General features: G+C 32.4%; 5 protein-coding genes and 1 pseudogene across 5 annotated transcripts; all 6 read right to left on the minus strand.

Annotated features, from left to right (window-relative positions):
* Positions 1–703: 703 nt before the first annotated feature.
* Positions 704–3,074, minus strand: LOC129293798 (LEAF RUST 10 DISEASE-RESISTANCE LOCUS RECEPTOR-LIKE PROTEIN KINASE-like 2.7). Its single transcript, XM_054931910.1, has 3 exons — positions 2,247–3,074; positions 2,124–2,156; positions 704–1,954 (listed from the first exon to the last, which is right to left on the minus strand). Exons 1-3 carry the CDS (start codon positions 2,995–2,997, stop codon positions 810–812), a joined length of 1,929 nt encoding a protein of 642 aa, XP_054787885.1. The 5' UTR covers positions 2,998–3,074; the 3' UTR covers positions 704–809.
* Positions 3,075–10,735: 7,661 nt separating this feature from the next.
* LOC129290649 (PR5-like receptor kinase) lies at positions 10,736–13,880 on the minus strand. The gene is made up of 3 exons (XM_054927499.1): positions 13,806–13,880; positions 13,246–13,281; positions 10,736–11,997 (listed from the first exon to the last, which is right to left on the minus strand). The coding sequence occupies exon 3, from the start codon at positions 11,897–11,899 to the stop codon at positions 10,847–10,849; it is 1,053 nt and encodes a 350-aa protein (XP_054783474.1). The 5' UTR covers positions 11,900–11,997; positions 13,246–13,281; positions 13,806–13,880; the 3' UTR covers positions 10,736–10,846.
* A 1,965-nt stretch (positions 13,881–15,845) lies between these two features.
* Positions 15,846–19,477, minus strand: LOC129289310 (protein SAR DEFICIENT 1-like). Its single transcript, XM_054926081.1, has 7 exons — positions 19,307–19,477; positions 19,138–19,213; positions 18,481–19,039; positions 17,073–17,233; positions 16,770–16,967; positions 16,532–16,631; positions 15,846–16,437 (listed from the first exon to the last, which is right to left on the minus strand). Exons 1-7 carry the CDS (start codon positions 19,399–19,401, stop codon positions 16,169–16,171), a joined length of 1,458 nt encoding a protein of 485 aa, XP_054782056.1. The 5' UTR covers positions 19,402–19,477; the 3' UTR covers positions 15,846–16,168.
* Positions 19,478–40,876: 21,399 nt separating this feature from the next.
* Positions 40,877–45,943, minus strand: LOC129293922 (glycosyltransferase BC10-like; annotated as a pseudogene).
* A 2,007-nt stretch (positions 45,944–47,950) lies between these two features.
* LOC129303168 (glycosyltransferase BC10-like) lies at positions 47,951–51,160 on the minus strand. The gene is made up of 2 exons (XM_054942321.1): positions 50,475–51,160; positions 47,951–48,667 (listed from the first exon to the last, which is right to left on the minus strand). The coding sequence occupies exons 1-2, from the start codon at positions 51,105–51,107 to the stop codon at positions 48,026–48,028; spliced, it is 1,275 nt and encodes a 424-aa protein (XP_054798296.1). The 5' UTR covers positions 51,108–51,160; the 3' UTR covers positions 47,951–48,025.
* A 6,296-nt stretch (positions 51,161–57,456) lies between these two features.
* Positions 57,457–59,540, minus strand: LOC129293100 (glycosyltransferase BC10-like). Its single transcript, XM_054930906.1, has 2 exons — positions 58,802–59,540; positions 57,457–58,278 (listed from the first exon to the last, which is right to left on the minus strand). Exons 1-2 carry the CDS (start codon positions 59,315–59,317, stop codon positions 57,616–57,618), a joined length of 1,179 nt encoding a protein of 392 aa, XP_054786881.1. The 5' UTR covers positions 59,318–59,540; the 3' UTR covers positions 57,457–57,615.
* Positions 59,541–72,089: the final 12,549 nt, after the last annotated feature.

Below are 72,089 nucleotides of genomic sequence, written 5' to 3' on the forward strand. Positions count from 1 at the left end.
TAAGAACAGTAAGAGAGGTATGCGTATCATGGAAATTTGTTCACATAACGTTATCAAAAACTATGAAAAGCTATGAACAAGGCTTACAATGTCGCACTAAGCTGTTATTTTCGTTTTAAAAACTTCAACTCGTACTTGCGATTCTGCAACAAAATTTGCATCATGTTTATTGTTCTTGTTGGATTTAAATCCTCTAAAATTAAGACCTATGAATTTTGGTAAAGTTATCATTTTTTAGTATTTAATTTCTATCATTCTATATATTAGTTTTTATAAAATAGCATAACACCTACTAAGAAAAAATGGTAGAAAATTATTTAAAATAGTTTAAATATATATAAATCAAATTATGGGAGACACCATTGAAAATAATGAAATGGATAATTTTGAGCTCCGTTAAGTGAAATGGAGAAAAGCCTAAACAAAATACTAATAAAAATTGTTGGCTAAGACCTCCTAATTAAAAATATTTTTAAAAGTTTCATAAAAATAATAAAACACAATAATATAGTATAATTCATATATCTCACCCCACCTAATGGAACAAAGCCTGCAGCAGTTGTTTTTGTTGTATTACATTTTATAAAATATGAAATCTTTTCTTTTCTTTTTTCTTGAAAGGCAAAATCCACAGAAGTTTATTGATTTCAACGTCAAAGGATTTAAATCCCGCTTTTAACACTATGTTATATTAAAAGCAATATTCATCCATCAAAGAAAAATAATATTCATTAGTTATACACGTACATGCTTCCTCGCGCCTTACATTATTCAGAATTCACATCCAAAAACATGCACAAGATTAAACATCAGACACTACTCTGAAATGAACCCATTACAAAGGAAGATTCAGACGTTGATGTCGAAGACGTGAAAGGCTTTGGTGGCATTTCGAGAGTATCCGTACTACCTTCCAACATTTCAATGACTCTGCTCATGGTTGGTCTCTGAGCAGGAATTGTCTGAATACACCACAGTCCCACCATTGTCATCTTCTTCGCAATCTCATTCTCCTCCACGCTTATCACACCTTTAACCACTCCCACAACATCACTTCCTTCTTCAAGCTTCTTGTAAATCTTCAATGGAGGGAAATACACCTCGCTCCCTGACCCATTATTGCTTTCTTCAGATTCACTGTTATCCTTCTTCTGTCCTCCAGCCATTTCCAACAGCATCATTCCGTAGCTATATACATCAGATTTATGTGAAACTCCTCCGATGTTTTTGTTCCACACTTCTGGAGCTACATACCCGACTGTCCCTCTGGCATTTGATACGGAAATAATGCTCTCTTCATTGTTATTGAGCTTAGCAAGTCCGAAATCTGAGATCTTTGGACGATACTTTTCGTCCAGAAGGATGTTATGTGGTTTTATATCGAAATGCAAGATCCGAGTGTTGCATCCCTTGTGCAGGTATTCTAGTCCTCGAGCTATTCCTTTGGCAATCTGATATAAAGTCTCCCAACTCAATGATGCAACAGTTTCGTCTGTTTTCTTATTGGAAATGAACTTTTCAAGAGAACCATTGGACATGAACTCAAAGATAAGGGCTTTTCTGCGTCCTTCTAAGCAAAATCCAAGCAGGGTGACGATATTAACATGAGAGGTTTTGCTGATGCTAGCAACCTCGTTGACGAATTCTTCGCCATCCCCAGTTGATTCGTGCAAGAGTTTTACTGCTACGGGACAACCATTGAGTAGGTTGCCTTTGTAAACAGCACCGTAGCCTCCTTCTCCAAGTTTAACTTTGAATGAGTCTGTCATTTTCTTCAAATCACAGAAGCTGTATCTTTCCAGAGCCAGAGGGCCCTGACTTTGAAGGAAGGCTTCAATTTTTCGATCCATCCTCTTGTTGCCAACGCGGGTTGTTATGAACCTCCATATTTTAGCTTTGTTTCGGCATATGATGACTGCTATGAGAGGTAATCCAATTCCAGTAGCTACAAAACCTATGAAAAATAAACAAAAATTTTCATCATGGTGCTTTGAAATTGAGCTTTGATCGATCTGACACCAAAAAAACATGGAAAAAAAAAAGGAGAAAGAATATTTTTTGCCATAGAGGTGGAAGCTCGAATTTAAGATGCTCAAGACGATCTTGGGAGTGAGATGTCATACCTAAAACTAACTTCAATACTTTGTTTCTTTTACCTGCCATCAAAGCACAGCACACTTAGAGATATGAAAATTGAAAATGAATTTGTACTCTACAGAGAAAGAAAGAGAGAGAAGAGAACATACTGCTACTGCTGCTAGCAGAACAGGCTGTGTCATGGCTTGTTCCATCGCGACAATAACACGAAAACACAGAGCTATTACTCTGCTGATTCGTTCCACATATGCCTCCAGAATCCTTGCATGTTGCACACTCAGAGGCTTCAAACTTCACTTCAAACCCTTCATCCAGAGCATTCTCGAGCGAATCCGAGGTACTATCCACTGAAACCGGCACTTGAACACGATACCCGCAGCTGTCAAGTCCTGAAAATTGCTGCAACTGGGTTCCATTCACGAAGAAAGCGTGCTTAGTAGAATTATTCTGGCACGTTAAGTTGTTCGCACCCGAAACCTGGGAGGGGCAGTCGTAGAATACAGTGATGTTTTGAACTGTAGGTTGAAAACTAAAGGGACTGCCATGCAGAGAAGTGTTGGTAATATTGGGAGGACAAAGATCATAGTCTGATTCTGGTAGCACAAGTCGCATGGTAAAGCCAGTCTGGTTAATCTGCAGAACATTGAAAGTTTGTGAGCCAGCTTGAATTGTAGTGTTCTGATCATTCAGGCATACGAGCTGGAAGCCATTTCTGCCACAAAAACTGCGTCGGTTGTGTCCCCAGAAAGGGTAGGAAATGTTTGTGAGAGATCCACAACTGTATGATTGGCTGCAAACAGAGTATGTTTCATTTTGCTGAGAGTAGGCTTGTGGCAAAGCTATGGAGAAGAAGGTGATGATAACTATGGATGTAAGAAAACGGATAGGATGATTATCCATTGGTGGGGAGCCTGTGGGTTTGATAGCAATGGAGAAGATGAAAATACACTCAGCTCAAAATGTTAAATGGAAATTATTCTGAGTAGAAGACTGGAAGTGTGACAGACAAAATAAAAGCGAGTTTCGGACCAATCTATCTTTTGCAAGTTTATGTGAACACAAAAGGACAGTCCGAGATTAGCGTGAATTATTTGTTCAGAAAGTAATTTGAATTTTCTTGCCTCACGGTTTCCGGCTGAGCAAACCTTTTTTGATTACAATAGATATACCTTTAATTTATCTCTAACTGCCTTGACTACGCCTAGCATGTTGACCATATCACATGTTACCTTCATAATAAAAAAAAAGAAAAAAAGAAAAATTGGTTAGAATGATTTTTTAATATTCTCTAATATAAAATAGGAAAAATTAATTCTCAGCTCCTTATAATTTGCCTCAATTTTGAATCAAGTTCTTGTAGTTCCTTTTGTTTTAATTAGGGGCTTATACTTTTAAATGTTAGACATATTAATCCTACAATCTTAAAGCCCTAACATATTATCTAACACCGCTGATTTAAGCTGATGTAATATCTAGGTGGAAAATCGTGACAGCATGAACTGTTAGGGAGAGACCGAAACTTCAAAGGAGAAGCAAGATGTTGTGTAAAACATCGTTTTTGGTCTCTGCATCTTCCTCGCTGCCGGGTTCTCTCCTTCCTTCATCACTGACTCTGTTTTATTTGTTTAGGCCAATGACACCATGGAGTGAGGAGTGTAGCTTGAAGGAGGAGAAATATGCCTTAGGTTTTGAATCTTTGGACTCTTGTTTCATTCATTCTCCTTGTTTCTTGATTGTTGTTGATTTCGCTGCTAAAAATGGAGACTACAAACATGAAAAAGCTAGCCTTGTTCGCTCTTTGTTGTGTTTTATCTATTTTCTGCTCGTTCAAATCTATGTTGCCTTCTCAATTTGGAGGCTGAGGAGCATGAAAGTATTCTAGACACAGGAAAGCATGAATGGCTATTTACTCTCTATCCATATTTGGGTCACCGTAAGAAGCTAATGAATGGAGTTCACCTCGATTGTCTCATTATTCTTCAACAATTATCTATCCACAAATTTTACTAACCAAGTGAACTTCATCAATATCCTACAGCCACTTTGTTTTATATAGCCATTGTATTTTAAAGAGAAAAATGCTGTTTATCTCTGTTTTTAGGTGAAAAAACATAGTTGAACACGAGAATAAAACAAAAACAATGAGAATATAGTAGCATGATAAAATAGAACTTAAAACAAAACTTCAATAAATTTAAGATTAGCTGCTGTAACACGCTCCATTTCATTTAGGCAATCCACTAATTGGTTCAGGTACCACTTGGAAAGCAAAAATAGGATTGCATGTTCACACGTTGGTTCACATTAAGGGTGTTCAAAACCAATCCAAACCGAAAGTACCAATCCAAACTAATCCAAACCAACAAAAACCGATCAAAATTGAACAACAATCAGGTCCGCTTCGGTTTTTATGATATAAAAATCGATTGGTTCGATTCAAATTCGGTTTTGAGCACAAGAAACTAAACCAAACTTGATTAAAAAAATTCTATTTATTTATTTGTAAAATATATAATCATTTATCTACAAGAAGCATTTTGTTTTGAATTTTTTATAGTAATAAATAAACATTTTTAAAATACTTGAATGAAAATGCATAATATTAAATGATTATAATAATCATGCTATGATCATCATTTAATTATTTACAACCTAAAAGTCTCAGCATTCAATTTATCTACAAGAAACATTTTGTTTTGAATTTTGTATAATAAATTTTTCATTATTTATTAAAATATAGATACATAGATAAATATTTTTAAAGGATTTTAATGAAAATACATAATATTAAATAATTTTAATCTTAAAAACTTATATCAATTTTTATGATTAATTATTGTTATCACATTGAAATTTTATTATATTTTTATACCTCTATTTATAAAAAAAAAGGAGTCAAAAAGAATTAAATTTAATTTTAGTACATAGCACCATTATGAAGATGGAGAAAAGGAAAAAAAATTAAACAAGTGCATTAAAACTTGATCAAGATCTTAATTAAATCGAACCAAACCGAAAATAAAACCGAACCAAACTGAACTTCATAAAAACTGATCAGGCCTCAATTATCAGTAAATCGAATGGTTCGGTTCGGTTTGGTTTTTGCTCAAAATCAAACCAAACCGAACCTATGAACACCCCTAGTTCACACTCATTAATGCACACGTAAAGCCTTGAATGGATCCCATTGAGATAACCAATTCAGTGAATTAATTAGATCATCCATTACTAACATTACATGCTTTTATCTGCCACAGTAAGAAGCACACAAAAGCAATAGACAAGTAAGCGCAAGCCCACGATATTTTCTTATGCTATGTGAAACATTTTCATTGTCTTTAACAGATGAAATTCCACTACCCAAAAATACACTCCTTGACCTTTTTATTTTGCAACTCTTTTCTTTTTGAATTATTTAGTCTTATTTGCAAATGAAGCCGACTTTGCGGAATTAGTGAAATTTTATATTTTTTTCAAGAAATTAAGATTCTAAATTTTATTTAATTGATTTTATTGGTATTTGTAAAATTATTAGAAATTAAAAAATATCTTATAATAATACAGGTACCCAAGTACTGATGGCTCTCGAAATTCATTGGCTAGCACATAGCTAGGAATGTTGACTTCGAGGATGGCCAGCGAAGGTTGTTTTTACTGGACGGGGAGGATGGGATCATGGAAAAACAGAGACGCAGAATTTCCACCATGACCTTTTTAATTTACCGAAATAGAGTGTTCTCTTGCATGTTGCATCTAAATCATGGAATTGATAACAAGTTATTACAACGAAACTCATACTGTTAATGAAGCTTTGGACGCAAAGCATCGAAAAAATTAGAATGCATCACGATCAAATGAGCGTAATATATAGAAGGAGGAAGCGGTTAAGTGTTGAAGTTTTTTATAGCTATACATTGTAAATCCACAATCAAATTTCAAGAATCAACGATAATGCAGATTCATTAAGGTGCCTTGAAAGTCATTGTAAAAATTGTAAGTTCTTGGAGAAGTCTTAAAAAGCTGGGTTGAATAATTGCCAGAATCTGGGTTGAATAATCTTCTTGTATGTGCTGTGCAGTTCAACAAATTGCACTGTCTTTTGTTCTCATTCTTTTTCAACAGTTGTGAAATGTCTTTCGTTTTTCCCATTTGACAGAAACTAATCAACCACCGCTTCTAAGAAAATTGAATCTATAAAGTTGGCTTGGCTTCGCTTACGTACCAACCCACTCTTCGTGTCTTTTGTTCTCATTCTCCAAAGTCAACCTCGAAGGCTGCATGCGCCATACTGTTCCTTTCTTATTCTGGAAATTATGATTGCCAGGACCATATAATCAATATAAATATAAATTTATAATTTAATATAACATATACAAGTTGCATTATTAATTACTCGTTGCAGTATGACTCATTTCTCAAATCCCATATAATGCAAGAGATTATTAGCCAGCTGGCTGGTTAATATTTGGTTCAATACAAAGTGAATTTCTTCTGGTTTTATTAACAAGCCAAGGAAGAAGGAAAAAACTTTTTTTCCCTAATTATAAGACATGTTATTAATTTTTTCCCACGTTAATAGATGTTGGTAAGAAAAATTATGTTATTAAAGTGTATATTTAATAAGTGCAATGTTAAAAACTTATTAAATTGTAAAAAGAATTACCAATTTTTAATTTAAAGAAAATATATTAAAAATAACTTGTAAATAAGATTAGAGGAAAAAGTTTAAAGGGAAAATTAATTTTTTTAAGGTAATGTTTGGTTTATTGAAGGAAAGGAGAGTTTAAAGCGAAAATTTTTTAGTGAGTTTGGTCGTAAGATTCCACAAGGATAGCAGATGCTTTTAAACTTAAAAAATACTTACGTATGTATTTAAAGATTGCCCATCAATAATATTTTTACATTGATCATATGATTTGATCTCACATTACAAGAAAATTAGGATTTAATAAGAACCATATATTGCTCATGAATAACTAACAAGTTATTAATGTTTAGCAAGAAATAATTTTTTCCTTGTTAATTAGCGAAAACCTTATTTCCTTTCTAATTTTAGTGAGGCAATCAGAGCTTCATTAATTATCAATCCTATATATTTAGCTAGGACTTTTTGTAAGGAATGCGGTCCTTGCTAATATTAGGGAAGAATGCTATCGTTGCTAATATTAGCAAGAAATTTTGTCATCATTATTTTCTTGTTAATAAATTGTAATTGACAATAAAATATCAAGGCTAGCAAATAATGAGAGAGGAAAATTCCTCACTAATTCCTAGCAAATGGGTTTTATTGGAGAGAAATAATTTTCTCATTATTTCCTCGCTAAATTGTACATTGATTTTGAAAGAATTAAAATTTTGGTCATAAATAAATTCACTCAAGTAATTAACTAGTAAATAAAATTTAAAAGTATACAATATAACATAAGTAATTTAATTTGTTAACCATATATGAAAAGCCATAACTTAGGTGATATAATATGTTAACCACATCAAAAGTCATACATTATGATAAGAGAGCAGAGTAATATTAAACTCAAAGTTTTTTTTCAAAAGCATCTCATATATATAGAATAAAGAGAAGACTTAAGAAATAACATAGTTATTTTTCACCATCAATCATTTGGATTTGGTTACTTGTAACTTATGAATTAAATTCTTATCAGCTATATCACTTTTTTTTTTGTTAGTTGTAAGGAAATGCTTTTGTTAGCTGTGCATTTTCATTTATTGCAATGCAACAAGGGACAAAGGGCAGTCACAGCAGAAAGGAATTGAGGATGGAAGTGCTGGAGGCTGATTTGAACAATGTGAAATGATGTTTAATTAGTTGTAATTGATCAATTGATGCAACTCTTGAATGTTAAGTACTATCACGTTTTAATTATAAGATAAAGCTAAACAATTTTATGGTTATTAAAATAATAATAATTAATATTCTTAAATTTATAAAAATATTTAACCTTTCAATTTTGCCCCTCCCTAAAACTAATGATCAAAATATAATGTGTCTAAAAATTACAACTTGGTGCAATGCTTAAAGAAAAGCAATATTGAAAAAATATTAACCAGTATATCTTTATCTCATGTTTAAAATCAAATAAGACTTTAAAACTTTTTTTTATAATTAAGACCTGATCATCTTACAGCTTCAGAATCAAGAGGCCAAAATAAAGATCATCAAATTATATCATCCTCACGATTAAATCTTGGGAGCAGCTTCATTGTAAATGCGTGCCTTGATTCTCTTGCGTTTCCTGTTCATTGCGTCTTCATAATGAATTTAAACCATTCAAGTTATATTTTTAATATACAAATTAATTTGTACTTTAAATAAAAATTATTAAATTTAAATCATCGAATCCAATCTAATAACTCATATTTGAAAGGTTTCCTCTAATCGAGGGAAGTCAACTCTATGAATGCAGTTGTACTAGAGCAAAAAGGAATTAAAAATAACATTAAACTTTTGAATACATTATATTGTATCTGTTTCTTTCAATATAATCAGTATATAGTTTTGATTCTGATAATCAGTATATAGTTTACTTTAAAAGAGTATACACTATTTCGAACAACTAATATAAAAAGCAATCACGTGTAAATGGCGGGTTGGTATCTATTTTCTTAATAGAATAGGTAGCGGAGCGTGACACGTGAGGAAAAAATAATTAACACACTCTATCGAGTTGTTGCCTAACATTTTTGGCAGAATGGTGCTTAGGACCAATTCAGAAAGTTCATTATGTTTAAGGATCTTTTGTAATTAATTCTTGGGGATCTTGGCTCCTTGTAGATGGGCAAAAATTGGTAAGAAGGACCATTAAGTAAAAATATTTGAAAAAAGGACCAAGGTCCTCCCAACAAATTAAGGTTATAGCGTGAATTCTCTTGAAGGACCTCCCCCCCCCCCCAACCAAAATAACTTAATTTCATGGTCTTTTTAGCATTTTTTTTTAAGGAAGAGTTTTTACCAAAAAAATGACAGATCAATTATATATATAAATAAAAAAATCCTTTCCCGTTGCTGCTGACAACTTTTCCCAATAGGGTTGGAAATCTGTAGGTTTCTTTTTCTTTGAAAAAATTATTTAGAAGTCAAACAAAGAAAAATTAGCCGTGAAACTTTCAAAGTCAGCCATCAATTTTAGGTGTTCAACCAGTTTTGTCACCTTTTTTGTGAAAGAAATGAATTTAGAAGTCAAAGAAAAGTAATTAGGACTAAGATAAGGAGAATTACTTAATCACACATAGTTCATGTTAATTTTGGCATCCTTCGTCACTTTAAAAAATAAAAATTAGCAATACTAGAAGTTAGTATTAAGATAAAAGTAAATTAGTCAACAAAAAATTTAGTCTTCATGTTTATCTCAATTATCAATTTAGTCCATTAAAATTTATTTTTTAAATTTGTCTCATCAGTCATCAATTTATTTTTATTATTTAAAAAGAAAGTAATATTGTTAAAAATATGTTAATATAAATAGTGAAATATTGATAAAGGTGGGAAAATGAGGTAGCTTTAGATGGACTTGAGCCTAAAAAGATTGACCTAAAAATTTAGATTATCTAAAAACTATATCAATTGCTTTAAAAAACAATGAATTTTGTAAGATAAGGAGTCAAAAAAAAGTTAGATTGCAAAAACAATGATTTAGAAGTCAAAGAAAAGCAATAGTACTAAAATAAGGAGAATTACTTAATCACACATAGTTCATGTTGATTTTGGCATCCTTCATCACTTGAAAAAAAATAGTAATAATAGAATTTAGTAGTAAGATAAGAGTAAATTAGTTGTTATATATATATAAAACAAAAATTTTACGTTTATCTCAATTATCGATTTAGTGCATCAAATTTTATATTTTAAATTAGTCTCGTTAGTTATCAATTTGATTCTTATTATTCAAAAAAAAATAATATTGTTAAAAATCTGTTAAGATAAATAGTGAAATATTGATGAAAGTGGAAAAATGAGGTAGCTCTAGATAGACTTGAACCTAAAAAGATTGGGCCTAAAAAGTTAGATTATCTAAAAATTATATTGTTTGCAAAGTGAAGCCTTTAAATTTCTAAGTTCAAGACCCGCCTTGAAGCCCTTTTATTATTTTCAAATTTTTTGCTTTGAAATGAATATATGATAAGTAAACAAATTAAATCATAAATAATTAAATATTAACCAACTAAAATATCAAATCATTGTTAAAATTTTAAAATAAAACTAAACAAAGTTTAATAAATCAAACAAGTCTTACCTAAATATTAATAAACCAATAAGACCCAAACATTAGCAGCACCATCGTAATGATCATTGTGATTTTCATCATTATCATATATAATATCAACAATCAAAAGATTGTGTTTCACTTTGAGTTGGCTCTTCATATGGCAAAAATATCTAAATTTTTTCATTTAAATGAGGATTTTCTGTTTTTCTTTTCCATTTTTACTGTTTTTTTTTTCAAATTTGAATTTTCTCCCTCAATATTTCTTAAATATCAATAATTTTTAATAAAAACAATATATGAACGGGCCAGCCCTCAATTCTAAAGGGTTAGCCACTTCAAGCCTATTAGACTTTACCTATTTAAACCTAATTAAGCATTGGTATAACATCCCAATAATATCATATACTATACTTTTCACTTGATGACTGCACATAATTCTTGAAATTCAAACTACAAATTTCACATCTATGATGCCATTGCAAATGTACAAGGATTTAATTAACTTTTACAAAAAAGATATAATTCTATCTACCACATTGATAATCAGCCGAAAATGAAAGAACACCATTTGTTGCAAAGTTTTCCTCTCCCGTTCTTGGAATTGTAGGTGGAAATATGAAAGGCTTTGGTGGTATTGACAGCTGATCCAAGCTCCCTTCCAACATCTCAATCACTCTGTTCATGGGAGGCCTATCTGATGGCATGGGCTGAATGCACCATAATCCCACTAGGATCATCTTCTTTGCAATTTCACTTTCTTCTCTCGTTATATCATCATACCCTATTATCTTGTTGCCTGACTCAATTTGGCCATATACCCAATGAGGAAAGTATATATCACTTGAACAACTTGATTCTTCATTGACATTCTTTCTTCCTCCAACCATTTCCAAAATCAACATTCCATAACTATACACATCTGACTTGTGAGAGACACCTCCAAAATTTCGGTTCCATACTTCTGGTGCTATATACCCAACAGTCCCTCTAGCATCCAACATTGACACTTTACTGTGAGTTTTTGAGCAAAGCTTAGCTAATCCAAAATCTGATATTTTTGGGCAAAAATTTTCATCTAAAAGGATATTGTTTGGTTTTATGTCAAAATGCAAGATTCGAGCATTGCAACCTCTATGCAAGTATTCTAGCCCTCTAGCTATCCCTCCAGCAATTTGGAGTAATTTTTCCCAACTCAAGGGTGGATTTGTCTCCAATTTCCTGTTGTATATGAACTTTTCAAGCGAACCATTTGGCATGAGTTCATACACAAGTGCTTTTTTGCCACCTTCAAGACAAAAACCAAGGAGAGTGACAATATTTACATGTGAAGTCCTACTAATGCTGACAACCTCATTGATAAATTCTTCACCATTCCCTTTGGATGCATTCAATACCTTCACGGCCACTGGGCAATTTTTTATTGTAATCCCTTTGTATACTCTACCATAACCTCCTTCTCCCAATTTGACTTCAAAAGAGTTGGTCATTTTCTTGATTTCTGAAAATGTAAATCTTTTTATTGTTAGAGGTCCATTATTTCTGATGAAGGATTCTATGCGCTGATCATTGTTTGTCATCTTCCAAAACTCCGCTGACAGAATCAATGACAATTTTCGTCTCAAAGAGACAATAAGGATGCATGTCAGCAGAGCTGCAATTCCTCCAACTATTAGACCTGTCGACAGAAATAGAAGACAATTCAGGGGGGTTAAAAAATATGACGTAGCCCCTTATGATGGTAAATGGGAAAGGACATATTATAATAAAAGATAGTCGTATTGGGCTTATTAGGCTCATGCTGCATTCCAAAATGTTACTTTTTATTGATGTCACAAATGCCAAATAATTCTGCACCGGTTCAGATTTTCATGTGTTCTATCCTGTATAACAACAGCAGCAGCAGTAGCAACAATAAGTCTCATATGTCCATGTCTATGTGAGATTTGACAAAGTTTTATGTTGACTGTCAAGGGTTCAATACAAGCCTCCTCTTTTATTTGGGTTTGAGATCGACTACAAATATAGACAGAGTTGTTCTATCCTATATAACGTATGGTTTTTTATAACCAAAATGTTGCATGAGAAAGCTCAACCAAGACCTGAATCTGTTATTGAACTTGTAAACTGGATGATTTGTCGGAGACTTCGAGTCATATTACTGAAGAGGGGAAATGCGGCTGAATGTTGACCTTAAAAGGAATTTTCATTGGGATTCGGTGACAGTGTTTAGTGGTTGGCTTTTATTGTTAAACTTAAGGAAAATAAAAAGGAGGAGAAAAAGGAAAAGAACTACTGCTCCAATTATTTTTCAACAAGGATATTATATACAAGAGATTGGTGTTCTGAGGGACAGAATCAGAGCGTTGGGCTTTTATTGACGGAATTCAGGAAGCGGCCGCAATTTATCAGTAAGAAATATCTCATATTTCAAACATTTCGACATCCTCTTACAATGGGAGTGGAAAAAACTAGTTATGTCAGGTTGATTACTGGATGTCTGCCGACAGATTCTAAACTTCATTTAATCAGAACTGATATTTCCTGTTTGTTAGCTAGGTTTAGGTCTGTTTCTTTTTGCTCTTTATCTCAGGTTGTAATATAATGTTGTCTATGTAATATATTTTTTTTTAAAAAAAAAAAGGTTACTTTTTATTCTTTAACTTTAATTTGTCATTTTTCAACAGCAAAAAAATGAAGCATTCAACAGAAAATTGTTCGAGGGCAACATTTAGATCTCTGTTTGAGAAGCTTGGTTGTCAAATGATCAATATATACAGCTTTGAAAGTTTAGTCATATACAAGCATTTTCTGATTCATCATGTAATACGCTTCCGTGAAAAAATTCTAACCATTACATGACCATGTTTTGATCATCGTGTGAAAGAAAAAAATGGGCAAGAGAGGATATGTAGAGGGAGCGTACCAATTATGGGCTTTGACAAACGGGCCTTGCTTCTACCTGTCACCCAACAACAACATATTTCATCAATAAAACATGAACCAAGGAAAAGTGGAAAACTTACCAATTTACAATGACTTTGTGGCTACAGTCAACATATAGTAGTTAGACTACTATTGCAAGCTTACTGTAGCATGTGTCTGATTTGAGAAGAGGGAAGGGATGTTAATCCAAAGGGAGGAGAGAAATTTAATATTATTTTATTTGATTCAAGAGTAGAGAAAAAAAATAATTATATATAAACAATTTTATTTATATTTTATTAGTGTTAAAATATTAAAAAAGTGCATTTATATTTTTAAACTTATTACAAAAAACATATTAATTATGGTGTGATAAATTTTTATTCCTCTTCTCCCAATACTCCCAATTTGAAGGGAGGGTTGGGAAGGGGAGGGAGGGAAAAATTTTTCAAGCCAAACAACCTCCCTTCCAATCAACCCCCCCTAAAAAAGAGTACTGTAGAATACTGGAAAAATATTTCAGGCTGAGATCAAGAAAGAAAGTGAAACACTTTAGCATACCCGAACAGCTATTGCTTTGCACACTGCCGCTTTGCAGAAGCACAAGGACTCCTTTCTGGTATTGCTGTAACCACAAATCCCATCAGAAGCTTCGCACTCATCACAACTCTTAGCAGTTTGCCAGTCAAGAATAAACCCTTCATTCATGGCCTCTCTGTACTCATTCATCAACCCTTCACTTGTAATCCCGTCCTTCATCACCGTCACGACAACACTCTCTTCACAAGTATTGGACCAATCAAAACCCTCAGTTTCGTTCCCCGTCACAAACACAAAGGACTGCTTCACACCAGACGTCAAACACGTTATGGGCGACGCATCAGAGGGGTGAGAACTGCAATTGTAATGAAAGCTAAGGTTCAAATTCAAAGGGGAGTGAGAAAGGGGCAATTTCCCAGGGGAACCTTGTGAAGTGCTCTTGGACATGTTTGGTTGAAAGTGTCAACATCAATAAGGTGAACGGTATGATTGTCATAGTCTATGTCGGCGACACGATAATATAACCCAGGAGGTAGAGAGAAAATGGGGTAGCCACCTTGGTCAGAGCAGATGAGGCCGAATTCTTGGTAACCACAGTATTGGTCAGGAGGGGAACCATGAGAGACCCAGAAAGGGTATCTGATTTTGAGCCCATCGGCACAGTTGTAGGTGGGACAAACTGTGGAGGATGAAGTGGAGTTGCTAGCAGAAGCACTGCGGTTGAAGAAGGAAAACAGAGGTAGAAGAAAACATGCGAGTTTCAGCATTACGAAATGTTTCTGTTGATGTTGGATGTATCGGGTTGATTATGGGTTTGGCAGAAAGATGGCGACTTTGGGTCTTGTGAAATGGTTATGATATTTTCTGCTAATATAAAGAAACGAGGTGCAGTTGTGGACAAGTTGACTTTGCCTTGGCGGGGGGACAAGGGACTCAGTGGATGTGAAAACTGAAAGGTACCGTATGGTGATATCGAAAAGGAGGCAAAATCCTCGAAATTTCTTGGTTATTAGAATTATTTCGAGTCTCGATGTTCACACGTTACAGAAATTGCTGAGCAAATGATGACATACAGATCTCAGGTTGAGATCATATTCTGGGGTATAATAGATGGGAAGATACTTGGAATTTAGAATTTCCAATGGATGGAGGTTAAACTGTTAAAGCACTCATGATTTATGAAAATAACTTCTGGAATAATATTTTCATGCAAGTTGTGAATTTCAATTTTTATTTATGAAATATTTTAATTACATTTATATATGAATCTCACCTCAATTTGTGTGTGCGAAATAATCCCCATTTACTAGGTTGGATTTTACTAATAGCATATTAACGTTGATGCTGTACTTGCAGTGGAAAAGAGCAGGGGGAAAATAACGAAGTGAGAAAAGTGGAGAGGTTTTGACACTTTCTCGTGTTTGATTAAAGAGAAAAGAACAAGAAAAGGAGTAAATTTAAAAATAAAAAAAAACATGTGTAACTCACATATTTTTATATTCAATTTTTCTATTCAAATATAGAGAAATTTTGAAGAGAAAATTTAATTTTAAAATTTTTCCATGAATCTTTCATATTTTACCTGTTACCTCCCACCATTTTTATCATAATTTTTCCTTCACTTTAAAATTTAAATTATTTTATATTTAATAATTTAGGAAACAAAAATTAAAATTGGACAAAATAATCTTTTTACTACTAGCATCGAGTAAAATAATTTACAATTATATTTTTATTTAATCAGTAATGTATAGTAAAAATTATATAAATAATATGTTAAAATATTAAATTTTATTCTATACAAATATTTTTCTACAAATAATAAATTTTTTCTTGTCTATATGAGATTAATAGTTTTTCTTTCTTTTCATTTTCTCTCTATCAGCCAAAGTATAGAAAGAAAAAAATTATATCTTGTTTTTTTTTTTCTTCTCTCCATTTTTATCTCACATTTCTCTTCTTTTTATTTTTTCTTGTAATCCAAGCATAGCATGAAACTCAAGCTGAACGAAGATCATTGCAAAACGAAACAAACCTTAAAAATAATACAAAAAAACAAAATGAAGACCATAAAGAAATGAAACAACACGTTGCAGAAGTATAGTTACATGACATAGTGTTTGTGATTTTGTTTAAAGTTGGAAAAACACTGCAACACTGGCCCATTAAGGGCAAGGTTGACCATTTTGAAGGACAGGCCCGGCCCATCATCTTCTTAAAAATGGGCCTACCACCACCAACCTAACAATTACTTCCTACAACCTAACATAACAAAGCCCGATCTAAACACCGAGATGCTAAGGAAACAGTGTTTGAAGGGCTAAAACATTTGGCGATGGCAAGTGGTAAGGTCCTATGTTTATGTAATATGTACAGAATTGGGGTCAAGGCCACCTTGGAGTTGTAGCCCCATCCATGAGAGAAACAGACGGTGTTATATTGCCATCTGACTGTGTCTCTGAGAAGTTATAAGACATGGCAGCATTTACGTACGATGTTGCCGAGAATGTCGCATTCGCCGGCCACTCGCTGCTTCCTCCAATTTGAACATTATCTGTTCCTATTCCGTAGCCTTCCTGTAAGAAACCCACCTGATGATCATATGTCATTCCTAGATTGTTGTTGTTGTTTGGCATTTGCTCCATGTTCTCCCCTGTTCGTAATATATAAATAAATTCCCGATCAATTATTCTAATTAATTAAGGAATCAACAATGATAATCGAGAAAGTTATACTAATTGACAGACCTTGGGTTAGTGTGGAAATGTTAGCCGCCAAAAATGAATCAATTTCCTCCAAGCAATTCCACTTCGCGTATGCTTCCTTCACCAATTTCTCTATGTAGTTCTGCAAATTGACGACATTGTTCTCGTACCAATTAATCAACCGAACAAATAAGTTATATTTAAAATAGTCTCTCTGTTTTTTTTTTTTAGCAGAAATCAAATTAAGAAGATGTGATCAGGAATATAAATTGGGTCATACCCTGTTAAAGTTAGCCGTAATATCCTTGCCCCAGAAGATGTGGCCGCTCATTTCAGCTTTGACGACCTGGCAGGTTGGAGTCAAATAGAGGGCGAAGTGGGGCCCACGGTACAAGTAGAGCTTGGTCCCCATTTCACATGTCCTCGCGTGCTTCACTGTCGCTTCCCACATTTTATCGGACATCCCCATCCCCAGAATCTGCCATATATTCCCACCAGAAATAAAATTACATTCCCACGACCATACATACATATTAATAATTAAGATTATTAACAATTAGATAAACTGGGAAATGGGAATTACCCCTCTGAGTTTCTGAGGATCGATACTTAACAGCTTCAGAAAGTCTTGTACGGTTTTGATATGCGCTGACGACAACTTCTTGTGGAAAGCTCCTTCTTTCCCGATCTTCTCCAGACGCCACACTTCGTCGTCCAACATTGGCGGATGATGTTTCTTGTACACTTCACATCCATTTTAATTTACGTTAGTTTCCTTGTTTAATCACTATACATATATTTGTAACAAGTTGTGATAAGTTAGTTAAATACGTATATATACTGTATTTTGCATAGCTCAATAGTATAAAATTCATGGTTTTCTGCAACAGTGCAAAAAGGTTGCATTGGTGGGACCATGGGAGTCTGCAAGGTTGCGGGAAAAATTAAAGCTTCTAAGCTTAGTTGTGTTTTTGGCCAAAAGATTAGCAATCACTTTCTTGATCTGTAGCCATATATATAAATAAATTAAGGGAGAAAATAAGCGAGAAGAAAAAAATGCAGACAACCATTTACTTGCTGGAAAGGGTGAAAGGGATGTCCAATATATAAATTACACACAGACACATTCTGGATATATATACAGCTATAAAGTGGATAACCATACAAACATACATATATAGATTATTTTACAAATATATACACACAAACACACTCGAGTCTTTGAATTTAGATTACGACCTCAAACTTTCATTTGCAAATATATTTATTATTGTATAAAATTCTGAAATATGATCGAAATTATATATATATTTATAACCTGGGCTTCCCAGAACTATGCCTAACTAGCTATTTTATTTTTCGAAGATTGTATAAATAATTTTTTATTAGAATATTTTTCTTGTTAAAGTTGAATATGTGTGTGTAGCCTAATCTATACAGAGATGATGTTCAAATCATGCCAAATTCCAGTAAAGTTTTACGTCTTTTCTTTCTTTTTCATTGTCTACTTTGTTGCTGGCGTGCAACTTGGAATGATGTGGGACAGTCATTAAAATTAATGTGAAAGATGTAAAGCTGTACATATATAGTTTTAGAACTTCATGAATATCTACACATGTATAGTGTATGTCTGCACATGAAATGTATATCTAATAAATTTTCTTCTTGACTAGGTCTACGTTATATTTATAAAAGAAGAGGTTGATTCAAGAACTGGTATCGACAACCTAATATTATGGTAAACAAATGACACTTGCAAACCAAATGACTGATATATTGATATTATTCTTGTTAATGATGCTAATTAAAAATAAATTGAACCCGAGTGCAGGTCAAAGCTTAAACACCAAAATGTTAAAAATATATGCAAGACCAAGGTGCTTAAATTCGAACCCACTAAATTATGGCCTTTGCTTGCAGAAAGCCAACCAAAACTATGATCAAGAAGTGCAAGTTAATTTGATTGAAGTATATGAAAATAGAATACTTACATTCTCCACGGTGATCCTTGACGACAAAGGCCTCCGTCATGCCCTCACGAATCCGAACACCAAGGTTACTCCCCGGAGCAACTCTGACGGCGACACGGAATTTCCGGCTCCGAATCCAGCTTGAATTGTCGGTGAACTCAATGTCACCGATCGGTGCAATCCCATCCCTCATGGTAAGGTTCAACTCTCCGGTGAGCAAGGGTCGCTTCCCAGCTCTCTCCTTCACTGTGTGTCTATCGAACTCATCGGTGGTCCACGCGTCCTTGTCGCCGGCGGGGAAGTCTCCGTCGAGAACCACCAGCTCCAGCTTGAGGGGTTGGGGGAGACAGGTTCGGACCAATTGGTCACCGTTCTTCTCAACAAGCATGACTTGGATAGGTTTCCCATCACTGTCCAGAATCCTTGTTCCAGTGAATATTGGGAGAGAAAGCTTCTTGCTGAACATTAGCTGATAACCCGATGCTTGAGTCTGATCGATTGCTTCGATTCGCAGAGAAGGAGATCGAGTTATCGAACGTGGAGCACAATGCCTCATCGCTCGTTCAACCTCTTCAGTCACCTAATTAACAACAATAATTGTAAGTTGAATACCATTGCATCCCTCAAGTAATGACTCTTGAGAAGTCTTATGAAGAAGATGAATAATTAATGACTTACAACTCGTCTGAGCAAAGGCTCTAAGGAAGAGAAAAGGTTCTGCATGTTCTTCACCATAACCACTTCTCCTATTATCCTGTCAAACATGTAAAATTGATTATCAGAGCGAGAGATCGGAAAGAGCTTTTTCAAACTAAAGGGATTATTGAAACGAATCGGTGCATCATACGAAGCAAAAGAAGGTCGAGAAGGTCTCATGCGTTTGTCGCTTCGGTTGTCTGGTTCAGGATCAGAATCATCGGGTGAGAACCGTTTGGCTGCCATTTTCGGGAATGATTCGAGAGAGATTCAGGATAGTCAGAGAGACAATAAGGAGTAAGGACTTGGGGGAGGAGGAGGGTGGTGCAAGGTTGCATTCAAGAGGAGGTTTCCTTTTTTTATATACCCTACTGGAGAATTGTAGATATTAATTAAATTGAATATTTAAAATATCAGGAAAAAAAAAAATCAGAAGCTTCTTGGAATGTTGGACGAAACAACCAGGCAAGTATCAGAGACAGCGTTGTGGCCGAGATGCGTTCGTATGATGTAAAGACTTTGACGTCAAAAGCCCCTAAGTCAACCTCTCTCGCTCTCTCTCTTCTCTCTCTCTCTTATATACACATATATGGCTTGCTGATCATGGGCATGTAGGACCTACAAGCTCTGGAATATAGATTGAGATTTAATGGGGCATATATATAATTTAAGGGCAATCTTACAGACTATTACTTGCAATAGCCGAACTAGTGTCGCAGGGACGTGACGCTTGATTAGTAGGTGGCTTCAATCTAATCTAATGGTTGAAATTTTGGCCTCAATAAAAAATTCCAAGGATTATTCAATGGAGTCTAAGTTTGCTTGAATACATCAAACATCTTATTCCTTTGAAATTCAAATACGAGCGTTGAACATACAATTTGTTGAATCGTACAGCTTCGTTACCAGAAATCAAACGAAAAAGAATCCAAGCGTTGGATTCAGATTTGATGAATGCTAAGAGCGAAAAAGGGCCAGAGACGACATATTCGGCAAATTAAATCAAATATGATTAATCTCTGCAGGTTTACATTATATTTTTACTGATTCCCCATTTTAACTCGACCACTTTATGGGGTTGAATTCTCTCGGATGAAATATGGTCAGGTCACCTGCTTCTAGGAAGGGTCGAGTCCGTCGAGTCCGTGTTTGGCTCTTCAGAATTTATTAGTCGTAGTTAATTATGATTGGTTGCTCTTTTTATTTATTTTCTATATATCTTCAAGTGCTCTTTTCAACTTAGAAAAAGTGAAGGCCTTGTCTGCTTACAATATATCATCATTGGGATCAGGGGAGGCTGTATTTGATGGAGACTTTAATTGTCGTGGCACGCTCCTATTTCTCCAATACCTTTTAATTATATGAGATACTTATAATTAAATAACTACAAATAAAATATATCCGCAGATAATATTTCAAAAAAGGTACGTTCATCACATATAAAAATCATACTTATTTGATTATGATAGCTGTCAGTTAATGAATTGAAATGAAATATTATGGGCCCAATAACACTTCTTAAACTCCATATATTGTTTTTATTTAATTACCTATTATTTATAAGTCGAGTAGAGTATGATCAGATTAACAGCAAACATTTTTCAACAAATATTTAACACAGTTACATATTCAAGACTCAACTTCAAGCTTTCCACAACCTATTACTAATTGAGTTATGTGTTCATTGGCTATAGTTATACTTCTTAAACTTACTATAGTGAATATACATACACTCTGAAATTAATTATAACCTTGTCTTTTTAATATTTTAATAATATTGTAAATATTGAATCTATTTATTGACAAAATTTAATTCATCCAAAACCACCCGTATATACCTATAACAATCACACACAGATAATAGGGGGCACAATACCAAAATTATATCACAGCATTATAATAAATCCTGAACTTCTGTTTCAACGAGGAGAAAAATAATAAAAAATGAAAACTAAAAAAATTTAAAATAATAAAAATTTCTTATTTTTAATTTTTTTTAAGTTTTTCTCTTTTTCAAATTTTTTTTTTCTCATCTTTTCATTCATCCAAACCAAGCTTAATAAACCAATTGTTTTTTCGGGGGGGGGGGGGGGGAACAAAAACAAAAAAGCAATATGTACGGTGAACGCAAATGAAAGTGGAGCTTGGGAGCACTTTCCTGTGTCATTGACAATGGCAGTGTTGGTGGGGGCACTCTCAGCTGCTAGTCTCTTCAAACAAACCCACGTGGCACGCGTCCAAAGCCGGCGCGCATTAGCACGCGGAGATGTTGATGCACCTTTTTTTTTTTTTTTTTGAAAAAAAAAAGAAAAGACCCTAATCCTTATAATTTTGTTGTGTTTTATTTTTAATTATTATAGTTTTTTTAATATTTTTAATTTCTATAATTTTAAAAAAATTAAGTGACCTTTATTTTTTAAGTTTCTATAATTTTTTATTTTTTAATAATTTTGAATTTCTAAAAAACTAAAAATACTAAAAAAAATATAAAAATTAAAATTAAAATTCAATAAAATTATAAGGATAAAAAAAAATTTACCAGGATGCTGATGCACTTTAAAAACCTGGCCAACAAACAAGAGAAAGAGACCTCTCATGGGGAAGAGCTTAACTCACTAAGTTGTTATTTCCCAATCATTTTGAATATGTTTTATCAAAATTTAAAAATAAATTTAATTAAATTTATCTTAAAATTTAATAAATTTTTAATTTACTCTTTAATAGAGAAAAAAATTAATTTTTTTACATTTAATAAAGGTAAAAAAGCTAAGATAAACATTTATAAAAAATAGTAAAATTCTTTATAAATATAATTAAAATTAATATTCTCTCTTCATTTTATAAATAGAACTAAAAAAATACTTTCACGGTCTCACCTACAGAACAGGTAATTTAGGTAATTTTTTTTACCAAGTAATTTGGGTAAGTTAGATGGACCAATCTCAATGAGCTTAAAATTAGGAGAAACTTTAAAAAAAAAATATTACTCCTTTTATCCCAATTTATGAAACATTTTTTAAAAAATTCAGCATCCCAAAAGGTGGGATGATTTGATAAAAATAAAATTTTAGTAATAATATTTTTCTAAACCCTTATTATATACATATATATATATTTAATATTCTTTCATAAATAGAGTAATTGAATAAAAAATATTTTTTAATATTTATATTTTTATTGTGAACAAAATAAAATTATAAAGTATATTTAATGAGTTTAATATGTAATTTTTTTAAAATTATTTTATAAATTGAGACTAAGACGGTACTTTTTTTACATTCAAACTTCTCCAAGATTAGCTTGAATGAATTCAAAAATTCAAGTTAAAGCCAAATTGGCCGAATATTCCAAATATTTTAAATGTTTATATGTATATACATGATACATTTTAAATATTCATTATTCTTTTAAGGTTTAGTGCATTTTATGTGTATATTTGAGTACATTGATATATGTATTATTAAAAAAAGTATAAATATTTATATTGTATGGCCCTATCATTTTAAATATGTAAAATATTTTAAAATATATTTTAATAATAATTTTTAAAATTTAAAACCTACACTTTTTTTAATTTTTTTGGATCTTCTAAATTTTTCAAGTATAAATATATTTTTGTAATAAAAAAATAATTAATTTTAAGGGAGAAATTGAAATTGATTTTGAAAATAAAAAGTCTCTCTAACAATTTATTTATTTGGGCAGTCTCGAAAACCCCAAATTATTAAGATAGGATTTTCTTTTTTATCAGAGTATTCCTACAGTCTACAATCATAAAATTAATATCTCAAAAAATTTTGAGTGTCATTCATGTATTTGCGCCTCGGGACTTGATTGTGTGAACTTTTCTTTTTGCTCAGGTTGCTCGAATTGAATCACGCCAAATCGAATTACTTGCACCGCTATTCAATATAATTACTGCCCTCCAAGATTATGATCTAATCAAAATGAATTAATCTTAATTACATAATAATAAAATTAAAATTATTAAAACTATAACTAATTAAATTATAAAAAATTAAAAATAAAAATCATTAGTTAATTAATCTTGATTATTATTTTTTATTAAAATTATCACTAATCTTGATTAAGATTATTTTTTTCTTTTTTAATCAAAAAATTAACTAATCTTAGTTTCTTTTAATTCCTACTTATGTAATTTCTCTCAACAATATAATTATTAAGAATATCTGTAAAGAAAGAAGAATTTGATACTAAGAAAGACAGAAGATAATAGAAAGTTTATACAAATGGCTTATATTAAAAAAGAAAAGGAGTATATATAATTTGGTCAATAGGAATGTTGAACTTTAAATTATAGGTGTAAGAGTAATTTAAATCATAAACTCATATTCAATATATTTTAAATCTTAAATAATTAAAATTAGGATAATATCACCCCTATCATTAAATTAAAACAAGTGTTTGTTACACTTTAAAAAAATATGGCCTAATATGTAATTTTTATTAAATTTTACTTTCTTTCTCTCTTGCCTTCCTTAAAAAAAAATTATACATCAAACTTTAATTTGTTGTTTTATTGGTAATGGATGGGGCAAAATTGCAACAAGTTTAGTTGTTAAGGGTACGAAATGTATTAGATATGAATTTATAATTTAAATTATTATGAATTTATAATTTAAATTATTATGAATTTATAATTTAGGGTTTAATTTAGATATTAATTTTATGTAATTTCAGTTTAAATAAATACCTATGAATGATTTTGACAGCGAAGAGTTTTCCTTTTCCACGTTCCAGATGAAAGACTTAGAACAGTGACGACGCGGTGATTAACACGTCTGGTGTTTGTTTGGCTTTCTGGGTCACCACACCACACACCTTCGTCTCTTTTTGGAATTGATAATTGATAACATAATATGATGTGTGTCATATTCAATTACAACAGTAGTTTCGCCGAAAACGGAATTCCCACCAAACAAGATCTGTCTGCTGGAGCAAATTTTCTACACTGATAGTGATGAGCCTTCTTCTGATCATTATTTTTATTACATATACTTCCAAGGGTTTTATATACGAAGCTCACGTGAAACCTTCAAGCACTTTCTTCGTAATGTTACTACTTGCCACATGACTCTCATCTTCAAATTCTTGCTCTACTTTTCCTTACTATATATATGTATATGATTCATAGGAAACTGTATGGAATCAGAATTTTTATGGGTATAAGTGTCTTATGAGTTTTGTATACTACTATCTGGCATATATTTTAACTAAATAGAATATTACTGGTATCTAATCTGTAATTTTGTGCTTTGATCAAGTTCTCGGAAATTTTCACACTTGACTGTGATCTATAATCTATTAATAATAACTTGGTCATTCTATGTTATTTTATTTGGCAGGAACTAGACCAAGACAAGTATATAGTACAAACAAAATAAATTAATTAGTAAATAAATATTCATTGCTAGTTTCTATGGCTGTCTCAAGGGAATTTTTCCTTTATTCTCATCGATTCCTTCAATTGATTCATCCTTTTCTACTAAAAAAATTGGAGATTGATTTTTCTTTTGTTGTCTATCTATCTTTTCTAGTAATTTTTTTTTTTTTACAGCGATGGAATATTAAGTGTTAGTGAATTTGACTTGAGAGAATGAAAAAAAAATCTATAAATTTACTGCCTTTCGACTTTGAATTAAAATATAATGTTAAACCCACCTATATATATTTTCTTGTGATTAGTTAATCATCATTTTCTCTTGTGAACAATGTATTTTGTCTGGACATTTTTTTAATTTAATAAAAATAATAATAAATAACTAAAAATATATATATAAAGATACAAAAATAAAATTTAATCCTTTTTAGGATTATATTTTCAAAATAAAAAATAATTTAATTAATAAACTTTAATATTATAATCTGCTTATTAGGATTTTATTTCTTTAGCTCTTTAAAACAACTAAAAATATAATAAATGTAAAAAAAATAAAAATTCAATCATTTAAGGATTATTTTTAAAAAAAAAACAACTAAAAAAACTATGGTTAAGAGTGTGTGCGCGCGCGCGCGTGTGAAAACCGAAGGTTCTAGCATTTAACCATCCATTTTGGTCCTTCGTTCTGAAAACACTAGACGAGCAAAGGAAGCACAAAGCAGAACATGCACACACATACACGAAAGGAAGCACAAAGCAGAACATGCACACGCATACATGAAAGGCACAGAGAAAAGAAGCCAAGAGCAGAGCAGGCAGCATCTTGAACTTTCAGCTAGAGATGCACGCATAAACGTTGCAGCAAAAAAAGAAGAGAAAAATAGAGAAAAACAGAGCTGAAAGGAAGCACGCAAACAACTCTCACACGCAATCTTCACCTACTTTAAAGAGGATTGGAGACAAAGGAAAGAGGAAGATCAAGGGAGAGATACATGAGAAGAAAAAAAATAGAGCATGGAGACGAGAAACCAAGGAGAAGAAAACAGATTAAAACAGACAAGAAAAAAGTTAGAGAAGGAAGGCAGAAACAGAGACAAATAGAGACTAAAAAAAGAGCTAGGGACGAAGAGAAGAGGGGGATTGAGAGTGGGAGAGCAGTGGCAACTGAACAGGGACGAGAGAGAAATGAGAAGGGGCTTTGAGAGAGAGAGATTCTGAGAAGGGATTGGAGATGTAAGAGAGGATTCTGAAAAACACGTCTGAGAAAGAGAGAGCACAATAGGTTGAGAGGCTTTTCTTCCTCCTTCCTGTCCATCTATTGCTGACCGTAGTTCGTCCACCATTGTGGGTATGCTAGAGTTGTTTTCATTACTGTAAGAGATCGCTTGTGGAGTTGAGCTGCTACCATTACTTCTGCACTACTCACTTCTATGCTCTGAATCTCGCCAATCTTGCAGTTGGACCCTTGAAGATGATAAGTAGAGAAAATTGGGGGTTTTTGGGGCTTATGTATGTGAGATTTAAGCTACTATGGCAGTGGGCTCTGGGCAAGCTTTTGCAGGGACGTACAACGAATGGATTAAGCTTAGCTAAAATGGTGACTTGAAGCTTGCTAGCTGTTCATTAGAGGGCAAGATCTCACTATCACAAATGTCAGAAGTAACAGTACTTACGTTGTCATCAAAATGGATGGGTGAGTAGGTTTTTCCAACTTTGATTCTATTCTCTTCCTCATTTTTTGACTTTTTTTAGGTTTACCTTTTTATCCTTGTTTTTGAAATGGTGGGAACTTCAGTACCTTTTTTTTAAAAAAGACTTTAATTTTGAAATTATTCTAAAAGAGTCAAACATTAACTATTTAAACTGCAAAGCAAAATGCTGGTGGTGGCAGAAAAATAAAATGATAAAGATATTGAATTAAATATTGTAGTTGAGTGGTTTTGGTAATTAGCAATTGTGTGAGCATGAAGGAAGATAATAAGAGATAAAGGATTGCATTTGGGAATGATGTTGCTTTTTAAATACACTCCAAATCATTGATTAAATCCAAAATATATGATGGTGATGATGATAATCTCATATAGGATTTTAATAATAATGACAAGAGAGGATATATTTACATTTTATTTGCTACGTGAGGTTTTAAGAATCTCCACAGGCATTTAGGATGATCTCATACCATGTAAATCAATAAGATTTTATAGGTGTAAAGATCAAACTTGTATATATTAATATAGATTCTCAAGATCCATCATTAAAATTAACTCTCCTTATATAATTTAAATTAATAAAATATTTAAATCTCATGAGAAATTTCAAGAATCTTTATAAAAAATTAAATTAATTGTCTCATCGTGTAGGATAATAAATTCTCACAGATATCACAATTCTCAAATTTATATGAATAATGTAAAAAATAATAAACATCTTTTATACTATTAATTAATTAAATTAATAAATATAAATTATAATCATATTGTCTAATTAGATCTTTTAGTTATATGAGATTTTTGAATGTCTATAGACCTTTAGAATAATGATCTTACCTTGAAAGTCAATAAAGCTTCGCAAGTATAGCAATTAAGATTTTTTAGTTTAAAAGTATAAGTTATATAATTACGTATACTTAAAATATTTACACTATTTCACTCTTTTATCGTGAGAGATTTTGAAATTTTTGCAGATATTTAGAATAACTATATTATTGTATGAGCTAATAAATCTGCAGGTATAGCAGTTAAATTTTCTAAAAAAAACTAATAAAACATGAAAAATAATTTTAAAACTCTTTTCTTTATTTCCAAAATTCAAAAATTAAGAAAATGATGGAAATTAAAGCACTTTTTGCAATTTAAAAACACACATATTAAAATTTTAGAAATTATTTTATTTACAAAATGATAAATTATTTTTAATTAATTTCTATTTAAAAATATTTTCACCAACAACTTATAAGCCCGAATTACGTGGGCTTTGATCCCCACCACAGGGTATGTAGGTTTCAGAGTCAAATTCTAAATCAAGTCCTCCCTCATAAATAAATAAATATTTCTCACTTAATTCTTATCATTTTTTAAATACGTGAATATAAAAAGGATAATTAAAATAATTATAAAACTTTATTAATAGAGTACAACAAACTTCAGATAACTGTTCTGATGAATGAGTGTTGTGGGGTGCCTAACACCTTCCCTACACTTAACTGACTCTCGAACCTATTTTCTATTTTCATAAACCACCCTTATTCACCATTAAACGGTTTCTCAAGATCTTAGTGGCGACTCCTATTTCTTCGATCTTCTTTTTGAAGGTCGAAACCTTCGCTCTCGTTCTGTCTGTGTTGCATTTTCAGGTGCAACATCCATCCACCATCGCAAGCAAGAGTCACATTGGAGTTGTCACCTTCCATTCTTTAAGGAAGAAAGTTAAAGCTGGCTAGACGTTTAAAATCGAGGAGTTGCCATCTCTTATTCTGCTAAAAGGCTCTTTAATTTTAACCTTCTTATTTCATTGTCCCAAATTTTTTTTCCCAATTGGTCCTTTCACTTGTACAAGCAAGATAATCTACACCAATTAAAATTGATTATCTAAACTAATTTTAAAACTTTTGTAGATAAGGTCGATCTAAAAAATCTATCTTTATCTACGTCAGTTAATTAATTGGTGTAGATATTGACAATTTTATATTGGTTACATAACCAATGTAAATAAAGAGATCAAAAAATAGAATATTTTTTTAAAAAAGTTCATCTACATTGGTTATTTTTTAAAATCAAGTTCTTAGCAATCTTCAATGTAACTTCTAAAAATTTCTAGATCAAGTATATGATTTTGGATAGTTACATTAATGGGAATGAAAGTAAGGTGTTTCAACAGAAAAATTAAAATTGATTCAAACTCAATGAATCCAAAATCAATCATTCACAAAAATGAAAAATAAAAACTAGAATCAATGATAAGCTAGAATCAATTAGAAATTAACATACAAGAAACCCCAAAATTAAAAAAAAAGCTTAGGATTTTGGGTTGCTCGAGTACAGGTGACAAAGCTAAAGAAGAATTGAGGGAAAAGGCAAAGTAGGCCACCATGCCTTGTCTCAATGAATGAATCAAAAAATTTGGATTTGAATCAGCGAATAAAGCTCAGTGAATGTGAACAAATCAAAGAGATGAAATAGGTTTGAATCAAAGAAGCAAAATATGAACCCGAGCATGAGCACAACGAATAAGAAGGCAACGATGAACTAATACAAGCACAAGAACGATAAATATGGGTTTCTAATTTTCAAGTGTGTAAAGATGACGGCAATTGGGCAATGATAAATATACAAAGATAGAGTTTTTCAAAAATTTATAATGAAAATCTACACCAATTATAATTAATAACGATGTAGATATAAAATTTTTAAAAAATACCTACACTAGTTAAATGTTTTAACCACTTTAGTTATATTAGAAAATAATTATTTAAAATTAGAATATATATCTACGATATCTCTCATAATAAAAGAAAATTATAATATATATCTACACTTGTTGCTCATCGAAGCGATGTAGGTATTGTTTTCTATGCTAGTTACTTAGGAAATTGGTGTAAATATCATGTCAAACTCCTATTTATTTATAAAAATGCCACTGTCTTCTATTTCTACACCATTTGTACTGGAAACGATGTTGATGTAGGTGTAAATGGCCCATTTTTCACTAGTATTTGTCTTTCCATTCGTGTTTTGTTTATGTTTTTCTGTTACACATGTATAATATAAGTACTATTTTGTAATATTGAGAAAGTTTTATCTTGAAAGATTTTAAAAGTGAAACAATTCTCTTGAAATATTAAACAAAATTAGAGATCTAGTATGAAACTGTTCGTGGTGAACAACAAATACCAGGCGTGCAAGAAATGCTAAGTCTCAAATGATAACAAAAGGGTCCCGAACTCCCTTACCATAGTTTACTCAGATGTAAAAAGATATAGGGCTTTGGTAGAACAATTGTTTGATTTTATTAACATACAAGAAGCTACAAGTCTAAATTGAAAGTAAAACTAATTGATAAAACTAAGACTACAAGATATAAAAGTATGAGTCTTTGATTGAGTATTGACTCTTTTCTTTTATGTCTTCGTCTTCTATTTATAGTATTAGAGTAGTGATAGCCTCTCCCTTAATACTTAGCATGTTTTGTCGAGGAATCAGGGATATTGTGAAACTCATGGCATGATCTTTATTTTAAATTTCTTATTTTATAAATAGCCCATCTTATCGAGATACCTAGGCACAATGTTCGCAGATTCAAGAATTCCTTATGATCGTGTCTTCTTGTGCCAACAATCCAATGCTTGTAACTGACAGGATTTCAGCATGTTTATTTTATCGTGGCCTTTTTTGAGCTTCGAGGCTAGCCCTTTTGTTTATATTGGGCCTGACTTTTTAATTACTCGGCCTAACTAACCCTGTGACCTATCTAAACGACGTTTCATATTTTAGCATAAACAATGCCTCCTACGTGTTAGTGGTTGATAACGTAAGCCACATGGCACGTTTGAAAAAACTGAAACGTCGCTTCCTTTCTAAGCACCCTTTGTTAATATAAACTCATTTCTTTTCTTGGTCACTTCTCTTACCCTTTCTGCCGTTTCTTAACCTTCAAGCATTTTCTCCCTTACTCTAATCTTTCATTCACTTTTAAATAGTTTTCTCCACTTCTGTCACTGTTTCTACTGTCGCTCCATCTTCCACATCCACTGGAAGTCTGTTTGATTCTCTGGCAACTATCTAAAATCCTATTACCCCACTTGGTGGGTTTATAACGGTACGTATCCGATGGTTAAAACCCTTATTTCCCCTAGATTGGTTCCTTATTCTGATATTTCTTTATTTTCTTTATAAGAAAACTCTTCCTTCTATGATTCCAGTGCTTTTTGGTAAGATTTTTACTTTTCTTATTTAACCCTTCTATTTTATTGGGGAAAATATATTAACCGCTCTTTATTTTTCTCCAGTACTTCTCCTTAGAGTTTTTAAATCTCTAATAAGAGCGACGTCGGGTACCTAACTATTTATCTTGACCTGTCTGAAGTGACGGCCCCTCCTCAACCAAATCCATGGCCGTTGACCTCAGTCAAAAACTTGGTTCTAGCTCAGATAACCTCTCCTTTTCCTGAGTCATCCTGCCAAAAGCTAAGGAACTGGCCCCGATCCCCTTGGGATTGGGTCAACTAGGTGAGACGCTTGAAGCAACATACGTACCCTAATAGAAGGAAATGGGTCTATATGACCTAATTCAACTATCCTTGGCTAATGTTAACATCCCAGTCGACCTTTTGATAGCCCTTTTGAGTTTCTGGGCTCTGGGCTGCAACGCCTTTATTTTTTAGCTCAACCCTATGTCCATTATGTTATGGGATGTCTTTATGTATCTAGGGCTACCTATCACCAGGGAGGAGAATTTCTATGCAATTCTTGAGAGGCATGACTCTTACATCACCCTCTCGGCTGACTTGGAGAGCAAGATTAAGAGCATGAGCTCCTATTTAAAGATCATGGAGTTGTTCTCTGAGAAGCCAGTTGATGAGCCCATCACCCTTACGGAGTACCTAGTCTTCATCTGAATCCTAGCCCCGGGGGGTGGGAAGCTCGTGCAGCTACACTTGATGATTACCCAGTCCTTACTTTGGGACAATCATATAGCCTTAGGGATGATATTTTTGTGCTGCCTCTATGATGGCATGAGGAAGTCACTGATAAAGAATCCCTTTAGCAACTTTCATGGGCTCGTTTGGTTTTCTGAAGCTGTGGATCACGACCTACTTTCCCATTCTCCATTGGGAGCCCTTCCCCAAAGACTCTCATACCACCCATCCCTTCACCTGCCTTATAGGTGGTCATCCGCTTACAAACTCGAAGAACTTCTTTAAGTTTTTTAGTCAGTAAAGCTGGTCTTTGCAAAGGACCTTAAAGGTTTTCAACATTCCAAACTACTGCCTTCCCACTTGATACAGATATTTGGTAGATCGAGAGAATAAGCCCGCCTCACTGCTAAGGGATGAGGTCTTCCTCTCAGCCACTACTCCTTAAAAAATGTGGCTGTCGTACACTAGCTCTTCCTCCAAATCTCTACAAGTCTACTTGGAGTCGTATCATCCTCAACTGGTGGTGAGCCAATTTAAATTAAGCCAGTACATCCCCCCCAGCTTAGTGTGGAGCTGCTGTATCGGGAGGCTATCGACCATATAGCTGTCCTACACACCGCCCAAAGACAATGCAAGGTGGAGCTTGTAGATAGAGATGCCTACCTTCGCTTCAATAAATGGTGGTCCCAGCACTTTAGACGCATAATAAAGAGCTATACCAGTAAGTATTATTTCTTATGTTTAATTTATCTTTTCTTCTTTTCCTTTATAATGCAATATAATCCTATTTTAACTTTTTTGTAGGCTGTGATTGGTCCCAATCACACGTGCTGATGACATTCTTAAGGAAAAACATCAACACTCTTACTACTTTAGAGATCCAGATTGCCCCCTCGTTGTGGACCGTGGTCTAAGGGATGGATCAAGATGATGTGTCCTTTAAAGTCTCAGTCCCCAAGAAACTCGGGGCTAAGAAGATCCATTCCTTAAGTCGCTCGGATAAAGGAGATAGTCTTGATAAGAGGAAGTGGGCTCTGTCTCCTTTACCCAACTTTAAGAGGAGGAAGAAGACAACGCTTCCTCCTATCGATCAACCTTCTTCCATTCCTCTTCCAGTTAGGCCTACTCCCCAAAAAGAAAAGTGCATGCATAAGCACCAATGGACGATAATTATGTTGATAGGATTTGACGACGGCAAGGTGAGTCCCCTTCGATGTGGAGGAATAGAGACCCAGCTCTCAGACCCCCCAAGTGGTTCTTTCCACTGCCGCACCTGAGCCTATGCCTGACCTTCAAGTGGTCACCTCTTTCGCCTCTACCATTCCTGAGCTAATCCTTACGGATCCACTTAAAGTTGCTCAGGACATGGCCCAGGAGGTGATGGGCCATGTAAAAGATTAAGGGGCTGTCATTGAGGTTTGGGGAGCTATGTATGCCATGGCCCTAAATGGTGTTAGTGGTCCAGAAGACCTTGGGCCTGCTATTGACTAGGAATAAGATTTCACTATAGCCCCAGGTGGTGAGCTAAAGCTTAGTGTCAATGAAGTTTAAGGTCCTGCATCTACTGAGGTCCCAAAGATTTTTCCTCCTATCAGTTCGATCCCATCCACCAGCTCAACAAGCACCCTAAAGGTCGGGGACTCTAGGAGGCCCTTGGAAAGACTTCAGGCGATGACTGTAAGGAATACGATAATTGCTAACCTTACTTCTTTTTCTTTACCTTGCTTTGTCAGAGGCGGTTCTTAATGATGCCCTACTAGCCCGCATTCGTGTTCCAAAAATGAACATGGTATTGGATGCTTGGAGGGTCGTGTAGTTTCAACTCAGCCAAGACCCCCTCCTTATCCCTGAGTAAAATTATAAGGAGATGATTCGGGCTCTCGAGGCTGTAGAGAAGGTAGTCTCCATGCCTGAGTTGGCACTCCTTTATACTCAAGTCTTGACATGCTACAGTATTATCAACCATTACCATAAAGAACTCTCCCTTCTTTCAAACTATTTGAAAAATAATTGGTTTGTAAGGAATGAGTATCTTGTTGCCAAGACTTGGATAATTGTTGCCACTAATTGGGTCCTGGAGATCGCTCCTCGCGTGGATCATTTCCAAGCATTATAGGCTAAGGTGGAGGACTTGAGGTGCCAGCTAGTAGCAGTTAAAGAGGAGCTAACACGAGTTGAAGCTAAAGATGGTCCAGTTGAGCTCGAACTATGAGTTACGACTAAAGCTCTGAACGATACACGGGCTATTTCGAATGATAAGCTCTATTCTATGTCTAAATTCAAGATGGCCTTTAGTCGACATCAAAGCTTATCTGATAAGCTGGACTCAGCTTTGGCGACATAAGATACTATATGTACTTTTTGTAAATAGTAGACATATATACTTTACTCTTCATTTTTCATTCTTTATTCTTTAATTTATACTATTCCTTGTAACATAATTTTTATGAAATAAAGAGTAAAATTCTTTTATTGTATGCTCTTTGTATTCCCTAAGGCCAGTCTAGGCCTCAAGTCCTTTATTTCTTTATTCTTCAGACTATATTACAATGATGGCTAATACTTCTTTAAATATTTTCTCTTTATAACCTATTTGTACATAGTCTCATTAATACTGGATAAAACGTACATGTTTCCTTTAAGTATTTTACTTATCTTGAATGATCCTTCCTAATTAGGTGAAAATTTGCTGAGCATTTGGTCTTTAGGACTAAGTGGTAACACAAGTTTCCACACAAACTTGTCCATCCAAAAGTATTTCTTTTTAATTCTTTTGTTATACATTCTTGAGACTTCTTTCTTCTTCTGGGTAATCATATGATCCAGTACTTGTAAACATATTTCATCTAATTGAATTAACTCATTCATTATAGTCTCATTGTAGTCCTCGGAAGGTCTTTCTAGATTGTTCGTAATGCGTAAAGAATAGACTACTATTTTCATAGGCAATATAGCTTAGTGCCCGTATGTTAAAACATACGGGCTCATGCCCATGGCTTCACTCTTTAACGTCCAGTATGCCTATAGTGTCTCAACTGATTGCTTAACGAAGAAGTTAAATTTTCCTGATGGCTCCCCCATATGATCCCATACCACCTTAGATCCATCTGACTCTATCATTATCACTCCCCTTAGGCCAACATCCCATCCCGAGGGTTGTTTGCTATTTTTTTTATATTCTGCTAGTGGGTGTCTCCCAGGTGGTCCTAAACTACTTTGGAACCATTTGAGCTTTTGATGCTCTACCCTTCTGAGCCAACATCCCACATAGAAGACCTGTTCTTGTTGGATCTAGTCCCATACTGTCCTTAAGCTTTCCTAAGTTACTTCCTCCTTATTCCAAACATTTCAGTGTCTCACATATCTCTGCTTACCATCATTTCTCTTGGGCCATCGTTTACTAAAGTTTATCTTCACCATATTGACTGTGACAAATGATGGGAATTGGTCCTCGTCTATGACCATAAATTCCTCCTTAAGGAACTTAAGAACTCCCTTATTGATCCAATCCCAATATGCCTTAGTGCTATGACTCCACTAATGATAATACTTACAGTATTCCTTTCCACTCTGCTCCTCTTTTAAAGGGGTTTTATGATCAACGGCTAGGGAGATAAAGTTTTTTTTAAGAGGAAATTGAACATTTCCTCAATTTTAGTTGTGTTAAAAGTGTACTGAATTGCGTTCATCCTTTTAGGAATCTCTTTAGCCTTTCTTATCAGAGCTGGGCATGTGTAGTTGCCAGCATTTTTTAGTTCTACCACCACTATGTTAAGGTCCCCAAAATAGGTTTCTGCTGTAGTCTGTCGGCGATAGTCCTCTTCCTTGAGCAGTTCCTCATATTCCCATACTTTGGCCATGAGTTTATAGAAATCACAAAATTCCATCCCCTGAAATTTCTTTCAAAGCTTTATATCCATTCTTGCTTGTGCTAGCTTGACGAATTCAATTTCTAGAAGCGGCACATAGCACCTGCTCCTTAGTCATTTGAACCTTACCAAGTATTGGTCTGCTGTCTCCCTAGCTCATTAGGTGAGCTTGCAAAGTTCTACTATGCTGACCTCTGGCTCTGCCTTATAGAATTGGATATGGAACTTTTGTTTCATTTTCATCCAACTGATGATTGAGTTGCGAGGCATCAAAGTGTACCATGTGAACGTCGGGCATGTGACAGTGTTCGGGAATAATCTCAACTTTAAGTTGGCGAAGTTCTCGTAATTGGAAATCTCCCCATGTTGAATTGTTGAACCTCTCAATGTACTCCAGCATTAATTGCATTTCGTCCCCTAAGAATCACGTGAAGTCAGGGATCCTGTATCCTTAAGGGTACAGGTTGTCCCTATCTATATACTCTGGATATGGCTTTAAGAAAGTGGGCAGCCAATTGGCCTCAGCCTTAGTCCATATATATCTTGGATAGCTTCCCTCAAGGCCATCATATTCAATAGTTGGTTTTGAGATTGTTTTGATACTCCGGGATCATTACCATGCCCACTGAGCTACTTGTGCCGAGCTCCTGTAAATAATACAAAGGATTATTTAAAGGATTAGTGTGAGTAAATATTTGAGGGTTAGGGATATCCCTTACAAGCAGGTAGCCTCGAGGGCTAACACCTATATTGATTCCTGCTTGATGTCCTCCATTCGGCCGTAAATGTAAGACTGCTTCTAGAAAAGTGCTTTTTAATTATGCGACTATATTCTTCATACTATCATGTAGAGCCTACATGATGATATGCTATCATTCCTTCTCCCTACATTCTGACATTTCCAGGGATAATGTAAATAATCTTTGGTTCTCTTCCAACTACTTATACATCCGGTCTTGAATTTCCCAAAGCACTTTTGCCACAAACTGTTGGATATGATCAGTGGGTTAGCTTGTCCACTTCCTAGCTTTGATCCAAGGCTTGTGCTGCTGCTACCAGTTGACATCGATACTATGTGCTCATGATGTTCAGCCGCTTCAACATCAGGCGTTAAGTGTTTTGACCCTACGTGTGTAGAGGTCCCTTCTGGTTTATGAGAACTAGCACCTATTTCATCAATCCTTTTATCTTTTCACGTCCTTGCCATCTTTTTTACACATGTCCCACCGGGCGTGCCAAAAATTATTCTTGGTGAACAACAAATATCAGGTGTGCTAGAGACGTTAAGTCTCAATTGATAACAAAAGAGTCCCGAACTTCCTTATCATAATTCACTCAAATGTAAAAAGATACAAGACTTTAGTAAAATAAATGTTTTGATTTTATTGAAATACGAGAAGCTTCAAGTCTAGATTGAAAGTAAAACTAATTGATAAAATTAAGGCTACAAGATGTAAAAGTGTGAGTCTTTGATTGAGTGTTGACTCTTTTTTTCTGTGTCTTTGTCTTCTATTTATAGTGTTAGAGTAGTGGTAGCCTCTCCCTTAATACCTAACATATTTTGTTAAGGAATTAGGGATCTCGCAAAACTCATGACACGGTCTTTATTTTGAGTTTTCCATTTTTGACAATTAGCCCATCTCACCGAGATACTTAAGCACGATGTCTGTAGATTTAAGAATTACTCATTTGTGCCAATAGTCCAATGCTTGTAACTGACAGAATTTTGGTATATTTATTTTATCATGGCCTTTATTGAACTTTGATGCCAACCCTTTTGTTTATATTAGGCCTGACTTTTCATTACTCAGCCCAACTGACCTTATGACTTATCTGAATGATGTTTTATATTTTAGCCTAAACAAAAACAAATTAAAAGATTTTTGAGAATTCAACAAGAAAAAATAAATTAATATAAGCACACTTAGAGATATATAGAAAAGTGGAGAAAGACATAAAAATATTATGGAATATGTGAAAGCGCCTAGGCAATATAATATGGTAACAATGACAAATGGGTTCAATGGCTTTATTTGGTCAATCATTTTTCCCGTGAAAAAGGGGACTAAAATCCAAAACAAAGAGAAAAACATGAAAAGGAACCAATGGTTAAGCAACCGTTTAGTTCATGTATATGTTTTGTCATGTATGTGTTACGAAAATCTCGTTATATAGTACTTAATTAGAATGACCGAAAAGTCTTCATAAAAAAAAAAAAAAGAATGACCGAAAAGTCATGATTAATTTACATTCGCAAACGTAAGGCTCGTTATATATGTATTATCAACCCATGCAATAATAAAAACTTCAATTAATAGGTAGTTCTTTTTCATGAGAGCACTACAAATTATTAATTAAGATCTAAACCAATTCCTTATACAATTTCTGTAGATGTGTAAAATGATATATAAAATATGGGGAACGTTGAATGCAACACAAAGCTTGAAACTACGGACTTCCAATAAATTAAGCTTGGTTTGCAGCCAAAATGTGTTCAAATGAGGTTATTCCACGTTCTGAGTGTTGTTACCAAAAGTGAATTGAAGTATTCTAGATAATAAGAATGAAATATGTATATGAATAATGTAGAGTTTAAATGTGTGTATAGTGTGTGTAATTAATTAATTAATTATTATTGGTGAAGGTGACAACTTGATATCAAACCAGCAATGGACGGGACGACAAGAATTTGATGTGGCATTATAAAAAGAAAACATGAAAATGTACATGGAATGGAAGAAAGTAATCTTGGGTTGTTGTATATATTAGTATATGATTTAGCATATACTCTGAACTATAAAAAGAATATTACCAAGATATAGATGACCTGTAATTTTGCTTTTAACAAGTACTTAGAAATTCAAATTGACTTGCAGCTCTATTAATAATGACATGGTCTTTTCTGCAGTCATAGCCTTTTGACGATTTTTTTAAGGTGAACTAGCTCTTGACAATCAATTAATATCAATCGATGAGGAATAGTGTTGCCAAAAAAAAAAGGATAATTATATTGTTAATTGGAGGCTTTGTGTCACCTGTCATGCACATATATTTTTGCAGGAAGTGTTACATCAATAGTTTTATGAGTTTTATTACCAAGTCAACAAGTCTCGAGTCAACGAATTTTGAATGAGACTGTAATTAAGTTCTTTCTAATTATATTAATGGTACTTCAACTCTGATTAGCTAGCTCGAGATAGCTTTAAAATGGGGTCACACGCATAACTTATAACGTCCACGTTCTACATAGCATCTACCAAATAATTAGACATAATAAAAGTTGAACAAAGGAAACGCGTTACTTGAGTCAAAGAATACAAATCCTTGTACTAGGCACTGTGTCCTGTCATGTTCCCATCTAACAACCGGATTTAAATACTATGGGTGTCTCAAATTTTCTCACTTAGCGAATGTTCACCTTTGCAGCCATAAAATGCTGTCAATGCTTAAAATTCATGAGTTAAAGCATGATTTTCAAGATACATTTCAATCATTTCTCTGCATTCATATAAAATGTTGGATTAAAACATATGATATAGAAAAAGTTGGAGATGTGACTAGCATTCTCTTTGTATCTTATGCTAACATCTCTTGTGGCTATTTGATTAAATCGATTATCTTTATAGCATCACGTGAAACACTCATTGGATGGGAGAATTTGGGACACTAGTCAAATCCAGATCCTCTAACAACCTGCTTGTTGAAAAAGGAAAAAATAAATAAAAATGAGCCGAAGATTTTTGTCAATTAATGTCTTGTTTAGGATACTAAAAGGAGGAACGGGCCTTATTGTGGATGAATAATGGGTTTAAACCCATCAAGGAAATAATTAAGGGCCCAATTACAGGCCTGAGTCCTTGAACTTGACAATGTATCCATTTGGCATAATCTCTCAATCGAGGCCTTCCTTCTCTCACTTCTCCGTTTTTTCCATTATCAAGCTGTCATTTGCTCTTCAAACTAACTGCTTAGGCGACAGTATTAGGCACACAGCGCTTTGGGATATGTGAAACTGAAACAAGCCGCTCGAGAGAGCCATTAGTTCACGAATTTGAGAAATTGGCTTTTAATGGCTCCATATATGAGCATAAATAGCGTCATTTCCTTCCCGATTGACGGGACCTACACCTCCAAGAGGAAAAACCTGAATATACGTGGAGCAGATGTTGTCTTCCTTGTCTTTGATTAATTTTGGCGGAGGAGCTTTCTTGAACCACTGGCAGAAGATCACAACAGAAACAGAGATTCTCCAGGCAATCCCTCCTTTTCGTTCTTACTTTTGCTTATTTCTTACTTATACTTTGGCTGCATAATGCCTGATCCGTCCCCCCCCCCCCGCCCGCATAATATCTGGTGCGTTTTGCTTTGTTGTCTCCATTTCACAGTCGATTTGTTGCCCGTTCTTCCCACAAATTGTTTGGCCTGCTTTGCTTGTTTACTTATTCATTTTGTGTGCTTTTTGTCTCCAATTACTGTTCCTTTTCACCTCTACATGACTAACAATGAGCAAGAAAGATAAGAAAAACATTTTTGTATCTCATCATTCAGCTGCAACTCTGTGTGTGTGTGTAATAGATTTAGTGATGTAGATGGTATTAGACAAAGTTACATTTCCCATCGTATTCTAAAGTTGGTACCCAAAGGAGATTAGAGTATTCCGATATCGTTGTTAAAGGCTAAGGCTAATTATCTAGCTGTCTTCTTTTCACGTTTACTAGCAGCTTCAAGCTCACAAAGTTGGCAGTAATGTTCCTTTGATTCTTTTAGTAGATGGTTGGTGGGAAATCAATTGACTCTTATTGATGCACATGAGAGTTTATTTCCTGTTTTGGTAAAGTAGTTCTGCAGCCTTGATCCTGTCTTTCAAGACAAACTTGATTGATGTTAATACATTGGCCTCCCAATAATCATAAAATAGTGATGATCAAATAATAAGCTGAAAATAGCTGAGTAATGTAATATGCTTTCCAATTTTACTGTGATAGGATGGGCCGTGTACATTTTGAATGGTTGGTTTGGTTCATTGAATGGGAGGTTCCTCATTCTTTTTGTACTGCAAGGGAGGGCTCTTACTATTGCATGAAGAAATTATTAAATTTGGTAGACTCTTTTGCTGAGACTGTAGATGATAGATATAAATGATGCCCAAAGCACAAGGACAAGTGAAATAATGGCTACTATCATTAATGGCCCTTTGATCTTAGAGGGGAAACTCCATTCTAAGTTTGATGTGCTGCTGACCAAGACCAACAACCACTTTCTATTTTTTAATCATTTTTTTAAATAACTTCAACATAAGGCGGCATACGATGATGTGCCCTATGCATGATCTAGCTAAAGGCATGGCCAATGTTTCCTTGATGATCAAGTAGTTTTCTCTTTCTTCTTCTTCTTCTTGCTTTTGGATGATAGTGTACTCTGGTGTAACAAATGATATTCCATTCATGTCAAATTCTAAAGTCATCCTTCTTATCTATCTTTGCTTTAATTTTTGTCTATTTTATGCCTGTATTCAGCTTTAATTTATTCGTGAGCTAACAAAATTAGCAAGATGTGTTCACTGTTGATGTGAACTTTGTCATAGTTTAATTACATGAATATGAAATTAATATCTGGGAACTTTATTCTTGACCGTTTCCTATTTGATTACTATATTAAGAGTTTGATTCAAGAAATAGATATCTCCTTCTTATTTGATTGTTATGAACAATCTAAATTTATGACACTTAAACTCCAATTGACTGATTGTTCATACATATAACAATAAATACCAAATATATGATCAGGTTATGCTATCTAATTCCAGGGAGTGAGAGATAGTAACAAAGAAAGGGTGGGATACATTCCTTCTGTCTCTTGGATCATCTCCCTTCCTCTTTCCAAATTGACAGGAAATTGTAGGAGAATTTGAGAGGATCCAGTGTGATAATTCTAAATGTTATACTGTGGTGCATCACAAGTAGTGTTAATTATACAAAATTTTTGTACTATCATGCCTTTTTGAAATATTCTCTGGCCTTATCTGAGGTGGCGCATTATACGCGGCCGTGGTATGTATGAGTGAACAAGGTGAATTCAAAAGGGTATTGTATGTTCAAATAAATAATCAATTGAATTGCATTATCTTGGGAGCAAACCGTAGAAGTCTATGCAAAGCGTCAGCTGTGAACTTCCTCGCGAACAAATGGCAAATATGAGTGGTCCTTCCGTTGTACTTACATGTGCTTCCATGCCTTAGCCTCTCCAAGAAATCATAGGTTATATGCAGTCTCATAAACCGTGATGGGTGGATCCCACCTTTTGACCAGTCAACCCAAGTCAAAGTCCTGTTCGAATTGGTCTCCCAAAACTTGATGCTAACGAAAGTGGGCAAATAGTGCTCATCCCCACAACATGAAGCCACACAATAGCTCTTGAACACTGGAAAATATTGGTTGTCGGAGATGATATTGATGGCCAGGGATCGGTCTATTTGGAACCATTGCGAGCCCTTTTGCCACTGGTTAAGCCTAATGAGTGGCTTCATTTTGGGACTGTAACGTCGTCGTCCTCCCTCTGCACCAGGCAAATTGAAGGCTTCCACATAGTTTATGGTTGAGTTCATGAGATAGGTGTAGATAGTGGAGAAGTTGAACAGAGGAATGCATGATTCTGAGAGAAGAACGAAACGTTGGTTTGAGAAGTCAAGCAACGCATTAGCTAGTAGGCGTCTCTCTGCCTCTATCATGTCAAAATTGCCCCATCTCACAACCTGAATGCAGATTGAAAGATAAAAATAAAATGAAGGTTCAATTCCAAGAAGGAAAAGAGACGCCAATCCATATGCGTGGGCTATATGGATACATTTTGGTATGGATCTTCTAGAAAGCTGTGTGCTATTCTTAGTCTATGTTATTTCTATCTAGAGTTGTTTCATGAGAGCAACGAAGTAGGCAGAAAGGGATTAGGAAAAGTAGGCTATTGAAGTGGAGAATATAATTCCCTCAGAGGTGGGAAAGGAGTGGAATTGAAGGAAAGAATGGAACGATTTGTTTCCACTACCAACTTGTTAATGTTAGGGATGGATTTGTGGTTTTAAATGTCATAATCTTTTATATAAAAAGTTGAGTTTTTTTTTTAATTCAATTTACTTGCATTGAAATTCGTTTTTTGGATACAAAATGGCAAGCCGAAGCTTGAAGAAATTTACACAGACTTGCCTGTGTAAGTGAATTATAGTAAAATACTGTCTCCGCGTAGTGCGTATGTGTATGTGTATGAAGTTTGTAATAGTTTTTGCTTTTTGTGATAATAAAGTTTTCATTTTAAAATCTTCAGGCGAAAGTTTAATTGAGACAAAATTTGAAAGAATTCTATCTCCTTTTTTCCTTTTCTATAACATGATTCAGACAAGTGGGAAAGTTACTTGAGAGAATGATAGATATGTTTTAAAAATATCAATTAATTTAAATTAGATTATAAGTGTCAAGTTTTAAGAATTTATAAATTTATCACTCAATTTTATTACTTCGTTATAATAATTTTGTAATTTATTTTTTAAAATTTAACATAATTAAAAATAAATAAATTTATTTTTCTGTTAAAATTTAAAACATAAGTTATAAATTTATTATAATAAAATTACAAAATTGATAGATAAACTTGTCAATTATTAAAGTTTTGTATTTGAAATTTAATTTAAATTTAAAAGATTTCTTTATCATTCTCCTAAATTACTATTGTCACATCCAATCACACCTAAAAGAATCATGGGCAAATAATGATAATGATAATGATAATCACACTTCAGAGAAAAGACACATTTCATGTTGGAATTATGCTATGCAGATTTTTTTTTTTGGACCAAAAAATATTGTGTAGATTTAGTTGATCAATCTTGTAGTAATGTTTTATTTAAAAAAAAAATTAATATGAGTAGGGTCCCAATGGTCACTATGATCAAGTTATGCTCTAATTTAAAAAGCACTTATAAATATATTTACACATCATTCATTAATAAAATCTTCACATTACAATAAAATTTGATCATATAATTTTATAGGTTATGTGTTAAATTCTTTATCAACTAAATTAACTTTTATGGGTAATTTTATCTCAAAGAAATGGGGATTTCAAACCCCCTTTTCCATTTGGGTTGGCCAATAAGGCAATGACAATGAAAAAGAAATTAGACTTTTGATAATTTATAAAGTTCATAGAAAAACATATGCTCTCGGAAACATAAATTGTCCTCCCAACGGGCCACATTTTTTTGGGCCAAACAATAGGCCACATATTTGAACCTCACAAGTAAAATACCTATTATATTATAATTAATTAAATGTTGTCTACAATTGTTCGTGGTGATTTCTAAATTTTATAATTAAGTGTTTCAATAATAACATATAGATTTTTAAGAGTAAAATATTCTAATTAATAATTAAAAAACTTTCTCATTTGTCTTCAAGAGATTTTTTTTATTAAATATGATCATTAATATTTTCAAAATATGCATGTGCGTGTTTGTGTGTTTGAGCAAAATAATTGATTTAAACTACTCAACAACTGAACCACATTGGTTAGAAGAGAAAATAGACCTAGTGTCAAACTTTGACAAACTAATTGGTTTGGTTTTGTATCGTTTTTTTTTTTTTTTTGCCCCCCAAAACGGAACAAAACTGAATCTATTAACACACGACATCAGGTAAGGTCTGGTAAAAATATATCCAGAATAAGACTTTGCAGGCTTAGCTATAACATCCAATGATCTTAACAATATACCAACTACGAAGATGTGATGACCTAATAATTAGGATGTTCCATAAAATTCTTAATAGAATGTCAAACCCTTCATGTGCAGATGTTCGCACATTAAAAAGTTAGTGTTCAGGTTCATGCAGACAGGTGCAACTTAGAAATTTTTTTAATAACATGAAGGATCAGGACTCAAATATTTTATTGTAGAAGGATTTGCTCAGATTCCCAAGAAAGAATATGCACAAGGAGGAAAGAAGAACGCGAATGCTAAATATACTACAGATATTGAGATTTGAAAGCAATTTAACTATTATTTAATATCAATGAAAAAGACACACAAACACACACAATAAAAAAATTAATTGATAGGTAACAATTAATGCATGTAGCTAGCTTAATTTGGATTAACCGTACTTAATATAAACACTGAATACCTGTATCATTTAAATTATTAAAATTCATATTAATATTTATTAATTTATAATTCACTTAAAATTAATAAATGAGTGAATATAACTGAACCATTAATCTAAATTTCAAAAACTCAAATGATACAAACATTCAATACTTGTGTTAAGTACAGTCACTAAATTTAAATCCTAGCTAGAGTGGGTTGATGGAGTTTTGTGTGGCAAATAATTACCTTTCTTTTATTCTGTTTGGTCTTTCTCTTGATCGACTTCTACTGTGTAGCTCTGTGTTGTTTTTAGTTATATGAATTATGTTCGACTCAAAAAAAAAAAACCAAAAGGAAAAAAAAAAAGATTGTACGTGTATTATTAGAGACTTGACCGCCATTGTCAAGCAAATCACACATCTCACATGCTACCTTATAAGACATTTCGTGGGTAATGTCCACTAAATTAGGCGTAGAATGAGGTTGAACTCCATTTTTCATAACATCAAAATATTACTAGTTTCTTTGTGCATTCTCATTGAAGTTGTGAAATCCCCAAAGCTAAAATGAATTTGAGATGACTGATAGGCACTCATACTAATGGAAAAGAGTTATGATTGCTTAAATATAGAGTTTTCATTTCGAATCTGTCTAAACACAGAAAATATATTTAGGAGCACAATTTTGATTTCAATGACAATGCTTGAATTTGCCATATTCAAATAGCTATATTAAAAAAAAGACTTGAGATCAGTGATCCTCCGGAAAAATACCCCAAATCAGAGATATCTTCTAGGGAGGTGGAAGAAGAATTTCATTAATACCAATTACACTTTAAGTGTATTGGGAGCAAACAAGAGCTGGCGTATGTATTTTTTATGTATTATAACTTAATTTAATATAGTGCATGTGATCCATTTGGAAATCTGACACTTCGAGAAACTTCTTCATTTTTACTCAAACAGGTCCCGATTGGAAATTACGTTAATAATGGGATTTTAATGGTCCATTGAATGGAAACAACACAGAAAATAGAATTACGCATGCTAATTAAAAATTAATCAAATGCAAGCGAAGAGGATTAATGGCATGATGATGATGATGAACTGACCTTGCTAGGGATTGAGCGACCATAGAAGACAGATGTTCTGGGGAGTGTTTGGTTGAAAGATGGATGGGAATGAACATAGATGAATACAAGCCTTGATCGATTCCTTGGAAGAATCTCTGCCACAGAGGAGCCAATGGAAGAGGACCTTTTGTCAGAAACATGAAAGCAACCTTAGGGGTGTGTCTGAAAGGAACTTCCTGAGTCCTAGGAACCCTGGAAGCTCTCCATAGCAACTCTTGATCACTCATATTATTCAAGAAATGATTCAACCCGTCATGCTCTGTTGTTAAGGTAGGTTTTGCTGTCTGGTTCTGAATATTTATGAAGCAGGGTTGTGTTTCTGTGGTGTGGTTTAGTGAAGAAACATTGATGGGTGGGGGAGAAGGAGAGGGTGAGAATCCGAGGAATTGGTGGATGTGGAAGTTGAGGAAGAAGTCACTGAGGTAGAGAGTGATTCCGATGAGAAAAACAGAGCCAAAGAGTAGAAAAACAGAGAAGCAGTGAAGAAGATAAGGGGATTGAGGATTGAAGAGGCTGAAATATGAGACTCTGTAAACACGTTCTTGCTTCATTCTGGAGACCCTGGGGGAAACTGAAGGATGTTGGGTTCAAGATTAAAGGGATTGAAGTATTGACTTTAGAGAATAGAAAACTCGGTCAGTTTCCATACAAGTAAAAGTGTTCAACGCTAGTATTTATTATAAGCTGAAACACGTAAGCCTTCAATACTCTTGATTTAGAATTAGTCTTTGTAAAGAATAAAGAAAGCACTTTGGCTGAAATTTCTAAAAAAAATACCAAGGGTACATTTGAGTCCAGCGTAAAACATCTCACGTAAAGTAAAATTAAGTTTAATAATTAATATAAAATATAATATAATGATAATTTAAATCTTGATATTTTAAGTTAAGATGTCTTGTATTCTTGCTCTCTTCATTTATTTATACTTTCCATTTTCTTAATAGGTTTCACTTTGAATATAATGATTTGTTTTAATTTAGTGCAAGCAACCATGTGTTGAAATGCTAAAAGCTGGAATTTTTTATTGATTAAATGTTCTACTCCCTCCATCCCTACATATAAGATGATTTTAGTTGAATCACACAAATAAATAAAATTTAATTATCTAATTAAAAGTATAGCAATATTTTAATTTTGTCTCTAATTATTATAAATAAAAAATAAATTTTTTTAAAGTAAATTAATGAGAGTACTTTTTTTTCTTTCCAATTTAATAAAAGTATCATGATCCATTTATTAAAAAAACATGCTAACAATTTTTTTATATTTAAGGACAAAAAATATTAAAGAAGACCTCTTATATGTAAAGACGACGGAGGGAATATATTATATTTCTAATTAAAAGCTTAGCAAGCAGGACAAAGGGAAATAGCCTAACAAAATATTATCTTTGTTTTAAATTATAAAACACTTTTGGTAAAGATTTGATATTACAAAATAAAATATACTTTATCAAAGATAAAATTTCATAAATAATATTTTTTAATATTATCCTTCACATATATTCTCTCTGTTTAATATTTTTTAAAAATAAAATATTAAATAAAAAGTATTTTTAAAAATTTATATTTTAATTTTGAAAAAGTAATGTTATAAAATATATTTAATGAATCTTATTAGTATATATAATTTTATTTAAAAGTGTCTTATAATTTAAAACACAAAGAGTACTAAATATCAAGATTAGTAGGGCTATAAAGAGTCAATGCCGTGGGCAATTGCTTTTTTATACTCATTATTTTGTTTTAATTTTTATAATTTACTATATATAATTCGTTATGATGAAAAGTGGATTGAAAATAGAGTCTTATACAGAATTCAGTTTTCATTATGTGGAATTCCTTGAAAGGGGGTCACGGCATTGACATTAACGCAAACGTGAGGTGTCTCGTATGATAAATTATTTTAAATGGTGATGGAAACTGGCTTGATACTTGACTGGGTTTTACATGTTAAAATGTTTCTCGACGTTGGAGGACTTTAGAAGGTTTTATTGAATTGAGTGGCACATTGACATAATTTTTATTGATTCTTCAATAATTTTAATTAATTTTTTGATAGGTTAACTTCATAAGTCAATTAATTTAGTGAATGGCAAATCACTGATCTTTCAACAAGACCCACAGATTAGTTCCATACTTCCACGTACTAAACAAGGCCCAGAGAAAGCTCGTTTAATTCCATCAATGGAAGTGTACTGTGAAATGGCAAGTGGGAACCCTTGAAACACTGGGCTTTGTTTCTGGGCTTCTGGCCCAAAACTTTTGATAATCTAAAAAAAACTCCCCAAATTAATTTCTTTAACAAAATAAGTGTATCGGAGTTTTTACTTTTTATACATCACAGGACATATCAATGACAAAAATTACGTACCAAAAAAATGACAAATATATCAAAGAGAGAATGGATTTGGATCCGGTTACTCACTTAATTTTACTTACTCAATGAAGTCTAACATGATAAAATGAAACTAACCAAATTTTAAATTTTTGAAATAAATGACATACTTGAAAATTGTCTTAAATTTTTTGAGAGAGATGTAACTTGATAGTTTTTAAGCGTTGATGAATTTAATAACTATAATTAAAATATTGATTGAATGAATAAATTTATACCATTTACTGAATTCAAATCCAAAAATAATTGTACAATTATAAAAAGGGGAAAAAGAGTACAATAAATTCTACAGACTAGCACTAAGTCAGCTGAATTGCATTAACTTCGGCGCAAACCTAAGCAATCTATCCAATGCATGAGGCGTAAACTTTCTTGCAAACAGATGACACACATCCGTCTTCTTCCCATTATACTTACAGGCTCTCCCACGTCTCATCCTCTCCAAGAACTCATGAGTTATATCCATCCTCGTAAACCTCGCAGGGTGGGGCCCACCCTTGGACCAGTCAACCCAGGTCAACGTCCTGTTCGAGTTGTGCTTCCAGAACTTGATGCTCACCAGCGTAGGCAAGTAGTGCTCGTCGCCATAACACGGGGCCCTACAGTGCCTTTTGAAGACTGGGAAATATTTCCGGTCCGACACAACCTCAAGGGCAAGGGCTCGATCTATTTGGAACCACTGAGAACCCTTCCTCCATTGGTCTAACCTGATGTGAGGCTTCATTTTGGGACTGTAACGTCCTCGTCCCACAGGACCAGGCTTATCGTAGGCTTCTACGAAGGTTTTGGAGGAGTTCATGAGATAGTTGTAGATGGTGGAGAAGTTGAACAGAGGAATGCATGATTCTGAGAGGAGAATAAATCGTTGGTTTGAGAAATCAAGCAGTGCATTGGCTAGCAACCGTCTCTCTGCCTCAATCATGTTCATATCACCCCACCTTACAATCTACATATATATGTCGAGAAGCGGGTCAAAGACAACTCTTTTTTCATTAGAAGATAAGACGTTGGTAACTAATTCACAATTTTAAAAATTTAAAAAAATTAGGAAAAACCATAATTTCTTAAAAAACTATATAAGCATCTTAATAATGATAATCAAAATTCCACTGTGTCATTTAAAAATAATAATAAATGAAATTAAGGTATAGTTAAAAAATAATTATAAAACTATTTTAATATTTTTTATTTTGAACTAAGAAAGACTCCTAAAAGATGCATTGTATATACATAGTGAAGGATAGGTTCAACTCCATAAAGGAATAGAAGTCAAGTTTGGCCTATGATATATGTTTTATTTGGTGTGTGCACATATACGTATGTATATACGTATTTGTGAACGTTTTGTACGAATTTTGTGTTTAAATATAGATTATTGATTGATGCATGTTAGAGAAAGAGTTGGAGGAAAGGAAGGAATTGAGGAAACGTTGATAAGAACGTGGAAAAGTAGGCTTTGGGAGATGGAGAAGAATAGAATAGAATTCTGATCTCTTGGGGTTGGAAAAGGAGTGGAATCAAAGAAAAGTATGTAACGGAAATATACTGATTGTAAGGGCAACCTTTAATTGAAAGACACGAAAATACGAAATATATATGTTTGTTGGGACACCAGATGTCGACAAAATAAGATTAATTTACAAAATAAATTTGAAATAAGTTGAATCCTTGGAGAGTGATGCCATCAAATTAAATAAAGATTTTGAAAGTATATGTCAGAGTACTCATTTGCAGGCTTTGGCTATATAGGTTCTAAATTATCTTACAAAAATTCCATTTTGCTGACCTTGAAAATGAGATCATGCTCCAGATAGATTTATAAAGACATAAGAGGTTGAACAACCTAGCTAGCAAATAATTTTTCCCTCTGCTATTAACAAATAAGAGCAGTAATTAGACAAATGTTTAGTAATCATATATCTAGGATATATATATATATATATATATATAAGCAGAATTCCAGTCTCCAGAAACGCCCACGGTTTCCCAACTAGCTAGGTCATCCAAGAAGAGAAGAAAATGTGAATAATGAATATGCTTCTATATAATAGTCGTTTATCAATCGAAAATAGAAAGTCAAAGCAAAATTCGTTATAATTGAATCAGACATGCATGAAAAAGAGACATTCTAAAACACAACAATTGTTCGCACTTGCAATATATATTATTGGTAATAGCGCGGCATTGTCTTTCTGTACAAATTATTTAACCTATAGAATCCCCAGCTCACGTCTAGAATTTAACGACATTGTTATCCAAATCACACACATTCTATACCTTTCTCGAAGTCATTTCTATTCTATGCACTAAACTAGGCGTTTCATGCGGTTTAACATATTTTCGACTGATGAAAAAATCGTTTGCTTTCTTTTATGAATCATTCTCATTATTAAGACCATGAACCCCTAAATTAAGTGAACATCAATAAATTGACAATAAAAGGTGATCTAAAAAAAAAAAATATCCCTGATCAAATTCTTTTTGTTTGTTTGCAGGAGAATCAATGAATACTTATCACACTTTGAGTATAATATCAGAAAAAAGAAAAGCTAGTCCTATGTATTGTAATGCATGACATCCAATATTAGAAGCTAATTAATGACTTAAACTGGAGTTTCTTGGAAAACAACAGTTACGGATTCAACGAAAACGAAACGAAAACCAGAGACAGTACTACAGCATGTACTGTGCGTGTGCGTGCGCGTGCGTGTGCGTGTGTGTGGCAATCAAACGTGGAGAATATTACTAATTACCTTGCTTGGGATTGCACGGTCATGAAAGACTGAAGTTTCTGGAAGAGTCTTGTTGAAAGACGGAGGGTAATGGACATAGATGGAATACAAGTCTTTATCGATTCCTTTGAAGAATTTGTCCCAGAGAGGAGCCAACAGAAGAGGACCTTTTGTCAGAAACATGAATGCAACTTTGGGTGTGTGATTGAATGGAACTTCCTGAACCCTTGGAGCCATTGAAGCTCTCCAAAACAGCTCTTGTTCGCTCATATCATGCATTGCCTCCGGAGGTTTCAAGAAGTCTTTCAAACCTGTTCGGGTTATTAAGGTTACTGCTTTCTGATTCTGATGAACATCTAACGACAACGACGTCTTTGTCCGATTTGAGGAAGAAATATTGATGAGGGTCGAGATTTGAGATGGAGGTGAGAGGGATGGATATGGCGATGAATGTTTTAATGAAGTGGATGGGATGAAGAACTGTTGGATTTGAAAGGTGAGAGAGGGGTCTTTGAGGTAGAGAGAGAGAGAGATTCCGATGAGCAAGCCAGCGGCGACGACCAGGAAAAGAGAGAAAAGAGAAAGGATATAATGGAAGTGAAGAAGATTGAAGACGTTGAGAAATGACGGTGCAGAGAAACGCTCAGACTTCATTGGAACAGAAAGGAGAAGAAAGACCAGGAGTTGCAGAGGAAAAGGGGGATTGAAGGACGATGATCGCGTATGGGTTGTGTTGGTGACTTGGTGGAGATATATGGATTAATAAATAACTACATTTGTTCCTGAAGACATAAACTATTAATTGATATTTGTTTTGATTTTTAATTTAATTTTTTAATGCTTATACTATTATTTTAAAAACTAGATCAAATTGAATGATTGAATCGTCAACCAGAATTGTTAATGAGTTAGTTTAGACAAAACAAAATTTATTTTTGTGATTGAGCTAGATTAAATTAGAATTGAGCTATTATTAAGTTGAAAAGCAAAGTGATTTTTAGAAGATTGGACAGTTTTAAATATAAATATTAAAAGAAGTTTAAACAATTTTAAAAGATAGATTTAAAAATTAGATCTTTACTAAGTACTAACTTTATTTTTAAACAATTTATATGCATAAAAGATGATTTGAAATCATTTTTTATATTTAATAGTTATAAATATAAATATAAATACTTTTAAATTTTTTTTCATACATAATTTAACTAAGATCCATCTCTATTTTATAAGCTATAAAATTATAATTTATAATATTATTAGTTTACAATCATGTTATGTTATTTTATTAACAATTAGGTATGCTATAGATTTATTTCTTATATTTATTTTATAGATGCATTTAATATTATTTTTATTTAATTATTATATAATCAGTCTAACCAGTCAGATCATGAAATGAAGAATTGCTAACTTTTTTTATTTAATATTTAAAATGACTTTTAAAACATTTTGGGTTATACTGAATGAGGCTATTGAGAAAATTCAATTACTTTCTTCTTCCTATAAAAATTCCCTCCCTCCAACTCTCTCTCCTCCTCTTCAATATCTTTTTGATATTTTTAAATTTAAATATTTTTGTAAAAAAATATCTTAAAAAAATATTTAAAGGAAGAAAATTGTGAATCAATGAATTGGTTGGTTTACGAAGAGAGGTTCTGTCTCCCACTTTGTATGGGAGTCGGTTTTTCTCCTTTAAAAGAAGTTTCATTTGCCTCTTCTTTGAGGCAAAGGGAAATTTGAAGGTCCAAATTTAATATTTTTATTTTTATTTATTTTTTAAAATAAAAATATATAAAAATTATAAAAAATTTTAATAAATATATAGATAGTTTAAATTTAATATTAAAATTTTTTAAAAAAATTTACTGTTCTATTTATAATATATTTACACTGTCTAAAATATATTTAAAAAATTAATTTAAATTTTTATATTATATTTAGACCATTTATATTAAATATGAACTATTAGATTGATGAGTATATTTATTAAAAATTTTTTAAAATTTTTATATATTTTTTATTTTAAAAAATAAAAAATAGAAATATTAAATCTAGACTATTCAAATTAAATTTAGATAGTTCAGATTTTTTTCTGCCTCAAAAGAGAGGCAAAGGAGGCTTCTCTCAAAGAGAGAAGCCGAGTCCCTTCGCATGGTACTCTCCGGCATCTTATATGAAAATGAAATCTTATTTTATCTCTTACATTAAATGTTTTTTATTAAAATAATTATAATTATTGTTTGATTCTTTGGGTAAATAAATAATCCCTCCCTTCAAAATGTTTAAATAGTAAATAATTAAATTTTTATAGGAAGAAGAAAGTAATGAGATTTTTTTGGCCAGCAAAGTAATATTTAAATAATTAAAATAATTGTAATTAATGTTTAGTTGTATTTAATAAATATTTGAATTTAATGAGATATTCATATTCATTTCTGATTAAATTAACTTACTAAATAATAATGTTAATTGTTTTCTTGAAATGAAAGTTAAATAAAAATGTATTGCCCAAAAAAAATGTCTTATAATTTTAAATGAATAATTAATCATTATATTGCAACACGTCATCCATGTTTATTCTAATAAAAATAATGTTCGTTACCTAGCTAAAACTTGATATGTAATTATTTTTAATGACTTTAATATTGGAATATATTATGTGTTTTAATTTTTTGCCTCTTTTTTTATTATTATCTATGATAGAATCAATTTATACTTATTATCATATATATTTCATATGATATAATGAGAAATTTTTGCATAATCACAATACATTACATCATTCATACTCTATCAAATAAAAATATACAATGTCAAATGATTATCGATATAAATTAATTATGTTATTAATGATTATAAAGAGAAAACAAATAAAGAATTAAGAGGCATTCTATTTCAAAATAAAATAAAATCATTAAAAATAATAACATACAATATTTTTATTAGATTAAACTAGTGGTATAATGTTATTGGATAAAAAATAAATAATGTAGTGCACGAAATTCATGCAAGAATTTCTCCTAATATGATATGCTTTTATCTTGAATAGAGTATAAATAACGTGCTATATCATATCCATATAAGCATTTCTCAATAGATAATTAAACTATTATTTTACTCGTAATGGATGAGTTAAAAGAATAGCATATTTAGGGATTAAAAACTAATTTCACCTTCAAACTATTGGTTCAAAAGATTTTAAAATCCTAAACTTATTTTTAATATAATATTTTTTAGGGTCCATTTGGCATTTATTCTATGGTTAAAAAGGGTAAGTATCTTGAAACCTATGACAAATAATATTTTATGATGGTATATTGTACGTATTTTAATACCCAAGTAGAAGGCTGGCCGCAAAGAATGCGTTTATAATTATATATAATTTTTTTATTTTAAAAAAATAGTAGTTTGTCAACCATCTTAAAAGTTGAAAAAGATTTTAATAGAACTAAATTTAGAGTTCAAGACCTGCAGCTTACAACGCGTGGCAAAATTAATACCATAGGGGGGGGAAACAATTTAACTGAGCGCGCATGGCTCAAGCAAAAAATATATATATATATATATATATATATGTATGTATGTATGTATACCTTCTTTGTCTAAAAATATAAAATATTTTTTAAAGAATTAAATATTTAAAATAATAATATATTTTTAATTTTTTAAAAATAATTATTATTTTTTTAAGCGTTTCTATTGTTATTATAAAGGGTTTAATAAAATTAAATATAAAAAAGATTAATTTAAAAATAAATAATTATTTTAATAAAAAATGAAATTTAATTAAAAAATGAAAGGAGTATATTTTTTGATGGCTCAAGCAATATTTTAGCATATGAGAAGTGAGATGAGAAACGGGTCAACTTACGGGTTGTGGCTTCACATGCGGCGCATTGTGAGTTGACAGGTGCGGATTAGAGAGGCTTGCTTTTTGGCAACCATGGATTCACCAATGGTGAAATGGGAATTGACAGTAGAGTCGAATGAACGGCTTGTTTAAACTCCATAATTATCATTAGGGTGAATTTAAAATTTAGATATTTAAAACATAAAAATGAGTTTATAAGGACTAATTTTAATGTGTTAAGGGCTTAAACAGGCAAATTTAATTGGACTTATTTATTAACTATTAATTATTATGCTAATATTATTGATATTTTTTAACATTATTGATAATTTTTCGAACACTTAATAATTATTATATTTTTTTAGAATTGAACTTTGCATGATAGTTTGGTTGGTTTAATTTCAGATGATAATTTCTTTATCCAAACTTTAAAAAAATTGTTTGATTTAATTTAAACAAGAGAATGATTTGATTTATGTTATGCAGGCATGTTAATATTTTTGACAAAAGAACATTTTTACACTTATACAATTTGAGAATGTATGGTTTGAATTAAAAATTTATAAATTTTAATATTTTTATTACCTGAAATAGGAGTTTTTTTTTGGCATAATCATGATGCTAATGCTGCTACTAATGTTTAAGTGTTATTGTCTTATTAAGGTTTAGAGAAGAATTACTTGATTTAATTAAATTTTAATAATAGTTAATGTTTAAGTTTGTTAATATTTATGACATGAATTTAGAATTTTATAATATTTATTTTTTTCATTTTATGTATTTACTAAAAAGAGCAAAGATATTAAAAAAAATAGAAAATGGCTTGAAGCTTGTAGGACTGCCCTGAGCTCATGAGGTCAAGGGTTGAACTTTGTAAAACCTTGTTTGCAAAAACCCACCCCTTTTAAGCCCAATCCATCAAGGGACAGTTTTTCAAGATTGAGATGACCTATTTTTCCATCTCTAATTAACTAGTATGAGCTAAAATACTTTGTTCATAAGGGTTGGGAATTTCCTAGCCCAAACCAGTAGGCAAGCTGGCCCACCATTCCATGTCTTTTTTTAATCATTTTTTTAAAATATATTTTTTATAGTTTTTCTCTTAAATATGAAATCCTATTTTATTTATAAATTATTTATTTAAATATCAATTTTAAAAGTCTAAAGCAGTGAGAAAAGAAAACAGCCATATCGCTTCAAGTCTAAAAATCCATATCACCATGATTGTCTCCCCTTTTGTCTATTCTCACACCCACAATCATATCTTCTAATCAATCACTTGTTGCCTCCTTTCATCAATTCCACGTGTTGTTCTTGATTTTCCAGTTAATTGACTTCCACATTTGAAGAATCTTGACCTTCTTCCCAGTTATTCCGCCACTATTGGTCAGGGTTAAGGGAAAGAGAGAGTAATTTTTCTTTTTTTTAAAAAATCTGAATCATTGTTGACATTGAAGATCTAAGTGACATGTGGCTGCCAAGGATATATATTTTTAGCAAAAAAAAAAAAATTCAATGAGCAAGTTAACAGGGCATTTACATGGATGTTATGTCTACGCATGCATGGGACTTAGTCACAAGCTTATACTAACATCGGTATGTGACGCATTAAAGGCAAGACACACATAGTTAAGTTTTTTTTAATGTTTGAGAAAGGGAATGATTTAAAAATTGAGTTCATGATATCAAGTGTTTCTAAGCGAATACTTCGAAAGTAAAAATGACCCTTAATTCTTTTTATTTTTTAATTATGAATTTCATATTTTAAAGTGACTCTCCCTTCTTCTTTTCACAATGGAATAATTTTGTGCCAAAATCTTTCCATTGGAATCATGAAAAGATTGACTTCCATAACCACTCCATCAAGCTCTTTATGCCTTTGATTCTTCTGTACCATAAAGGGCCTTAATGTGAATATTATGATGGTTTATAAAACAGTCAAATGAATTAGAGCTTGCATAGGTGGCAGATGAAAGGACAGAAAAGGAAAGAATATATATAATAGTTTAATACAGTGTTTGGTTCAAAAGAAATGGACTGAACAGATTCTAACATAGGGGAGATAAAAAATAATAATAATAATAATCCTTCTAAATCCAACCATAAACAGCAAAATGTAAAGAAGGTGAGGTTATGTACAGCAGAAAGAGCGCTTGCTAGATGTGGCGATTGGCGAGGGAGATGTGTGAACTAACTAATATCATATATTTGATATGCTTCTCCTTCTTAACTAACATGATTGATTATTCATGCCTCATCCATGATTAATATACCTATTCATCACGCTAATGCTCCAATTCTAATGCAAATCACCATCCACTTGTTAGATGATTTTCTGCTGCAAGAGTTTAAGGCAGATTATAAGGACGGAGAACTGATTGTTCGCTTTTAACCATGTTTATTATTATTTTTTTATATTTGTTGAAATAAGAACACGGGAGATATAGTCCCATCCCATTCTCAACTATCTTTGGGTTTTTTGTCAAAAGCATGTTTAAATATCTTTATTATTATTATTACTGCTAGTACCATTACCACTTAAAAGAATTATTTTATATTATTTATTTAAAGTAAAAAAATTTGTGTGTTAATTTTTACTTTTTATTGATGAATTCTTTCACGCACACACATGTTTGATCTTTTCCACAAAACAAAGTAAAATGAAAATGAAAAATTAAATAAAATAAATGAAAGATAATATTTCCTTTTATTTCAGAAGAATAATTCAAGAAATATTAATAGTCAATAAATATTATTGCAACCAGAAATTTAAAAATAGGCAAATGGGATGAGAAATATTTCTTATGTTAAAAATTGTGTGTTTTGTTTATCCATCAATTTGGTTTACATAATCAATTGCTTAGTGACTGTCAAGAAAAAAGTCACAATATTTAATTTAAAAAATCATGTAATAATGATAGTTATGTCACGTTGGAAGATTCTATTGACAGTCCATGAGTACTTTCTTTAAATGAAGACAAAGACGACTTGGAAGAAATGCACGACCACATACTTGGAAAAAGAGAAAGCCTATCGTATTAAATGGTGCATAACATCACAATGAGCGAATGACACAAAGGCAATAAAGTACAAAAACATCATGCCAATTTGAGGAGCCAAATGGAAACGAAACCCAGAAACCAATTTGCAAAATCTTGTTCAATCTGTATTAAATTTAAATGCCAGTGTACAATACATCTTATTCTCTCAAATATACAAATAAACATTAAACAATCGCAGAGCACAGGCGCAGGGTTATAACCTGCGAGCTCAGTTAATTAATAACATGGATTGCTCAGAAGACTACTGTGTTCAGAAATGAGAAGCATTAAGGCCTAGCAGCATAGGTGCAATCTGTAGCAAAGGACGAAGAGCATCTGACATAAACTTCCTACCAAAAAGAAAGCACGTAGAAGAAGCGTCATTGGATTTGAGTCTATCGGAAGCAGTGCAGTTAAATCTTGTTTGGTTCAAGAACTCAAGTGAGACCCCAGCTCTTCCAAATCTCCCAGGGTGTGGCCCACTCTTGGACCAATCGACCCAAGTGATGGATCTGTTCGAGTTCTCATGTGCGCAACACTTATTGATCAAAGTGGGGATATAGTGCTCATCCGAGTAACATGGAGGACTGCACAGCTCATTGAAAATGAGATAGTACTTGGTGTCTGATACAATCTCAATGGCCATTTTTCTATTCATCTCGAACCATTGAGACCCTTTACGCCAATCAGAAATTTTTATTGTGGGTGCCATCTTGGGGTTGTATCTGCCTCTTCCAGTTTTTCTTGGGTCATCATATGAGGCTACAAAACCATGATTCGCATTAACTAAGAAGTTGTATATTGTGGTGAAGTTGAACAGAGGAATGCAGGTCTCTGAGAGTAACACAAATCTCTCGTTGTAGAAGTCAAGCAGGGCGTTCGCTAAGAGGCGTCTCTCTGCATCTAACATCGAAGGTTGTCCCCATGTTACTGTCTGTAATCGAAGAACGACACGAGGAAAAAGTATTAGGATAAAATTTAAAATTGGCTCTGGCAATGCCTTCGTGATTTTTCTTCTCCATTCAATCTTTCATGCTTTAAAATATATATATATATATATATATATATATTCTTGCACCAATTAATCTATAAGGACACAGATTGTTGAGTTGACTGATTTCTGTTTAAATGACACCAGTTAATTCACATTTGCACAGATTTAGCTTACATGTGACGACTAAATGTATGAAATTGAACTTGGATACGTAAGCTTTAGAAGTATGCAGTTCTTGAATTCATGAAATCAATGTTCTCCTAATCAAGTCTCCTTATGAGTTATGAGTTAATCGGCTCTGTGGTTTTGACTTTAACGATAAAATGACCATGTTAAAAGCATTTCAAAAGATGAGGGTTAAATTATTAAAAACGAAGAACAAAAAAATTGAAAGACGGTCATTGCATTCCACTGTACATAACGGGAATGTTTCTCCAGGTAAAGAGAAAGAGTTGGAACTTGCCTTGCTTGGAATTCTTGTTCTGTAGAAGACAGAATCCACAGGCACTGTCCAATTGAACAGAGGATGAGTATGAACATATATGGTGTACAGCCCTTGGTGCCCTTTGAAGAACATCTCCCACAAGGGGGCAAGATGAAGGGGTCCCTTCGTCAAGAACATGAAAGCAATCTTAGGAACATGCTCACCCTGGAATTTCTTCCTTTTTGGAACCATTAAAGCTCGCCAGAACAACTCTTCATCATCCATATTGTGCATGAGAGGCTGCTGGGTATATGACCCAGATCCGTTCAGGCTCGGCTGAATCCATGGCTGTGGCGGAGGCAGTTCTGGCAGCCCTGGTGGTGACGAAGGGAAAAGTTCTTTTAGGCTGAATGAGAAGCTTTTGAAGTACACACTGATTGTGACACCTAATGACAGTCCTATTACAAAGAAAAGAAAACGAAGAAGATAGGTGAACGGTAACTTGGAGCCTAGAAGTTGGGCGACAAATGGAGAGTGCTTCAGTTCATTTCCCATCTTGAAAGGAGTGATGGGAGGAACTAGAAGAGGTTTAAACAAGATGGGACAGATTACTTATTTGTACAAGGCTCTAAAACCACCAAAATGACAAAGAAACGGAATTTAGATTTGGATAGACAGGCTCCTAGCGAAATTAAGATAGCATGCATGTGTTCGAATGGGAGAGTTTGAGTCCCGTCAGCGTTTCTTGAGCATCACGGAAAATCTGGATGCTCGTCCAACGCACCATCCTCTCATTATTAGTAAAGATAAAGCTAAACCCTCTGTTAATCTAGTCAATATTGACGCCTAATTCCATGTGCAGGTGTAGTAATACTGGTTTTATCATAAATTATTCGGGATCGTAAATTATTAAATAATGTAAATTATGAAAAATTACCAGAAAGATGAAGCGTGCATGAAGAATGAAGATGGTAGTCTGCCAGCGAAATTACTTGTGCCGCTTGGTCAAGAGGGATCTGAGCTCTCACTTTGACTCTTCCATTTTACTCTTCCACCAATAGTATGATTTCAAGGGGAATGCAAAGCAATAATCAGGCGTGATTAAAGGAAGTTAGGAAACAAAGTACATCTTGCTTCCTCCTAAAGGATGCACGTGTACGAGTATGTTACAAAAAATAATCTTGTAAGTTAGAACTCAGAAACAGGAGCCTAACAAATAGACTAACTGCAGTATAATAATGAAAAGTTGACCCTGGATTATAGTACCTTCTTTATACTTTGGCGACTTTATCTTTCAATGATTTGATGATTTCTGCACTTGACTCTAGGCCCATTCTCACTTCAGAAATTGGCCAAGTGTAATTGACGGAGGAGAAGAGGAAGAAAAGATGGTGTGCGTTGGGTGAAAAATAGCACAGACCTTTCAAGGCCAAACTCGAGCTCGGATAACTGTTATAGCAGCTCTGGTCTTGTATTCTATGGCTGCTAGTGCTTGGTCTTTTGGCAGACAGGTTGCTTCTATTTCCATTTCAATGACTAGGTTGGAGGCAGGGACGCTTTGATGGCAGTTTTCAAGAGAAGACTCCAACTCTGCGCTCTATAGAACTTTCACTTAAGGATATTAGCTTGTGCAACAACCTGTCGGATAATTGCTCTCAAATGTGAGAACATCAATCCACCAAAAAGCCGATTAAGAATAAGCCCTCACGTAATTCAACAGGGCCGACATTTGCGTGCAGCTGTGCTAGTTTAGAGGCCTCTCTTTCCAGTGGTTCTATTTATTGATCAAACATGCTTGAATTCTAGCAGCATTAACAGCTTGTCTGGGACGAAGTATCAAGTTCTATAAACACAAATGTGAAGTACAGAGCATCAAACTAATGATTTCTAGCTCAAACTTTAGCCCAATCTACCACCTAAACAACACGTGGTTTTCATATGAAAGTAACATAGGAACATAATATTAATTACTAGCGACAACAAGGCCAAACCGAAAACTATGTATACATAACTTTCTCCTTCAGAATGTAAGATTTCCTGAGAAATTCCCCAACAGTGCTGCATAATTCGGGACAAACAACTGTGTACAGTCAAATGCTATAGACAAATAAAAAGCAAGAAATTCACAACATGAAAATTGATTCATCTCTGCAAGGTACGTCCATGAGTTGATTTGTTGATTTCGTTTCTCTTTATGGACTGCATTATCTGATGTGTAGGATCTAATAAACTGCTAAAAACAATAACAAGTTGATAAGTGATAACAAAGTGAACTGAGTAAAACCATTTCAGGAATGCACTTATGACAAAATTTTAGATTCACTCCTTGCAATCTCTCGATAAACCCATTAAATGAACAGCAAGCTGATGCAGATGCAAAATAAAGATTGCTGAAAAAGAAATTCAACTCTACAAATCCGTGGTTGATTCAAAGTTCACAGATATAAGAGTTCCAAGAAGTAAAAAAATACTCCAGAACATGGTCATTGACAATTAAATTGTATTGCTATATAATTAGGTTTCCTTCTAGCGTTAAACTAAAGATTTTACAAATTTTTCAAAGTACCAATACCATAACCATGCAAGTCAGGGGCGGGTCCCCTTTTTTTTTTTCTTTAATACAGCAATAATAACAATAAGTCTTATCCCACAAGTGGATCAATTATATGAATTGTATGATGTTATTATACTCTATTATTTATTAAGTTTTTAAAATGGTTATTAATTAAAAAATTTTGGTTAACAATTCCATAGTATTTTCTCTGGCCTTCCTCTTATCTCTCTTTATAGGGTTCAAACTTATCCATTCCATTCTCCTTACTAATGCCTCCGACAATCTTTTTTTGTGTCCAAATTATCTCAAATGATTTTCTACCATTTTTCCATTAACAGATGCTACGCTCACTTTTTTCGTATATGCTTGTTTTGGATTTTTTTCCTTTACTTGTATGCCCACATGTCCATTTCATCATTTTTATCTTTGCTATTTCAGCTCTGCATTCTTGCTATTCCTTTAAAGTCCTACATTCACTATCATATAACATAATTAGTCTTATAATAGTTTGATAAAACTTACCTTTAAGTTTATTAGGTAATTTTTCAATGATAAATAACTCTTTAGCATTTTTTCCAACTAAATCACCTAGCTTGTATCCTATATGCAACATTCCCATCAATTTTTCTATTATATTGAATAATAGCTTCCAATATCTAAACTTTTTACTTAAAGTATAATCTAATTTTTCAATTTCATTTCAAATTACTATTGACAAGTCTCTTGTCAAAATTAAAATACAAATATTTTATCTTATTCTCTACATGGCTGAAAATCTTTTGACTTTAATATTTCCTCCATAACTAATCTCCCATTTTTCAAAAGTCATTTAAAAAAAAAACTTTAAAAGATAGGCCCTATCCTCCATGTGAAGGCAGGGGAGGGTCTTAGTCCACAAGTCAAGTCTTTCATTAGGTATAACACTTCAAAATAGACACATATGGCCAAACCAAGAGCTAGCCTATTCTCTTGTGAGTAGTGAGGGGAGGATATACCAACGCGGCCAGGAAAAATCTAAACAAGCAAAAAGCCATTACAACTAAAATAAATAATAATGAAGGACAGCAGGAGAAATTGTCATCTATGTTTCAGGAGACACAGTACATGTTGAATAGTGCAGAGTCACATGAAACTCCTAAGACATACCATTGATGAATCATGATAAATAGTTCATTCATAAGATAAACGAATAAAGAAATTTTCTATCCCTTGCCAGAGAAATCATAAAAGGAGGAAAGTTAAGAAAAATGTGTCAATTTAGAATTTCATATAAATAAAAATGTAGAGTATTTGGATCCACAAAAAATCATAGGAACTTCCAAATATATAATTTAAGGGCAAAAGTACCATGATTTATTGAATCCACAAATAACAGCCCCGCTACATTAGCATTTATATTTAAGACAAATGAACAACCTGATGCAAATATTGCCTACATTAGATAGATTGCAAAAAGTTTCAGGGAGAATTATATTGAACTCTCACACAAAAAATTAATTACTACAAAATTTATTGATAGCTAAACTAAATTGTATTAACAATTAGTTTATTGTTAATGACCTCTGTAATAATTAATTTTTTTATGTGAGACCTAGTTGTAATTCTCCCAAAGTTTGACCCTCAACAGTTAAATTAGATGGACACTAAGATGAGACCTTATTAGAGTAGCAGATAAAAACACTAAAATTATCTTGTATAAATTTCCACAAGCAAACTCCAATTTAACAGGGAAAATTACATTTGGGTCTTATAGAAGAGATTTAGGTCTTTGATATGCACAAAATACTTTCAAATCTCAAATATTGCAAACTTACAACTTGACAAAGGGCATTTATAATTGAAAGAATGATAAAGAGGTCTCAACATAAAATTAATTCAAGTTAAGTCTCAAGTGTCACACTTCAAAAATTTGCAGTTGAATCTCTCAATTTTGCAACTGCATTATGATAAATTTGTAATTTATTTTTTTAAATTATAAATGGTTGAAAAACAAAAAAAATTATTTTCTCTATTAGAATTTGAAATACAAATTACAATTCATTACAAAGGAGTTGTAAAATTGAGAGATTAAGTTACAAATTTTTGAATTTTGATACTTAAACCTAATTTGAATTAATTAGTCCTTTTAACCTCTCTGTCATTCCCATTTTACAATTTTTAAAGGAAAATGATAACTTATAATAATAAGTTTATTATATTCATTGCCCATTGTAAATACCATTTGTTGAGTTGTAAACATGCATGATTTAAGATTTGAAAGTATTTTGCACATTTCATAAAACTTTTTAGTAATTAAATAATAATTTCAGATATAATTTTTTCAATTTTAATATCCTTAACAATGCCAGAAACAAGGGACGAGGGTGATTGAACCACCCAGTCGGTCCCATTCCTTTTAACAACAAAACTACCGGAGTAGATTTCAAAACACCACTTGATCATCATCGCATGGTGAAAAAGCACCACAATGCGCTAGCACGTCGGCCACTTAAATAGCACCATCAAATATGTCCCTAACCCAACACCACCAAATTTGTGCAAAATAATCGAAACCAACCGCAGCCCTACATATCAGAAGATTTAAAATTTGAGGCCTTACCAAAATAGGAAAAATGAGGATAGGCATCAAAGCTCAAGATTCGACATTAAATATAAGACTTCAATTTACTTTGTCTTTTAAATTTATATTTTTTTACCCAAATTATATCTATTGATTGCATATATTAAAGGGTTTTCGTTGGAAAGGGGTAGCTTCCAACATATAATTGCAGGGATATTTTAAGAAAATCAACACACATTTTTTATTTATAAATGACTAATTAACTTATTAAATTTTTAAAAGATATATTGAAACTTCTAATCCTTTAAGTTTTTTTTTAATTTTGATTCAGTCTTTCAAATTTAATTATTATCGATTGAGTCTCTTAAGTTTATTCTAATTATTGATTTGGTCTTTTTTATCTAAAGATGAAGTAATACAATTGAAATTTGCTGACATATGGAAAATAAAATATTGATGACAACTACATACGTTAATAAGATTAAAGTAAGTACAGTTATTTAAGTAAGAACATAACAGGCTAAGAAATTATAGTAAATAAAAGAACAAAATACAATGTTAATGAAGGGATTAGATTGATAAAAATTAAACTGTTTTGAAGGCTAATTTATTTTTCATTTAACAATATATGCTTCTCAAGTTATTAACATACTTTATACATTAAATTAATTTAAGAGTTATGTATGTTTTAAAATTTAATTTAAGGGGATGTTTGGTTTGAGGAGAGAGATTTTGCTTCCCCCCCCCTGTTTGGCTTGAAAAAGTGGACGGGACTAAAATTTCCCCCTCCAAATTGGGGGGATTAGGAAAGGAAGAATATAATTTATCACACCTTAACAAATATGCCTACCGTGATAAGTTCAAACTTGATATGTGGTATCTAACTTCAGTGCATTTTTGGCCACCGTGATAAATTCAAAAGACGCAAATATACTTCTCCAATATCTTAATTATACCAAGTAATTAATGTCCTTCCAGGATGGCTTTCAATTCCCATAATTAAAATCACAACCAATATCAATCCTTGCTAAACAACTAACTGCCTATTTGGATGGTCCAAAAAATTTATTTTTTGGGCAAAATTTATTTTTTGGTTAAAGTTATTCAAACATGCAAAACATTTAAGAATTAATTATTGAGCCAAAATCACATTTTGAAATAAGTTATGGAAAATTACTTATGGATTCAATTTTACTATTAAAAAATATATTATACTTCTTAAATAAAGTTTAACAAATTTAATAATATTAAATATAACTTCATTAATAATTTAATTTTAAAAAATAATATCCTTTATGATAATTTGTATAGTTGAAATTAATTTCAATATCCAAATATATATTGTGTTATAACACAATCAGTTTAATTAAAATCAATCATATTAATCAATTATTTTTATATATAATCAATCATAGCCAATTAAGATTCAAACAAGCCCTAACACTCTCTCTCTCGCTCTCTTTGTGTGTGTGTGTGTGTGAGAAGCAACCCAGCGGGAACAATTCTACCAACAGTTTCAGTGAATAATTTTAAACCAGCACCACAAGTAGCATACAAGTAGCATACTTCTCCTCAAGAGGGCCTTCGACCCTTTCCAAGAATATTTTCAAGCTAAGCCTTTCTTCGTCGATATGCCTTCCAACTCAAGATTACAACTTAATATCTACACCAAACCCTAATAAAATAAGACAAAAATTGTTTATACATAATTATTTTCCTCCCCTCAAACCAGACACACTTTAAAAGGCTAACGTATCCAATCATTTAAATATATATATATATATATATATTATATAAGGAACTACATTAATAATAATTAAATTTGAGAAATTAAATTGATAAGTGATAACTGTGATCACTAACTTGAAGGAGTAAAAAGCATTATTATCCTTTCTTGTAATCTCGGAAATTGCTCCAACAAATTCATTTAGTGCTGGCGGGATTACTTTTTCCTGCTATATACTTACTCCCCCATCCTATAGCTACCACTAAGACGGTGAGTGGAAATGAAAAAGGAGAGAGATGCTGTGCGACAACGATCAGAGGAGTGCTCATGCATGCTCGATCTTATCAGAAACAGCACTCACTGATTGCCTTCTTAATAGACTCTGTGAGCTGTGAAAACGAGAGACTGTAATTAAGAAACGCATATATATATTATATATAATGGTGTGTGTGTGAGCCAATAGATCAGGACAAAAGCTTAGGGATAGGTCGGCATTATTGAGACGAGCATTTATCAGAAAGCACCTCCAAGTGGTTTTCCCTTTACTTTACACCCTTGCTATGGCAATATATAAATGATATAATGGTCAAAAAAGAAGACCTGACAAAGTGTAAAACGAATTCATCTTCCATTTCTGAGGAGAGAATACTGTACCACCTTTTCTTCCCACCTTTAGATTTACTGAGTGGTTTTTCACTCACTTGAGTGTATTAATTATAATTTTAAATTTTATTGATATTTAAAAATTATCAAGATATATTTTTAATTAAAATTTAAAGCAATCCTCAGTCATCATCAAAGGAGTACTCTCACAATTAAGGTTCCTTCAAAAGTATGAGATTCAGTATTTTTTAATATGAGTGTATTAATTATAATTTTAAATTTTATCGATATTAAAAATTATCAAGATATATTTTAATTAAAAATTAAAGCAATCCTCAGTCATCATCAAAGGAGTACTCTCACAATTAAGGTCATTTCAAAAGTATGAGATTCAGTATTTTTTAAATATTATATGATGAAATTTTTTATAATTATTATAATTAAATCAAATGATGTTATCTTGATACATGAGATATTCATTGAAGGGATTGATTGAAACCATTCACCAAATCCAAATCTTTCATATTCTTGACTTGATCACACAATCTCCTATGCCAACCCTCACCGTATATATATATATATATATATATATATTGACACAAACATACGACTTGTGTGCAATCAAGTAAAGACAAATACGCATGGAACAAGTAGACGAAACACTAGGGACGTCGTATTGAACGAGATCGTGAGGGCTTTTAATGTTATAGATTGTTTTAAGTATTACTCTTTCGCTGAATGTATTCCTTATATATATATATATATATATATTATATATATATGACGATACAGAGATGATGGACTTGGGTCTTGGGATGATTTGTGAGCATTGGGCTGCAACTATTATTGGTGAAAAACTTATCAGCAAATGACACGTTCTTTGCAAAGCGAAGTTTTTTCGTGTTGCCAGCATGCTGTTTAGACGCAAAGCTAGTTGCACCAATGAGGGGGTTCCAACTTTTTATCTCCAGAACAATCACGATAATTTGAAATGGAAAACGTATATCCCATTTCAATAACCTTTGCATTTATCTCCAACTTATACGTCGTTTTCAAGGGGGGCGAAACAAAAAAATAAAAAAATAAAAATAAAATCAGCACACAAAATCTAGTATCCTGATTCTTATCAGGTTAAATTATCCTGTTATAGTTTTTACATTTTTTTATTTTTTTATATGATTTCTATAGTTTCAATTTTGTAATCGGATTCTGCTCTTTTAAAAGTTTTTATTTTAATTTAATCTCTATCATTAAATGTTTGTTGGTATGTTTATTTTTTTAATCGATATAGCTAATTCAATATTGTGTTAAATATATAAATGGCAAAATAAAACTAATACTCTATTTTTTTACGCCATGGCCATGCAACTTATGACGATGTATATTCATCGAAGTATATCAAGATAGATAATGCATGTATAATTAATAGAAATTAAAAAATAATCATAAAATTAATGTTATTCTTAAATTATAAAGTGAAAATTAAAAATTATATGAAACTTTCAGGGAATAAAAATTTGAAGAACCGACCTTATCGTTTGGTTTGAAAAAAAAAAAATCTTATTATTACCGTGTATGTTAAAAATCTATTGGCACGTGGCATTTAACTCGTCGGCCTTTTCATTACAATGGCCTAGCCCAAGTCACCGCCATGTTAAGCAAGTGAATTAGTGAAAACAAACCTTTTTAATTAGGCAATGATTAGGCCATTTGGTGATGGATCTTTTTCCCACTCTCAAGCATTTTACCGCTCCTCAATGATCTGTCAAAGTCAAGTAGTACAGAATTGGAAATCCATTTCGTCTTGCACATCATGATGCATAGAGCCCCTTTTCTGGGTGTGGGCTGCCCAACATATATATGGTTTTGTCTCAACCAGATTGACAAGACATAGTTGCTTTAATTTTGGATACATTAGCTAAGTGGGGTTAAATCCCACTAATGCTTGTCCCTGTCTAGCTATAAACTGGATCTCGTAATTTTTGAAACTTTAATTTATGTATGTTTTATAATTCCATGAAGCCCCCTCCCCAAACCCCACTTTTCTCAAATTGTTTAAGGATTCACACAATAGTATAAGTAATGGAGTATACTGGCGGAATCTAGCTTTGAAGTGAAGAAATATGAAGATTAGTTAATAGCATGTTATGAAGAGAAATCATGGGCAACACAAATTAATGCTGTAAACCTAAAGCTCATTTGTCTTATACAGTCATTATTATTTCACTAAACAACAGCATATAATTTAATTCCCACTCCCACCATGAGATCTTATCAGAAGAAACCTTATCAGTGCGATGGAGCTTGATGATCCCTCGTCATGTGGTGGGGACTCGGATAATTTAATTTATTATTTTTCCGACTTATCACTAAAACGAAAGTTACCAATTAAAACGCCTCAATTAAAGTTATTAATCAGGCTTTACTTAATAACCCAAATAGAGAGGAGGTGGAGAAACGAGATCCTATATCTCCTTTCTGTCTTTCTGACTCTGTACAAATTAAAGTCAATACACAAATGTTTGATTAGAGGGTGCATCCTACGAAAAAGATGGGCCTACGTACCAACGATGGGAAAATTATTATATATAGGTTTCAGACAAATAAATGGTTTAATTTGTTCGTTGTTCTTCCTTTTGCTTCAACTTTGATTTCTTTATGTTTTATTTTAATTTATTTCCAAGACTTAAATGAAATTTTTTGTCTTGTCTCTGCTTAGGGTTTTATTGACTTGTTTATTTATTTATAATTTTTTTTTATTCACCTGTTTATAACTTCTAATTTCACTTGATTTTATTTTTTAAGTGTTAATTTTATGATAAAACGACTTGTTTGTTCTCATACTGCATGTTGCTCATTTACTCATAAAATGTTATTTATTTTTTTACTTTATTTGTTTGTGACTTTGAAATGAAATCAAATAAAAGTAAACTCATAAATAAGTGAAGTAAAAAAACAAATAATATTAAATAAATAAATAAACAACATACTGTATGAAAATGAATAAATTATTTATATTATTTATTTACATTAATATAATTTTATTATTTCCGCCATAAATATAAAAAAAATTATATAAATTTTAGTGAAATTTTAAAAATTTAAAGTCCTCTTGTTTTTTATTATCTTGGTTCATGGGCTCTACCTGACATTTTCCTTATCTATTTGTCATATTTATGTAGCGTGTAGCGTGTAGTTGTACGTGTTAACATTCTGTATCGATGGCTTGGCAAGTCGTTTGGCTGACGTGTGTGAATATTATTTTTCCCAACAATTGTTGAATGCTATTTGTCACTTTGCATTACGATTTAAACCTTCTATCTACCCCACTCAATCTTATCACATGAGTTTAATATTAATTATTCAACGTTATTAATTGCCAGGTTATCCGTATATCGTGCAGAGCTTAAAATATTAAGAACAAACTATATCAGATTTTAAATTTTAAACTATATTAATATGTTAATTGTTCTCTTAAAACAGTAAATTAGGTGAATCTTTTTTAATATATACTCCCTCCATTCAAAAATGTAAGATATTTTTGAGGAGTTGAATATTTAAAAATGTAAAGTATTTTTAGTCTTTTGAAGTGTAATCATTCCTTTTTTTAAAAGTATCCCTTGATAATGACTTTATATTATTATATGACATTTACTAAAGATAAATATAAAAAATAAGATTAATTTAAAAATAAATAATATTACTTTGTTAAAAAAATAAAATTTAATTAAAAATATTTTATATTTTTAAATGAAAAAAAGTAGTAGTATCCATCTGGCCAAGAAAAAAAGTGACGATGCACGCTCTTGTAAAATATCATCTGTCCATTCTCAATATAATAATTTTACTTTTCAAACAAAATATTACTATCTTTGATTTTCAACCAAGGCCAGTAAAAAATTCTTTACAATGTCAAGGAAAAAAAAAAAGATTTGCGATTTTATTCTTGCAGCGTAAATATAATTTATCCAAGATAATAATAATTATTATAATTTGTAAAAAATAAAATACCACATTAGATAAAATAAATAATCGTTAAAAATAAAATATGATTTATTTTAATCACAATCAAAATTAATTCAATGAACTTTGAGAAGATCACCAAAACTTTGTTCAGACATTAATTAATCATGAGACGATTGTCCAGATGTGCGACGTGTCATTTGATCTTCGAGGGGGTCTAAAGGACCGACATGCTAATAAAAAAGTGTGGGGAAAGTTAAAACTTAGAAGTGATGAAAAGTCATTATCCAAAACAAAAGTGAAAAAGTGCCCTAAAATTTATATATAAGTTCATAAATGCTAGCTACAGCGACTTAATCATAATAATTTAAAGCTAAGAGGTGAATAATTAATGGATAAAGAATCCCTCGCTCTGCGATTAATTTATTATTAGTAGTATTTTAAATTAATAAAAAAAGTATTATTTAAAAAAAATAAATGGAATTATTGAAAAATACATATCAGTGCATGCACAGTGAAATTATTTCGTCAGAAAGGACAGGCAAAATATTTAATGCTAACAGCAATTGCAATACGCTTGGAGCCATTGAGATGAAAAGGAGACATTGGCAAAGGTGATCGTGACATTATAACATTAGTCTTTGCCAATATTATTTTAGCATCTGCTAATCTTTCTTTTTTAAATTTTTAGTCCATCCTACTTAATTAAATAATAATTCTCAAGAGTGTTATCACTTCGTATCTCACTAATCACTTTCATTATTATCTTCATCAGGGCGAGTTATTATTATAAGCAATAAAAGAATAATATAAGAGAGGTATACATGCGTGCTTCTTGAAGCAGCGCTAGAATGTAAATATTAAACTTATATAGTTTATTTTTTTTTTTTCTTATACTGAGTAGCCAAAAAAAAAAAAAGAATGAGACTGAGTGGGAAGAGTGTAATGAACGGGCAAATCGTTTAGCAAGTAATGTATTTAAAAGGTAAATAAAAATAAAGAGTACATTAAAAACAATTTTGAATAAAATTTTTCATATTTCGGATAGAAATAGTATCTTATTTGTTCAAGGTCAAGCTCCTTTTATCCTTCTATATAAGCAAAAGATAACTGCTTCATAAAGTTTAAACGGTTATCACATGGCTTTCGTAATTATATCTGAGATTGAATTTTTCCCCCTAAGTGTGACTATTATTAATGCTTGAATTATATATTCAATTCCCAACTCGATGATGATGATCCTTTCCTGCAGATATTTCCAACGTTATAAAGTGAGGGGTAAGAAGCCTCTAATAAATGCACTTTTAAATGGGTAGAATTGGCAGGTAAAAAATGGATTTGCTTATATTTGAGATCCAAAAAAAAAAAAAGTTAGTTATGGTTTTATATATACAAGAGACCGGATGATATATATATGAAGTATAATATTAAATTTGCCTCAATTTTGCTTATGGATTCCTAGGAACAGTCTTTATTATGCAATAATCATCTTTCTCATAGTAATCATAATTTATTAAATATTATTGAGAGCCAGATACAGTGCCCCCACAAGGAAAATTCCATTTGCTTATATATATATATATATTATAGATCCCAATTTTTAATTAATATATCAGTCCTAATACTTCCATAAGAGATGGGGAGTATTGATATGTTGCCCCATTTACTAAAGTTTATGGTCCGTCAATGTATATAACTTTTAAATATTGGACTAGTTATTATTTTATTGAACGCATAATTATAATAAATATATGAAACTGAAATCGTATCTTCTGTATACATATAAATATGTATATGTGCAGGCGCATGCATATATGCATGCATGTATATGGCTTCAGTGAATCCATTTGACCAGTCAAAGATAATAAAGGCGATGATTTGGGTACTATGCCCAGCATATAAAGAAGGATAGTTTATTATA

This window comes from Prosopis cineraria, unplaced genomic scaffold (assembly GCF_029017545.1).
Source record: "Prosopis cineraria cultivar Desert tree isolate PC_DT_omini unplaced genomic scaffold, ASM2901754v1 PC1, whole genome shotgun sequence".
In the NCBI taxonomy this organism is placed as follows: domain Eukaryota; kingdom Viridiplantae; phylum Streptophyta; class Magnoliopsida; order Fabales; family Fabaceae; genus Prosopis; species Prosopis cineraria.

What these genes read in the sequence shown, in the direction of transcription:
- LOC129293798 (XM_054931910.1), bottom strand. Translation starts at nt 2,997, where the DNA reads ATGGATAATCATCCTATCCGTTTTCTTACATCCATAGTTATCATCACC. An exon ending in TTCTGCTAGCAGCAGTAGCA is followed by an intron (nt 2,157 to 2,246) that starts GTATGTTCTCTT and finishes CTTTGATGGCAG; the next exon opens with GTAAAAGAAACAAAGTATTG. An exon ending in AGTATTGAAGTTAGTTTTAG is followed by an intron (nt 1,955 to 2,123) that starts GTATGACATCTC and finishes TATTTTTCATAG; the next exon opens with GTTTTGTAGCTACTGGAATT.
- LOC129290649 (XM_054927499.1), bottom strand. Translation starts at nt 11,899, where the DNA reads ATGACAAACAATGATCAGCGCATAGAATCCTTCATCAGAAATAATGGA.
- LOC129289310 (XM_054926081.1), bottom strand. Translation starts at nt 19,401, where the DNA reads ATGGCAGCCAAACGGTTCTCACCCGATGATTCTGATCCTGAACCAGAC. An exon ending in AGCCTTTGCTCAGACGAGTT is followed by an intron (nt 19,040 to 19,137) that starts GTAAGTCATTAA and finishes GTTGTTAATTAG; the next exon opens with GTGACTGAAGAGGTTGAACG. An exon ending in CATTTCCACACTAACCCAAG is followed by an intron (nt 16,438 to 16,531) that starts GTCTGTCAATTA and finishes TATTACGAACAG; the next exon opens with GGGAGAACATGGAGCAAATG.
- LOC129303168 (XM_054942321.1), bottom strand. Translation starts at nt 51,107, where the DNA reads ATGAAGTCTGAGCGTTTCTCTGCACCGTCATTTCTCAACGTCTTCAAT. An exon ending in ACCGTGCAATCCCAAGCAAG is followed by an intron (nt 48,668 to 50,474) that starts GTAATTAGTAAT and finishes ATATATATGTAG; the next exon opens with ATTGTAAGGTGGGGTGATAT.
- LOC129293100 (XM_054930906.1), bottom strand. Translation starts at nt 59,317, where the DNA reads ATGGGAAATGAACTGAAGCACTCTCCATTTGTCGCCCAACTTCTAGGC. An exon ending in GAACAAGAATTCCAAGCAAG is followed by an intron (nt 58,279 to 58,801) that starts GCAAGTTCCAAC and finishes CTTCGATTACAG; the next exon opens with ACAGTAACATGGGGACAACC.